This window comes from Clinocottus analis, unplaced genomic scaffold (genome assembly GCF_023055335.1).
Source record: "Clinocottus analis isolate CAN_PGR_092001 unplaced genomic scaffold, fCliAna1.0.p SCAF_5, whole genome shotgun sequence".
NCBI lineage: Eukaryota > Metazoa > Chordata > Actinopteri > Perciformes > Cottidae > Clinocottus > Clinocottus analis.
In genome coordinates, this window is record NW_027176207.1 from 1,707,116 (window position 1) to 1,779,204 (window position 72,089).

General features: G+C 45.7%; 3 protein-coding genes across 3 annotated transcripts; 1 reads left to right on the top strand and 2 right to left on the bottom strand.

Moving 5' to 3' along the window:
* Positions 1-13,970: 13,970 nt before the first annotated feature.
* ca4a (carbonic anhydrase IV a) lies at positions 13,971-23,033 on the bottom strand. The gene is made up of 8 exons (XM_068601283.1): positions 22,879-23,033; positions 19,382-19,426; positions 18,383-18,547; positions 18,167-18,312; positions 16,836-16,928; positions 16,684-16,750; positions 16,426-16,589; positions 13,971-15,778 (listed from the first exon to the last, which is right to left on the bottom strand). Exons 1-8 carry the CDS (start codon positions 22,937-22,939, stop codon positions 15,599-15,601), a joined length of 921 nt encoding a protein of 306 aa, XP_068457384.1. The 5' UTR covers positions 22,940-23,033; the 3' UTR covers positions 13,971-15,598.
* A 5,863-nt stretch (positions 23,034-28,896) lies between these two features.
* mtmr4 (myotubularin related protein 4) lies at positions 28,897-54,951 on the bottom strand. The gene is made up of 20 exons (XM_068600473.1): positions 54,776-54,951; positions 45,561-45,650; positions 41,365-41,481; positions 40,280-40,309; positions 39,632-39,714; positions 37,917-38,083; positions 36,709-36,805; positions 35,069-35,182; positions 34,779-34,978; positions 34,079-34,207; positions 33,545-33,656; positions 32,871-33,066; positions 32,560-32,745; positions 32,307-32,477; positions 31,883-32,037; positions 30,923-31,688; positions 30,146-30,868; positions 29,935-30,045; positions 29,677-29,765; positions 28,897-29,199 (listed from the first exon to the last, which is right to left on the bottom strand). Exons 1-20 carry the CDS (start codon positions 54,818-54,820, stop codon positions 29,022-29,024), a joined length of 3,759 nt encoding a protein of 1,252 aa, XP_068456574.1. The 5' UTR covers positions 54,821-54,951; the 3' UTR covers positions 28,897-29,021.
* Positions 54,952-67,513: 12,562 nt separating this feature from the next.
* On the top strand, positions 67,514-70,923 carry hpda (4-hydroxyphenylpyruvate dioxygenase a). The gene is made up of 11 exons (XM_068601143.1): positions 67,514-67,609; positions 67,688-67,730; positions 67,828-67,910; positions 68,451-68,540; positions 68,625-68,731; positions 68,842-68,919; positions 69,173-69,335; positions 69,452-69,523; positions 69,690-69,812; positions 69,908-70,024; positions 70,649-70,923. Exons 1-11 carry the CDS (start codon positions 67,529-67,531, stop codon positions 70,760-70,762), a joined length of 1,071 nt encoding a protein of 356 aa, XP_068457244.1. The 5' UTR covers positions 67,514-67,528; the 3' UTR covers positions 70,763-70,923.
* Positions 70,924-72,089: the final 1,166 nt, after the last annotated feature.

A 72,089-nucleotide genomic window follows, 5' to 3' on the forward strand; every position in this document is an offset into this window, starting at 1 on the left:
TGATATAATGACAACCTGATATAATGACCACCTGATATAATGACCACCTGATATAATGACCAGCTGATATTATTGTTCACATTGCAGCTCCTTTTTCCTGAACGGATACCTTCTCTGAAGATGGTAATCCGTCAGAAACCTTCTTCTATTTGACTTCCATCGGTCCGTCATCCATCGTCTTCACAGGTTGCAGGCTTAGCAGGTGTACGGTCCCTAAATTAAGAGCTTTGTCTTTCGGTACAATGCCTGCGTCGCTGCTGTCGCTGCACCCGTCCATCCACGGCTGCGTTTGACCCCCCGCTGCTGAACAAGACCCCGAGATACTTTTAACTCCCTCACTGAGAACCCAATTCGCTGTTTTCCGGCAAAGAACCGCGACATCGGACTTGGAGGTAGTGACTATCGTGTGGACCGCTTCACCCGCGGCTGCAAACCGCTGCAGGATTACAGAACCGCTTCAACCACGAAGAGCAGAGCTCTGCAGTCGTGTTGGACTTTGTGCCGAATACACGGACACGGCTCTCGTATCACCGACCCTCGTGCCCCACGTTCCCGTTTAGTAACTATACGTAAAACTATGCAAAACTAATGTGCTGAATCTGCTCAATTTCACCACGCATGTTAGCATGTTAGCATGCTCACAGCCTCTCAGAGCGCTAGCTTTGGCTGCACACTCTTCATCTTGCTGCATTTCTGTTTGTGTGCTCATGAAATAAATGAGATGCAAAGAGTCAGTACTCTTTAGAAGTACTAGTAGGTGGACTTTAAGACTTTGAAAAAAGACCCAAAGTAGCTGAATGCAGTCTTTATGGTACGCTAAGCTAATCGCCTCCTGCCTCTAGCTCCTAGCACGCAGTCATGAGAGAGGTATCCATCATCTTCTCATTTAACTCTCAGCAAAATAAAAAATAAAATAGCATTCGTATTTGCTCCTACCTCTACAGCTGACTTCCTCCATGGCAGGCCGTGCATGTATTGTTCCTGGCATCCAACAAGAGGGGGTTGCGCCTCAGAAGTCGGTGCCAGCAAACAGCAGGACGGCCGTGAGCTCCGGCATGCGACTGGCCTGAGCTCTTTGCGCAGAGGGAAACGTCGTGACCAACGTCACGTTCTGACTCACCGACTCACCGACTACCTGTCTGGCTTGACTCAGCGCCTCCGTCCCGCTGCATCCTGGGGTGCTAAGAATGGTTGAGTGCCGTGACGCCACAGCGCCCGGCTCCCCATTGTCCCCGGGTGGACGAGGTGTCTCTACCTTTTCCCCTCGGCCTGCGTCACACAAACCGTACCGCTGCCCTTTCCTGTGCTTGTCCGTTGCTCGGGTCTGTTGATGGCGACAGAGCTCGTAGCCCCGGATTCACCACATCTTACTCAGGGAAAGTCACCGGTATAATATGTCATTAAACTTGGATCTAGTGACTCCGGCACCAGAGGAATGTGCATTTCCTGTCCAACTTTCCAACTCATTGTCACACCCTGACCGTTATTAAAAGAGACGTTATGGTGACGTTTGAAAAAAAAAAAAATCTTCCTTAACAAGTCAGCAGCTCAAAAATGAGCTGCATGCCGTTAAAAAATAAAATAATTAGGGTCAAAGGGCATGAAACACTGAAGAAAATCTACAGCAAACACGTGAAACTTTTGAAGTAAATGATGACATCAGGCTGTTATCAAGTGAGCAAAACTAGTGAGTGAACTTTTACTTTTATACAGTTGAATGTTTAAGATTTACTTAGTTGAAGAGAAGACGTTCCAGCTGAAGAGGAACATAAACTCATCTTATTATTACTTTATTATTATCAGAGACAACGCTACATACAATCCAGCTAATCGTAGCTCATGACTAGAAGTCCTTGACACAGATTAGGTCAAAACATTTAAACGTACTTTCCAGGACGCTGTGTGTTCGGACCAACCTGACCTCCAGCCTGATGAACCTCACCCTACAGTGGTGTTATCTGACAAGACAACGTGTGTGTGTGTGTGTGTGTGTGTGTGTGTGTGTGTGTGTGTGTGTGTGTGTGTGTGTGTGTGTGTGTGTCGCCTCTTATCGTCACCTTAACCCGTTGAAAACTATCTAACTAAACTGTCTCTTTCTCTCTGTGTTTGAGTCGTCGCAGGAACCCCAAATTATTTCTAATACTTGTGTTTATTGTATGTATTTGTTCAGCAACGTCTTGGGAACAAAATGTATATCTGCAAAAAAATCACTTTTAAAAGATATTTTGATCATAACTATAAACAGCCAGTGTGAGTATGAGCCAGATTCTCTAAAAATGCCTCCTCAAGCCGTCCCCGACTGTCTGGTTCAGGGCCTTAACGACAACCTACATACTTAAAAAACACATTTTTGGAAAGATTAGGACCTGAAGAATCATAATCTTCAACAACCACCACAATAAATCAAAGCATTGGCCTGTTACGAAGGAGTTTCAGTCAAAAAACTGTGTCGTTCGGTTCAATTTTCGCGCACGGTTTCCAAAAGGTGGAGGACATGAACGCGTGATGTCAGCAACACACTCGGTCCCTCAGCGTAGAGACGGACTCATCCCTTCACCTGCTCTCTGTGACACACATTAGGATGCATCACGTGGTCGGGCCAGCACGGGGTGTGAGGCTGGAGGTCCAGGAAAGGTTATGATTAAATATGCAGCAGTGCGAAGAAGACAGTGATCGTGAGGAAGTCGTGGCCTCGTGCACAGACAACCAATAAACAAACCCCAGTGAAACATCTGGAGCAGCCTGAGACGTCAGCAAGCATTTAAGCTGCGAGTACACCCGTCGTTTGAAATATCTGATCACATTCGACCCCTGCGTTCACTCAAATATAAAGTACATACCGTCTTTAAATGATCCCACAGTGTCCCGCACATGCAATGACCAATTGAAGAATATGAAGAAGCAGATGATGTATTGTTTTCTTATCTCCAGCTGACTCATTTGCCCCCCCAACTGAAAACAAACATGATCTTGGGTGAGTTTCTCACATCCTCCCTGTGGGCCTGATGAGCTGTGATGTCACTGTCCCTCCCTCTTCGCCTCTCTAGAAACCCGTCACCTTTGTCATCCTGTGTCGTCTCCCCACACAACTGGGCTCAGACCTGTGTGTCGAGGTCCAGAGTTCAGGTCTGAAACACAAGAAACGCGATGAGAACAAGGCAAAGTTTGGTTGAAAGGAACTCTCACCTTGTGGCCGAGGAGCCGCTACGTTATCTGCAGTCACGCTCGTAGTAAAGGATGAAGATCTTCCTCGTCGTTGCAGGAGGTTCTTGTGACTTGCAGAGCATGACACGTGCCTGTGAATCCTACATGCATCACAAGATGTGTGACGAGTAACCTATGGCTGACTTAAAGGTTAATATGAGCATTAATGCTTTAGAAACCTTTTGGGTTTCCTGGTTGTAAAAATCTATTCTCCTCGGGCAGCTATATTTTTCTACTATCAGCTGCTTATTACAGAGCCCATAACTCCTTTCTGATCATTTACTGACATTCATAACTGCTGGATCGATGACTTATTAGAAAGTCATGAAGTCATTCACGAAGGTCTTTTCTCACATGAGACGCCGGCTGTTATGAATGTTGTTATGTTATGAAGCCTCAAGGTTCTTCCACTACAGTAACTCATCATATGTGAAGTTTAAATGTTTAAAGGTCTTTAACGGATAGATTTCTGTTACTCTGACACTTTATTGGATGGGTCTTTTTATTATAGTTAAGTAAAGAGCGACATGAAGAGGTGAGTGTTGCTGGATGAAGATATCCAGCAACCAAAGGACGTTTCTGGGTTTAAACTTAAATGAAACTCATGAAACTTGAGTCAGAGTTGAATTACCTCCACATGCACTTTGTGCACTTTCTGGACAACTTTAATGTCTTTTTTTGTCTTTTTTTTATGTATCTTGCTTATTGTATATTAGTACAAAGAGCAACGTGAAACCGGCATCAAATTCCATGTCTGTGAACATTTACATGACCATTAAAGCTTCTGATTCTGACTGTAGTCGTCTCTGAGTCAGACTCAGAGATGACTACAGTCATCAGGGTGCATCCTCTGGGGAACTGGAATATCAATGAATTGAGTATTTATTGACACGTATCAGTCTGGCCCAAATAAGTCCTCATTATTGCTCCGTAAATGAAATGAAAAGAACTTTATTAATCTCCAAGGAGAATTTCTTTTGCCGTAGTAGCAGCATCCCACACTTACAGACATCAATGAAATAAACTAAACACACAAAATAAAATAATTAAAAAATAAAATAAAATAAATAAGTACAGGGATAACAGATATATACAAGAATAAAAAAAATATATGTATGTAACAATGAATATATATATATATATATATATATATATATATATATATATATATATATATATATATATATATATATATATATATATATATATATATGTGTGTGTGTGTATAGAAACATATACATAACAAATAACTGCAGTGTATTCAGAGATTAAATTAAATGCAAACGGAAATTAAATTAAATTAAATGCAGTGTATTCAGGGGGTTAAATTAAGTGTGAACGGGAATTAAATTAAATGTAAACAGAGTGCAAGCAAATGTGCAAAATATGTAAAATATATGTAACATATATATATATATATATATATATATATATATATATATATATATATATATATATATATATATATATATATATATATATATATAAAACATATATACATCAGTGCAAGATGTAAAGCGTTGAAGTGGTGCAGCTTCTCTGTGCTCATGAGCTGACGTCTTTCATCGAGCGTCTCCCGTCCTGCTGACGCTCCACCTGTGCAGGTGTTTTCTCAGTGGAGCACAAATCCAAACAATAATAGTGTGATTGAATAATAAAAAGCAAGCGGCGGTTATAATCAGACTCACGCGGAGGAGATGGAGCTGCCCTCCTGCTGTGAGGATACACACCTTCTCCTTATCTCACGGGCAATTAAGCTCATATAATAAAGAATTCCATCGATACTGAAAACTCAATTTACTGAGCTGCTCGAGTCGCCTCGGGTCCACTGAAGAGTTCACATCCCAGCAAAGTTGTTCCTTCAGGGATTGTGTGTCACCGCCCGCCGCTCCACACGGACACACGGCCTCCTATACATCGACGATGTCATCATCTGGGTCAAAGGTCACGGCCGGGCCGGTTCAGACACAACTCACGTCCTCCGCGGTGGCGCCCCCGTTTTTATAAATAAACAACATCAGCGAGTGACACAATCTCATCCCATTCAGGAGAATAATTCCCTGCAGGATGTGCGATGATAAATATTAATAATCCGGGGGCCTGATGTTTTGAGAGCCGCTGATTCAGGATCAGAAAAACCCCAAACATGCTTCTGCAAATGCCGACATGACTGTGGGAAAATATTAGATATGAAAGATTCAGGAAAACATTCAGACTTCTCGTCGGGAGGTTTTGTGTTCCACAATGTGATCACTTCTAATGGCTGTTGATTGTTATGTATTGTATGTTATATTAATATGTAGAGGAAGTGTATGTATATAATGTGTTTTCATACAATAGAATGAGATAAAATCAATCAATTGTAAAAGCATTTGTTAAAGAATGCAATGCTTTATTAGAGGAATACCTACACATGCACACGTGCATTGTTCTGTATTTGTTATTGCAGTTTCAAGTTCAAAGTTGATTTTGACCTCAGAAACAACTGTTAAATATAAATAAATGATTGACAGCTCCAGAGCAGCTGCATCATTTATATTATTGTGTTTTCATTTATTTGTTTTTAACCTTTTGGAAACCGTGCGAAAATTCTCCCGCTCCCATGTTAAGTCCCAGCATGCCCCATTCAGACAATCTTTTAGCATAAAATTGAACCGAATGACAGTTTTTTGACTGAAACTCCTTCCTAACAGGACAAGACTTTGTTTTATTGTGATTTTTGTTGCAGGTTCTGATTCTTTAGGTCCTAATCTTTCCATAAAGGTGTCTTATTGACGCTCCAGGAGGCATTTTTTGGGAATCTGGCTCACATCATGCTGGATGTTCATAGTTACCATCAAAATGTCTTTTAAAAGGGATTTTTTTGCAGATATACATTTTTTCCCCAAGACTTTGCTGAACAAATACATACAGTAAACACAAGTATTGGAATTAATTAGGAGTTCCTACGACGACTCAAACAGGGAAAAGAGGTCTGGAGACAAAACTGGTTCCACAGTTTTCACTGGGTTAATTCATATGTATTCATATATACATCATATATCATGCATCTTCCTGCAGGAAGATGAGGATATCATGCATCCTCCTGCAGGAGCGTTGCACACATAGTATCATGGATCCAGTCTTTCGCACCGGTAAGATTCGCTGCAGGCTTCAACATCTTAAAGTTGTCATCTGCGCAGCATCACCCGGGGCAGAATGAGGACGCTCGCTTGCAGCTGCAGGCAAACAAACATCTGAGCGAGACGGAGAGCGAGAGAGCAGCTTCACCCTGACGGGGGGCCGCACACTCCTTTAAAAAGTTCCCTGCTTCTCATTCCTAAAACCGCACAAAGTCAGCAGAAGCAAGGGAACGAGAAGCTCCTTGCACCCTTCAGGCCGGCAGGAAAAAGGGCTGAACGAACCTAAAGCCGACATCCGAGAGGCTCGCAGTGTCCTAAAGTGCACAACAGAGGAGAGAAGCGCCAGGAGCCGGCAGGACAGAGAAGACAACAGAGAGAGATTGAAATGTGGCGATAAAGCAATTAGATATGTTAATCTCCTCTTTCAGCTTCATGCAATCCGCCACAACATCTGTAGATATTCGTGCTTCTGTGTTTGTGTACGCGGTAGTGCGACCGTGTTCCTTGTGTGCACACATGCCGTACACGTGCCCGTGTGTGTGTGTGTGGTTGACGAGGCCGCAGAGGGAAAACAAACCCTCCAAAGCCCTGCCGACGCGCTCCCTTTGAAACCGGAGCGCTCGCCTCATTCAGCATAAAATGGAGGGAGCTGAATATGATCTGCGGCTCGGCGCTGCAGCACTCAGACGATGCAGATTCAGCGGCGAAGCGAAGGCCCGATGAGGAAGCTGTCGCTCGTTTTAATGGGTCACCGCGGCACTAATGACGACCTGCTGAAAGCGCACAAACAGAGAGGGAAGGCTTTGATATTTCCTCTTTCCTTCCTCTGCTGCGGAGGCGTCAGAAGTGAGGGGGGCCTCGCTCGGCTCCCCTGGGAAAGGTGGTGTAACAATATATGGGCGATATTTCACCGCCGTCTGGAAAGGTCGCAGCACTTTGCCACAGAGAGGAGAGGTGACACAAGCGCCCCGCCGACCCACAGCAGGCCTTTCACAATATCTGAGTCACTGTGGAGAGCGTAGACGTATGCTACGCTGTTAGCGGCCGCTATCGCTTCAGTACTTCAGGATTCTCAGCACTCGGACCCGAAACATTTGGATATCACAAAGTGTCGTTCAATGTATTTGCGTACTGACGGATTACAACACGATGCGTGAAAGAAAACATACCTGAAGTCGCCTCTAACGGTGCTCAAACCTAAACTGTGTGCATTGATTAGTTTGATGTCAGAATTGATAACTATATTAAAATTGTAAAGACATCAGTGCCCACATTATGGTCTTCAGCTGAAGCTTTCTTGACTTCTTTTGGCTCATTGTTTTGGTTTTATTCTCACTAAAATGTCTGATAAAACTCCGATGAAGCTTCTGTACACACCTGGCAAAGTTAGCTGCTAATGTTAGCAGCTAATGTTAGCGGGTAAAGTTGTATGAATACTTGAAAAGTACTTCCTATGTGTGTGCATACTGGAAGTTATTGTTGAAAACCAGAAGTTGTGTACAGCGCTCTGCACGGCTAAAGTCAAGGACGTTTCCGTGTCTGTCGTCTCTCATCCTGCAGCTCGCCGGCTGTCGCCTTCCTTCAGAAATATAAATATTACTTCTAGAAAAGAGTAAACTGGGCTTGCTTCTGCATCAAACATGTGTTTGCTTTGTGCGAAAGCGCGGATCTTTGGTGGGTGCTGGGTGGGAGTAGCTGGTGGGTGCTAGGTGGGAGTAGCTGGTGGGTGCTATGTGGGAGGGAGCTGGTGGGTGCTGGGTGGGAGGGAGCTGGTGGGTGCTGGGTGGGAGTAGCTGGTGGGTGCTGGGTGGGAGTAGCTAGTGGGTGCTGCGTGGCAGGGAGCTGGTGGGTGCTGGGTGGGAGTAGCTGGTGGGTGCTGGGTGGGAGGGAGCTGGTGGGTGCTGGGTGGGAGTAGCTGGTGGGTGCTGCGTGGGAGGGAGCTGGTGGGTGCTGGGTGGGAGTAGCTGGTGGGTGCTAGGTGGGAGTAGCTAGTGGGTGCTGCGTGGGAGGGAGCTGGTGGGTGCTGGGTGGGAGTAGCTGGTGGGTGCTGGGTGGGAGTAGCTGGTGGGTGCTACGTGGGAGGGAGCTGGTGGGTGCTGGGTGGGAGTAGCTGGTGGGTGCTGGGTGGGAGTAGCTGGTGGGTGCTGGGTGGGAGTAGCTGGTGGGTGCTGGGTGGGAGGGAGCTGGTGGGTGCTGGGTGGGAGTAGCTGGTGGGTGCTGGGTGGGAGTAGCTGGTGGGTGCTATGTGGGAGGGAGCTGGTGGGTGCTGTGTGGGAGGGAGCTGGTGGGTGCTGGGTGGGAGTAGCTGGTGGGTGCTGGGTGGGAGGGAGCTGGTGGGTGCTGGGTGGGAGTAGCTGGTGGGTGCTATGTGGGAGGGAGCTGGTGGGTGCTGTGTGGGAGGGAGCTGGTGGGTGCTGGGTGGGAGTAGCTGGTGGGTGCTGGGTGGGAGTAGCTGGTGGGTGCTGCGTGGGAGGGAGCTGGTGGGTGCTGGGTGGGAGTAGCTGGTGGGTGCTGGGTGGGAGTAGCTGGTGGGTGCTGGGTGGGAGGGAGCTGGTGGGTGCTGGGTGGGAGTAGCTGGTGGGTGCTGGGTGCTGGGTGGGAGTAGCTGGTGGGTGCTGGGTGCTGGGTGGGAGTAGCTGGTGGGTGCTGGGTGGGAGTAGCTGGTGGGTGCTATGTGGGAGGGAGCTGGTGGGTGCTGTGTGGGAGGGAGCTGGTGGGTGCTGGGTGGGAGTAGCTGGTGGGTGCTGGGTGGGAGGGAGCTGGTGGGTGCTGGGTGGGAGTAGCTGGTGGGTGCTATGTGGGAGGGAGCTGGTGGGTGCTGTGTGGGAGGGAGCTGGTGGGTGCTGGGTGGGAGTAGCTGGTGGGTGCTGGGTGGGAGGGAGCTGGTGGGTGCTGCGTGGGAGGGAGCTGGTGGGTGCTGGGTGGGAGTAGCTGGTGGGTGCTGGGTGGGAGTAGCTGGTGGGTGCTGGGTGGGAGGGAGCTGGTGGGTGCTGGGTGGGAGTAGCTGGTGGGTGCTGGGTGGGAGTAGCTGGTGGGTGCTGGGTGGGAGTAGCTGGTGGGTGCTGGGTGGGAGTAGCTGGTGGGTGCTGGGTGGGAGTAGCTGGTGGGTGCTGCGTGGGAGTAGCTGGTGGGTGCTGGGTGGGAGTAGCTGGTGGGTGCTGGGTGGGAGTAGCTGGCAGGCGGTGGGGGTTTTGCCATCTGACTGCAGCCTCTCGCTGTCACCAGGAATGACTCATGGAATTCAATTAAATGAAAGTAAAATGAAAGCGCCCGCTGCTTCCTCACGGCGTGCGGGCGGACGCAGCGTGCAGAACAAATATATCGACGCCGGGAGAAACAGAGGAGGAATTGTGTGTCTGTAGATGTTGTCATGAGGTAGACGACAGGACGTGCATCATCACACGGTTGTGAACTAACCATTGTGTGTTGTGCAGCTCGAGCTGAAGGATTTCTGAGGCCTTTGACACATTTTTTTGAGAACCCATCGCTTTGTTTTCTATCCGAATGACAATATGAGAATAAACTAGACTGTGGTGATCCGCATGTGATCAGACTTCCTCAGCGTCTCTCCAGGAAAACCTGCCGTGCGTCTGGTTCAGCTGAGCATGCGGACTCAACCAAAGGCTTCACATCAGTGTCCTCTTTCGTCCAGAGACCCCTGGCCCACCGCTCTGGCCCGTACCCCCAGAACAATGCAGCCAAATCACATTGTTGTCAAAAATAGACCGACCACGTCTGCCAACGGCTCTTTGTGAGCGCTGGTACTTACGCTCCCTTTGTTTGGGTCAGAAAGCGACCGTCTTTCAGCCTGCGCCTTCTTCCTGTTGATTGACGCCGCCTCGGTCCAAGTCCAAGTCCGCACTCGGGTCACAACCAAGTGTCACTTTCACAACAACAGTGCAACGATATCTACTTCCTCACGGGCGACTTTGTGCCTATATTGTGATTTCTTTCCGTTCAACATCCTCGAGGAAAGACAGTCAAGTTGCTCCTGTTTATTTAACTGCATTTGACCGAAGAAGCAACTTTTGCTGGAGGTCAATTTATTATATTTCTTTCTTTGGCCGTCATGCGATGCCAGGACTTATGTCACAGGGTTCAACTCAGGAGTCTAATCTCATGTTGTGTGGTAACGTCTTATCAATATTTACACTTAAACTGCTATTCTTAAAGCGGAGACCACAACCGAGCGGTCACGCTGCCATGTCGCTATCATCACGTTGAGATATGAAAGTCGTGAATGCAATAAGGAGCTTTTTTCATAGTGTCTCTATGCAGACTAAACCCACGGCTGCTCACGGTTTCTGAAGCTGAGAAATCTACTTCCACCAAGTTCACATCCACTAAAAGAATAGACTCACATTTTATTATACTGAAAGTATGGATGTTGCCATAAATAAGGCAACATCCATACTGATATGTTTCCGTTTAAAACTCTGTTTTCTCAGTTACAGAAAATACTAAAAAAGTTGGTCTTGACACTTCCTCTACGGACTCCAACAGACACATTTCTGGCAGTTTTGCTGAACGTGGACGCCGGGCGTGAACGTATGAAAGAGGACAAAGTCCCTCAGGTGGTCACACGCTGAGCCACGCCCAACACGAGCCATCAGCGGTCTGCAGGCCGGCGTCCACACGCCATCTTTTTATTTTTTTGTCTGGTTAAAACAGAGCGCTCGTGACGTCAGATTAAAAAAAAAGCGTTGTGTCTTTCTACCCTGAACTTGATGTGACATTGGACAGTGAGCGCTGCTGGTGAGCGCAGCTTTGATACGCATGAAACACGAGGTACATGTGTGTGTTACTCGTCCACAAAACATCTGCAGCCGGCGTGCAGACTTGATGCGTGCAACAAAACATTCTGCATCCACGGCTTTCTTCTTCTCCCACGTCCTCACATGCACTTCTCGTGGATTTGCTCTCAGAGGTCTCGCCGCTGTCGGAGAGCATAACTCCCACGTCGGCGTGCGTGCGGCCATTGTTCTTCCCGCTGCACAGGGTTACGGCGTGCACGCCTCCGCTTGGAGCACGCAGACAGTTCAAGTCATATCAACGGAGAGATCTTCTCCTCTCAGAATATAAAATGTGGTGTTACGCATAATTATAATAATACACGACTGCATTAGAATCACTTTGTTGTTAGCTTTGAGCTAATCAGCTTTATGTTAGCTCCGGTTGCATTTGGCACAGAATGAATCCTGTGGATGTTCCCGTCACGTCGACATGCATCTGATCAGGAGGGACGTCTCAGGCCGCATGAGAGCGAACATGAACTCTTTCATACAGGCGTGCGCACAGTAAGACCCAGAAAGAATGTCCACCTGTCTTTTGAACTTTCTTTAAAGGAGAGGCGAGCTGATTGTGTTGCCAGTTACTGACAGAAATCCCCCGACTGTAAAGAGGATTTTCTAAATCTATTTAGTTATTTTCTTCTATTAGTGTGACGGGGCTCTTCTTCTGTATCTGTGCATTCACCTCGTGAACCGCCGTCTCCAGGAGGCCAGACTAATCAGGATCGCTTTACCAAACCCGCGACTCCTAAAAGGGATTACAGCGGTTAATCTGTCGGTTCAGCTGACTCTCACCCAGCGGCTTCAGAGTCGAGTCCGTCCGCTGCGCTGACCCGACGGGGAGCAGAGAGCTGATCTCAGTCGTCTTGACCGGATGCCATCGAGCTCCTCGAGCTCCTCCGAGGACCAGCCAGCTCCTCAGGGCGCAAACGCTCACAGGTGAAGACACCGCGGCTCGCCGTGGGACTGTTGGTTTGGGTTTTGACCCCATGACCTGCCCTGCGACTGAAACTCAAGTGTTGTTGAACTGAAAAAGGCTATTTGAACCCAGTGGTTTGCTCGTTGCTCTGGGAGTTGAAGAGGCTTTAAGTTGCTTCAACATGCTCCCAACATCACAAATACACGCTTTGCCTTTACAGTCTGTACACATGACATCAGATCAGGAAAAGTCCCCAAATAAAGATAGAAAAAACCCTTTAACAGGGAATAAATAAAGTGAAGAACCTTTATAGAGCAACAGAGGAGGATCTCTCTTCACAGCGCTGAACGTAAACTGAAGCATTTCCTCCCCTCTGATGGGATGTGCAACGGCTGTGACAACGTTTAGGCTCCTAAAAAAGATGTTAGCAGCTAATGTCCTCCTGCTGTTTTGGTGCAATTTCACGTGAATGAAAGCCGCCGTGTGCTAAAGGACGAAGCGACGCTCGGTCTCTTTGACTTTAAGAGGAAATGAATGTTTGGCTCTTTTTGATGGCTTCCTCCAGCTGCCGCTCCATCACCTGGCAGGAGTCATGACCGTCATGACACCTCTGTGAGCGGCATCATTTCAATGAATGAATCATTTCATATTCATGTAATGTGCTGTAACTCTGTTACGTCGCTCATTCTGGTCACATGACATCTGTTGCTTCTGTCCATCCTGATAGAGCATCCTCCTCTGTTGCTCTATGAAGCTTCTTCCCTTTTTCCCCTGAAAGGGTTTTTACTATCTTTATTTCCTTTAGGTCCTGGGACAGGAAGTCATGAGTACAGACTGTAAAGCCCTTCCAGGATGATCTTGCACTTGTGATTTTGGCGGATACAAAATAAGCTGAATTGAATTGAACATCACGGGCAGCACAGTAACTCGGTTAGCAGGTGCATCAATTGGATTAGAGTTAAGTTGATATTTCCTGATCGACGGCGCCGAGGCCGTCGATCGGGAGGAGGCAGGAAGTCGGGACCTCACAAAGAGAGGCAGTAAAGGTGACACTGATTGTTTTTCTCCCGGCCGCATGGACAAAGATCGGCCCAGTGACCTTCAGCTGCAGCTGGATATCTGATGGGCCCTGTGTGCGCTCCAGAGAGGGTCACTTTCAATATGAGGATGCCTCTGGTTTCTCCCGGGGAGAATGGCGCCCTTTGTCCCGGAGACCCCGGGGACGCCGGGCATTGGAGCGGAGGTTTGGGAGTTAGTGAGGCGGTGTGGTGGCTGTCCCAGAAGCCCGACTAGAGGACCAGATCTTAAGGATCCACCCTTTGATCGCCGGTCCCTCCCGATGCTGAACCGAAGAAGCAACAGAGGCCGAGCAGCCGGATGACAGGAGGCTTTCATTCCAGCTTTTATCTGCCGTCTCCGTGCATGTCTCTGTGAGGGGCTGCTGTCCTCCTCGGCCTGTCCGTCACAATAAGCCTTTTGATTCCTTAATGGGGGCGGGGCCAACGGGCGGGGGACTTGAAGTAACTTGAAAGGGGATGAAGTTTGAAAAAGCACCTGTAAGAAACTGAAAGGTGTGTGTGTGTCGTCTCAGAGACTCAAACGTGTTCGTGTCGCTGTAGTCTGGGAGCTTTCATAGTGTACATGACACGACTGTGTGTGTGTGTGTGTGTGTGTGTAAGTGAACGCTGGCCTAACAGCCTCTATAACATCAAGGACAAGTCAATTAGGATAGGATTAAGGATTTGGGGCCGTGACTCTCCTGACAGAGCGAAGGGGACTCGGACAGGAAAGTGAGAAGCTGTGTTGTGTGTCTGAGCCAGCAGACGCACAACAGAGCCAACGACAGTGTGTTCCTGTGTCAGCGATGCCACTGAGGCTAAATAAAGTGTTGAACACAGAAGAGGCCGTCATTACAAAGGCATGTACGTAGTTTATTCACATCCGCCATGACACTTTCAAGCATTACAACATGAGTCAACTCCATTGCTCACCAACAACTTGATGCCTCATATATGATTTTGCATTCAATACTATATATATATAAACTTTGCAACAGATAAATAACAATAACTGTCCGTCTCATATCAATATACACATTCAGTACATAAATACATGTGTACGATGACGCAGCATAGAAATACAACTCGATGCCGTATGAAAACACGGGGAATATACAGATTCCTGGTTCGATCATCACAACAAACCCTTCTGGGAAGTTTCTCTCTTGAACACACAACGCGTCCTGAAGACGTGAGCGAGACCTCAGTGGGGTGAAAGTCACAGTCGATGACATTCAGTGCATCCGAGACCCTGAAACACAAACCATGAACACACTCACGTGTTCTCAAGACGACTGAACGCTGCACGGGTCAAACATGAGGAAGGAAGGTGTGTGTGTGTGTGTGAGTGTGTGAATTTGGCAAGTGTGTGCAGCTTCATGAGGAACATCTGGAACATCAGGACATGCAGATTCATGCGCGAGTGTTTGAGTTGCACGAACACGATGACGTCGGTGGGAAACGATGAGTGGCACGATGTCAGGTGGATTCTCAAAAGTCTGTTTCTGCAGACGCTCCCTCCTCCTCCTCCTCCTCCTCCTCAAACCAGACTGTCCCCTCGCTGCATACGGTTAGCATACGGTTAGCATAAGGTTAGCATCTGGTTAGCATCCCTGCAGCTCCATCTCTGTCTCAGGTGTCAGGAAACCCTTTGACTCTGGGAGGAAATAGACTGCAGCTCTGCTCCTGACACTGGATTCCCTCGGGGAAAGGCAAGACCTCTCCTTCTCCCCCCCTTCCTCTTCCCTCCTCCTCCTCCCCCCTCCCCTCCAACCAACTGCTGACTGTGTGGATGTGTGGTGTTCACCTGGTGGGCGTGCTGTGTGTGTGTGTGTGTGTGTGTGTGTGTGTGCTGCTGCTGCTGCTGCTGGACTTTGAAAGAAAAGTCAAACTGCTGACTCCTTTGACCACCGGCTTTGAAATGGAGCGTGCTCATTTGACTCAGTTCTGCTATTAATAGCTCCGGGGCCGTCCACATGCCGCACCGAGAGCGGAGCGTCACGTGGCCGGTCACGGGGCCGACATTGGCACCGCGAGCGCAAAAAAAACCATCGCACTATTACGGAGCAGAGACTAAATTTACCTGACATTGGACAAGGAGGACGAGGTCTGAAGGGTGCGAGGGTGCGCTAGTGTTTCACGGGATGAATTTAGGGCAAATCTACACGAGGATCTGACGTCGGTTTTGAATTCAGATGTCACTTTGAGTGCTGGATAACCGGCTTTATGGCACATTCATAACGCTGAGATGCGACCTACTGCTTCACTACGCATGCACGAACGCCGATCCAACCCTCCCGGCGCCGGTCGTGAGGCGTCCCGCCGACGCCTCGGTCATTTGTGCCGCGAGGGGAGGGAACGCGCCTGCACCGCGACGCGCTCGGCCCTCTGGGAGATGAAGATGAAGATGAAGACGTGGCAAAACCAGTTAGTTTGAGCTTTGAGGAGAGGCCGAGGACTTCTGCGTGTGGACGGGCGTCGCGGTGCAGCGCGGGACGCCTCGCTCTAGTCGCTGCGGGACAGCCCCACGGCCGCCGCGATGGCGGCCACGAGGAGGCCGGAGCTGGCCAGGATCACCGCGCCTCCGGACCGGTACACCTTCCGGCCGTTCAGCGGCTGGACCGGCCGGAAGTTTCCCTCCATCGGCTTCCCGTTGTGGAACTTGAGCTCGGAGAACGCCCGGAGCTGGAGGAGCAGAAGAGGACGAGTTAGCTCCAGAGAGGAGATCATCAAGGAGGTTCCTCCTGGACGTGGAACTAAGTACCAGACAATATTGAAGGAGTATTTCCATTGGTGTTGCTCCTCCACAGAGGGAAATGTACATTTTACTGCACTACATTTATCCCACAGCTTCAACTACAAGTTATTCACACAAGAACCAAACATGCTTATGAAATACCAAACGTTGGTACCCAGAGGTTACCTCGTGTCATGCGACCGCTCACAAAAGAGCAGTGTCTCGTTGGGGCCCCTTGTCAAATTTCGGATGTCTATGAGTTCCACCAAATTCCAAGACCCCCCCCCCCCCTTTAAGTACTCTAATGGAGGCACATAGGTGAAATAATTCAGTTCTCCAAAAAAAAAGAAGAGGAAATCTAAGATGAGACAACAGTAGAAAAATACAGAATTGTGTGACAGAGCTTTGTGTTTCTTCTTCAATGCCTTCATAACCAGTTGTATTTTGTGTAATTTGTTCTTCTAGTAAAGGATTTTAAGACTTTATCAGCCTTCAGGGAAACTTTCAATGTCTGCAGTTTCAACAGAAAAGTTTCCTTTACAACCAAAAGACAACAAAGAGCCTTTAAAGGAAACAATGGAGTTCTGGTCCCGACCTGCTCGGCGCTCAGCGGGATGGCGTTCTCAAACAGAGTCCAGACCACGGCCTCGCTGCACCCCGGGGTGGTCAGGGAGCCCCAGTAGCGGTAGTAGGCGGTCAGGTTGTGCTCGGGGGGGATCAGCTGTGCCAGCGAGATGGAATGCAAAGTGGTATTTCCATCTGGAAGCAGAAACAGCAGAAGAAGCGTGAGCGGCGGCGCCGTGCGGCAGGTCTGTCGTCTCTCCGTCTGTACTTTGAAACCTCGGGTCCGTACTCGCAGATTTGATGCTTTGCAGAGCGTTGACGATGGGCTCGTACTTCCGGTTTGCGCTGCCGGACCTCTGAGGATGAAAACACACACGGTTCAACACGCTGTCAGGCCGACGTGAGGTCGCGTCTGGGTTTGAATCCTCAACATGACTTCACCTCGTAGAAGAAGCCGAGCACTGCGACCCCCTGCGGGTCCGACAGCGCGGTGCTCAGGTCCGTGTAGTGATGCTTCATGTGAACAATGTGCAGCTGGAGACACAAGAGGACCACAAGTCAGGATTTCATGAGTTTACATGTTACGACATCTGTTGAGTGGATTTCCTGCTGGAACAATACAAACAATATCACATCAAGTTCATCAAAAATGTGTCTTAAGGTCTTCATTGACACAAAAACAACAACAAAGTCATAATTATGGCAACAACAAAAAAGACTTCTTCTGTTTGTGTCATAATTATGACTTTTTTGTTTTTTATGTGGCGTTAATGGGCTTCAATAAATAACAGAGGACATTGTTGTGCCCTTTAAAAAAAATCATTTACAATCAGTATTTTTGGATATAAGTCTGGTGATTGTTTACAAATTCCACAATAAGACAACAATACATGAGTCCTACTAAGTCTGTGTGTGTATAGAGCTGCATTGTTTTAAAAAGACGTATTATTCACAATAAGTTATGAATATGCGCCTCATCAGGTGTTGTGTTCCTTCACAGCGGCAGTGTGTTTGTGTTGAGGGGCGCAGAAAATAGATCCTAACAAATGCAGTATTTACACTTCTTTAAGTAACGTTTGCTCCGCCTCCAGGGAGCTATTGAACAAAACAACTGTGTATTTGTGGCCTGTTTTTTTTAAAGATTCATGTGTTGAGTAAAGCATGAATGGGGCTGTGGAGAAGTCTGGAGGACTAATGCATGTTAGTCTTTTAACGGGACAAACACAGAACATCAGCCCAACCCTCTGGATCGACTGTACACACACACACACACACACACACACATACATATTTCAATCGTTCAGTTCACAGGGGAAGCTTTCTGTGACGCTCGGTCAACTTGTTGGTTTGAGTTTACAGCTTTCATGTGCTAGCGAACGTCACAGCTTCAGATCCAAGATGTGTTACTGTCAGATAACAGACAGTTATTCTGTACAATGACTGCAAGTATTGCTATGAAATGATACAATATGATAATAGTATCGCTATGATATGATAGAATATGATAATAGTATTGCTATGAAATGATACAATATGATAATAGCATTGCTATGATATGATACAATATGATAATAGTATTGTTTATTGTATCTTTATACGCTCTGCATTGCGACAACGTTGCCGTTTGTCGTAAAGTTCCCGTGTTGATGGCACTTCTGCAGAACTCTGTTGAGGTTGCGATGGTTGAAATCTTGTTTTGAAATCTGCAGCGAGCACCGCGTCCGTCATCAGGTGATGACGTCGCCGCATCAGGACGCGTCTGCGTGGTTCACCTCCATGGGATGCTGCTCCCCGTCCACGGTGTGCTCGGCGCCGGGTCCTCCATTGCTGCCCCAGTGCAGGTGGAACTGCACGGCCTTGTAGACGGTGGGCAGGCCGCCGCCCGACACGGTGCTCAGGATAGGAACCCCCACCTGCACTGGAGTGGGAACGCACGGACGTCACGCAAAGGACGTCACACACGGACGTCACATGGAGGAAGAACTCACCCGAGTGGCCGTTGTTCTTGATGCTGCCCCTGAAGCTCTGCTGGTAGTTGTCGAAGTGGAACGGCGTCAGCAGCTCGTCTCTCAGAGTCTTCCTGGTGACGATGTTGATGGGCGACTGGCTCCTTCCTCCGCAGGCGGAGTTGGTCTGGTGCCAATCGTCTGGAGCTAAAACCAGAAGAAGAAGAAGTTGAACGAGAGTCAGAGCACAGAGGCAGAACTCACCAGGGCCTGATCGTGATCGTAACTTATTATGTTGAGTTCAGATCCCAAATCGTGTGTTTGGCTCCTGATTATATTTCTGGTTGATAAATCGCCTCCGAGCAGCGCTGCATGTCTGGAGGAGCCTCTTCAATCAAGGCAATCAGGCCGCTGAGCTCTTCATCCTCTTTTAACCTTTTGGAAAACATGCAAAAACCCTCCCACTTCCATTTTACTACCCAGCATGCCCCATTCAGACAATCTTTTGGAATAAAATACGTAATTTTTCCATTTTTGAGCCAAACGACACAGTTTTTGGACTGAAACTCTTCCTAACAGGACACGTCTTTGTTTTATTGTGATTTTTGTTGCAGGTTCTGATTCTTTAGGTCCTAATCTTTCCATAAAGGTGTCTTATTGACGCTGCAGGAGGCTTTTTTAGGAAATCTGGCTCATATCATGCTGGATGTTACCATCAAAATATCTTTTTAAAGTGATTTTTTTTGCAGATATACATACAATAAAAACAAGTATTGGAATTATTTTTGGGTTTCTGCGACGACTCAAACAGGGAAAAAGAGGTCTGGAGACAAAATGGTTCCACAGTTTTCAACGAGTAAGTTATTTTATTTTTACCTGCGTTTGTTCTTTTTTTATTTAATTTGTTTGCGTTGTATTGCTCTTTACATCTGTTGGATTAATGTCCGATGTGAAGCACTTTGTAACTTCGAAGTACCAGATGAATAAATTTATTTTTATAATCAAATATTGTTACACTTCTTGTATTTAATGAGCTCGTACCGTTGCAGTGATGATCACAGGAGAACTGGGACTGATAGCACCAATCTGAAACACAGAGAACCGAAACACATCACCAGCCATGAGGGAAAGATCACAACACACACACACACACACACACACACACACACAAACACACACACGGTATGTTATTTCCTATACATAGAATATACACATCTGTCCAGATGGGTTATTTGTTTTTACAAATGTCTCTTTTGTTATTAAGTATTATTTGTCCCTTATAGAAACTGGATTGTTCTCCGGCGTGTGGGATTGGCTCTTGTTATTCCAGCCCATAGAAAACACACAGGAACTGTCTTCCTATTCACCAAAAAGTTTGTGTTGCAGCGTTATCTTTCCGTGCCATCGGGACCGACACAGAGCAGTCGGCCCGTTCTCACATGTTTGTCTCGGGGTTTATTAATATTTCACAATTGGTTTGCATGTTTCAGCCTCACTCAGATACAAATATCTGCAGCTCGCTCACGAATCAAATATTTATGAAAAACACACATGCCATTGAAGAGACAGGAGCTGTGTTGTTGGTGACTTCTCCTCGCGGTGTGTGTGAAGGAAGTCAGTGTTTGTTTCTTGGCCGTGTTGGTGAGCCGCTTCCTGCTGCGCGGGCACGATAATGGGCACTGAAAATAAACATCGCTGTCTTTGTTTTTGGCAGGTGTTTCATGTCGTGTCGGTGCCATCGTGCACTGCGGCGCTGCAGTAAATAACGAGACGCTCACTTGGTGGATACGCCGCGATGCTCGTGTTCTGGTTGCAGGGTTTGTGTGCGAGAGCAACATGAATGATGCAGAGGAAGAACAGAAAAGTCTTGTTACTCGCTGACTGCTGCCGGCTGCGGAGGTATTAAAAGATCACTTGAATGACAGCGAGAGCTGTGAAAAGCATCATTCTCTGAAGTCAGAACTCTGCATTGAGGCCTCACGTGAGCTCATGTTGCAGCTGAACGCGTGCAGGAAAGTACGTTTACTCAAGAACGGCACGAAAGTACAAATTGGAGGTACTTGAAGATAAAGTACACGTTTCCTATGAATGTGATGCCGTACAAAATGAGCCTTTGTTAAGTCTTTAATTCAGTAACTGCTGGTTTACATTCCTCACAAAGTGGCTTCAGTTCTATTTCAGGTATAATTTAGTTGTTAATGTTTCTGCATACGTTTCAGGGAAGAACACAATATAACAAATGGCGGCAGCAGCTCATCAATAATGTTTTGTTGCTAAATGTCATACAAAACATGAGTTCATATCTATTTACTGAAGTCATTTTTCTGAATTATTAACATAAACTTTCTTAATTCTTAATGGAGGACTTGTAGAACATGATGACTGTAAAACAGACATATGAATCCTATTGGAATGAATAGTTTAATTAATCGTACAGACCACTTTTATGATTTATTCCAATTCTGAACTAATTAATAATTAATTTCTGAAGCATCAGTTGGACCTGTGTTGACTTGTATCTGAGTTAAGCTACAAGTCAAGTCATATCAGAGATACAGCTTTTCTTTATGGCTCCTCGTCAGCCAATCAGATGACTGTCCGCACAATTCTTGACCAATCAGCGCTCGGCTTTGGTGTCTCGTGCGGCGCAGAGCGCGTGAACGACATGAATGAGTTTCAGAGGAGCTGAGAACTTTGCAAACTGAGGAAACTGTCGAGAAGGAAAAAAAAACAACAAAAGACGGCGAAAAGAAAACAAAAAGACCACGTCAGCCCGCGCACGTACACACACACACACACACACACACACACACACACACACACACACACACACACACACACACACACACACACACACAGGAGATGTCACGTGATGCGCGCCGCGGAGACGGCTCGTTTCATGCCATTGTGTCCTGAGCCAGACATAAACTCTGCGTTTCTCACGACAAGCTGCTCTGAGAGGTTCAGGGTCCCCAAGAAAATCAGTTCTTTTTGTTTCCCCTACAGATCTGAAAGATAGCGTTTGACCTCACCGGGTTTTTCCTTCTTCACACCAGCGCAGCATGTGGTCCTGATGCGCGCGCGCTGCCCATCGCGACAATACAGACAACGCGCTGCACGCGCTCCTCTGCGCGCGCACTGAGGAGGCGAGGAGCGGCAGGAGCTGAGCGGCGCATCACGTCCTCTCATAGCGCATCATTCACATATCACATCATCACATCATCACATCATCACAGCGCGTCATGGGCCACGTTACTGCGTTGAATAGTTACAGTTACACACGGATGTGCTCAAAAAAATGACACAAACACGACACCTTTAACATTTGCAGTTACATCGTGAGGAACAATGAAAGCTAAATAAAACCCAAAGATCCGGTTCGTTATTATATTTGATCTTTGGACATAAAGGCGCAGTGAACCGTCCCGCTCTGTATCCATTCTGCGTGGTTGGTCTCTTAATGTGGCGGAATTTGACTTCACAGCAACATATTAACATTTGGACTTTTGAAGAAAAACACATCAGGATTGTGACGTTTTTTTCTCCAAATCTGCGGGTTTGTTCACGATGATGATTGATGGAGTGATTGATTGATTGATTGATTGGTCGTCACTGCAGCCCTCACAAGCCGTCAGGGCTAATCTACTCCATTAGAGTTCTGCTGCCAAATCCCGGGATTTATTCTCTGAAACTATAACGCGGAATTCACCTGCTGAGACTTTGAGGCTGCGCGTGACGCGCGCCTCTCTGCGGCAGCGAGGACCGAGCAGGTGCACGAGAGAGAGAGAGAGAGAGAGAGAGAGAGAGAGAGAGAGAGAGAGAGAGAGAGAGAGAGAGAGAGAGAGAGATCTGCAGCTTCTCTTCTTTTGAACTAATCACGTGGAGAAAATGCAAGTTGCTGATGATGCCGGACATAAGGAGGACCGCGGGGGGCCACAGCATGCAGCGCTTTGGACCGGGCAGAGGTGTGTGTGTGTGTGTGTGTGTGTGTGTGTGTGTGTGTGTGTGTGTGTGTGTGTGTGTGTGTGTGTGTGTGTGTGTGTGTGTGTGTGTGTGTGTGTGTGCGCGCGCTTTTGGCGCCGAGCAGCCTCTCTTTCATCTGGGGTGTCTCTTTCTCGGCTCGTTTTTTTGTGCTTTTTTTCCCTGCAGAACATCTTTCTGAATCTATTTTTGGAGTTCTGCCTTTTTTATTCTATATATTTTTGCAATAGATCAACTTTCTAATGAACAGTGACTGTCATGTTGTAAAAAAAAGCAACTTGATCCTTCCCCCATCGAGAAGCGATCTGATTATTCATCTCAGTGTTGATTTACATACATTCAGATATTGATAATCAATCACTTGCATTCTTATATGACACATCGCAGCTTTTGATCAGAAATATAAAAAACACATATCAAAAGACGGGATAAAATTCTGCAATAAATAAATATCTATTCATTCAGTTAATAAACCAGTTTCCATCATTTTCTGGAGCAAACGACGCGTAAAGAACACGCAGTGGTTTGACATGTTGTCATAAAGAGAGCAGACTCACCTTCCGCGGCGCAGGTTGCCCAACATGATGCCAGGAGGACCAACAGGATGAGTTGCTGCATTTTGTTGCTGAGTCGGCCGCGCGGAGGCAACACAATGACTTGTTTCCAGTGTGATCATCGCATTCCTGCAGGGGGTCTTATACTTATCCATCAGCAGGACCCGACAGGAAGGGAAGAGAGTGGCCCCTCCCCCTTCGGGCACCGTCTCTAATAAAGCTCCTCGCTGATGGGAGCTCCGGTGAGGGGGGGCCGGGGGGAGGGGGGCCATCAGCGGGCTCCTGCTGCGCGGGAGCCCCGGCTCACACAGCCATGAGTCACGGTGTTGATGGGAGGAGGAATCTGGTGTTAACCATGAACGCTCCACAGGTACCTGGACGATTATTAAATTATTAAAACAATGTTACTTGGTGAAGGTGGGGCTAACACACTAATCTATTATAATGAATCATATTAAATGAACCCATCGTGTTTTATGATTAAAAAGAGTTGAATGTGGAGCAGTAAACAATAGAATAATTGTAGGGAGTGGAAGTGTAAAAAAGGTATTAAATAAATACTCAAGCACTGAAGCAGATACTGAGATACCTTTGATACATATTATCTCATATAAAGATGTTGGATTCTTGATATAAGACAAATAACACACACACACACACACACACACACACACACACACACACACACACACACACACACACACACACACACACACACGTGTTAACAAAACATATCAAATAAGTGTTGTGAGAAAATGTCGTATAGCATGAAATAAGAAATATAAAAAGTAAAGTGTGTAATCTTGAAATAATTCATCAAAATAAATCTATAATTGTGAAATCATGCAAAGATCTCTTGATTCGTCTCCTGCAGCCCAGACACCAGTACACCTCGCGCCCCTTGATGGAATAACTATATCATTTACACATTTAGGATAAGCATTGTTGGATCTTTCCTTCAGTGTTACACAGCAGAAGTTTTCAGATCCCAGCTGATGTACTTTTTGATCATTTATTTACTGAAGAGCAAAGCGTCACATTGTTTATGCTCATTAACATCAATATGACAAATTACCAGTATGAACTGTAAACTGTAAAAATAAATCCTGAACATGTGGATGAGTTTTCTTTGAAGAGCCCTCACTGCGGGATTAAAGGATTCTCTTATCTTCAGGTTGACGGCAGTGTAGATGCAGCCAGCGACAAAGTTACACACACTTTGTCTCGAGAGGATGAGATTAACTCAGAATATTACGCACAATCTCAACATCGGTATGAAAGAGAGAAAGTTGAGTCTGAAAAAAAAACTTCCTCTGGACAACAGCGCCCTCTGGTGGGTTAGTGCAGTTTCTCAGTGGATTATGTCAAATATATATGTGTGTATATGAAAGTTATATATATGATATTATGTATATATATATATATATACACACACATATATACATACATATACAGTACATACAGATGTGTGTGTGTGTATATATATACACACACACACACACATCTGTATGTACTGTATATATATATATATATATATATATATATATATATATAGATAAATATATATATATAGATAAATATATATGCCCTGTGATGAACTGGCGACCTGTCCAGGGTGTACCCTGCCTTCGCCCCTTGACAGCTGGGATCGGCTCCAGCGCCCCGCGACCCTAGTGAGGATAAGCGGTTAAGATAATGGATGGATGGATAAATATATATATAGATAAATATATCTATATCTATAAATATATATATATATCTATATCTATATATTTAGATATATATAGATATATCTAGATATATCTATATATATATAGATATCTAGATATATATATAGATATAAATATATATATATATCTATATAGATATATAGATAGATATATATAGATATATAGATAAATATATATATAGATATATAGATAAATATATAGATAGATATATAGATATATAGATAAATATATAGATAGATATATATCTATATGTACATATATATATCTATATATGTCTATATGTACTGTATAGATATACAGTACATATCTATATAGATATATAGATAAATATATAGATAGATAGATAAATATATAGATATAGATATATAGATATAGATATATAGATATATAGATATATATAGATATAGATATATATAGATAGATAGATAGATAGATATAGATATATAGATATATATAGATATATATATAGATATATATATAGATATATAGATATAGATAGATATCTCTATATAGATAGATATCTCTACATAGATATATCTATCTATCTATATAGATATATCTATCTATCTATATAGATATATCTATCTATATCTATATCTATCTATATATCTATATATCTATATATATATATATATATATATATATATATATATATCTATATCTATATATATATATATCTATATATATCTATATATATATCTATATATATATATTTATATATATATATATATCTATATATATATCTATATATATATCTATATATATATAAATCATAACAAAAGTAATATATATGTTGAAAAAAATCTTTCAAAATTCATAGTATATAGTAAGTATGGGACTCATAAAAAGGATTTATAGTATGTTGAACAAAGTGATTAAGTCAAAAGTGTTTCAGGTTAAAAAGAGTCCTAATAAAGTCAAAAACAAACAAACAGCTTCGTCATCTCACTCAATTCAGTCTGGGAAATAATCTCCATCGTAAAACCTGGGAAGGAAAAAATAAATGAAGATCCAGCTTGAGCTGCATCAGAAGATCTGAAACCCTGAAATCACTTTTAGACTTAAAGAGCAAGTAGAAAACAAAGTGAGTCTCCCAGAGCTGAACAGACGAGCAGAGGTGATGCAGATAATGTAGTTTAGGAAAAGAAAAATAAAGAGACAGGAACTCTACAGAAACTTTGTAATAACACAATCCTGCTGAAGCGTCCTGGGAAGTAAAAACTCTGATTAAACCAGTATTTCTAGATTAAAATCAGGCTACAAAATTTTCCTTTTTGTAGAATAACATTCAGGGAATTAAATTGTGTGATGAAACATTTGAAATAACTCGAGCACATTGAAGTTTCCAAAAGTCAACATTTATTGAAGAAAAAACTACATTTATACTTCAGTAAAAACATGTCTTTATTCTCAATTGACGAGTTATATTCGAGAGAAACTATGTATTTCAAATAAGGGCTAATTTATTTGATCAGATGAATCCCTGGACTTTTCTTTTAGGGTGAACATCTGATCAAATGTAACAAAGGAGACTGAAAGCTGCATTGAACCCGTGATGGAGGCTTCAATGAGGTGGATGTTGGTGCTGCTGTTTCAGCACCACGGTCAGCGCTGCAGGCGCAGCAGCGCTGACCGTGGTGCTGAAACCAAGAGAAGAGCTGCTGAACATGAAGGTAGAACAGAGTTTAGTTAACATTAAAGATATGAACTCTATGGGAATGTTGCAATATTACAGTTCATCATTCCTCAGAACTGAAGAATAGCAAGCGGAAAAAAAACGTCTTATTATACCTCTAAAAAGTTATGTATCGCATATTGAAAAAAAGTGAAACGGTAACAGTATGAATGTCAAAAATTATTAAAAAGCTTCAGTATATGTTGATAAAAGACATACCATGCAGAGAAAACGTCGTAGTATAGAAAAAAAGTATAAAAAAGTAAAGTGTACTATCTTGAAAAAAGGCATAAAAAGTAAAAAAGAAATCAATCACACAGTATGTCAAAAACGTCATGAGTCAGTTTAGCATGTAGAAGTGATTTAAATATCACATAGTTTGTAAATACTTACTCTCAGTTACTGTTTCATTGTTATACTGAGAATCATACCGTATGTTTATTAATCATATACATATGATTATAAATAAGGCCTGTGACTTCTCTTTGAACGCTTCCTCGTTAAATCTCACATGAACTTTGCAAACTACTTGCCGTCATGAGACGTTGCAGCTTGTGATCTTATGAGCGTGTGGATGCAGACGTCATGAGGACCGTGTTGTTGATTATTGATCCTGATGTATTTAACGTCTCTCTGCTCCTGAACTCACACCATGTTGTGTTCTTCTTCTCTGCAATAAATGTCCTGATGAATTATTTTACCACCATCGGAGAAAAGTTTTCAAACAGTCTAAAATGTCATAAGAGTAATATAGTGTGCAAAAATATCAAAGTACAGTATGTTAGTTATAACTTGTGTGTATTAATAAATCATTTAACGTTCTAGTTTAAATTGGAGGTTTGCAGTCACATCACCTTCCTCACTGACCTTCATCTCATGTTTATTCATCTTTATTGTCGTTTAGTATTTTTCGGTCACGCTCTTCACCGTTCATCATCCTCCAGGGCGTTTCCAGCGGGTTTGGGGTTTTCATTCTTTGTCCGAGACGAGTTTATTGTGATTAATCAGCTTTATTATCGCTTTGCTGGCGATGACATTTTGCACTCATCACGTTAGACAAAATAAAGTGCACGCTGGATTCCTCGACCCTGTGAAGACTTCTTTCTCCCAGAGGAACAAGAACAAGCAAGAAACAGATCCACGATATAATCTTTTATTTTAACCCATGGGATTTAACTTTTACAGTGCATTTCTTTACAACAATTATTCATTAAGTGACATGTTTTAGCCACCACTACGGATCAGAAAACTCTGTATGTTACATTTCTGAGTTCCTCTTAAAGATTTTGACTTCATGAACACCGTGTGAAAAAAAGAATAATGAGACAATGGATAACCACACAGGTTAACTAACTCAGTGACATCCCATCATCCATTAAACGCTTATCAAACCGACCCTCGTGTTAATCTTTAGTCGTCTCAATGAAGCTCCTAACTCTGTACCATTAAAACATAGAGATAGGGGGCCAATTAGAAACCTGCTGCCATCCAGAAAAAGAAAGAAAACAAAAGGCTGTAAAGTCAGACAGAACGTAATATGGCACTATCGTCTCCAGGAACAACCAGGAGACACAAACAAATCTTTTTTTAAAAGCGGACTGCGGCCAAACTCCCCAAAAGCAGGACAAGAAACTCAGAGCAGGTTGTTCAGTTTGTTCCCGCTGTCTTTGCGCCAGCTAGCGATCGAGTCTTCACCCATTCACTCGTCTGCACCTCCGTCACGTCGCATCATACTCTGACATCAGAAGTAGATGAATCTGCTTTGCACGACGTCGCCGCGTTCTCTTCCTCTCGACACGTCAAGCACACTTCCCCCAAAAACACGCAACACGCCGCCCGCCGGCCCTCAGAGCGCCGCACGCCGCCGAACCGGAGAAAAAGCATCGATAAAAGACGGAAACCACATCGACTGTGCATATACATCATTTTTGAAAAAACACATTGCAGCAATGAACACACACATATACGACCCACCGAATGCACACGAACATGAACTCCATCCAGTTATCCGTTACGTTTTACATTCAGGCTCCAAGAAAAACGATGCAATGACTAAGTAAACAGCAGATTTCTCCCTTTTTGCTCAAGTTTGGTCTCAGATCCCCTCGAACACACAACAGCTAGTAGTGCACAAAATAAGAATACAAAATTAGACTTTTAAATACTGTAGCAGCAATTTTTTTTTCTTTTAAAGTCGAAAGCCTCCAGTAGTACAGGTAAAGGCTTTTGAGTCCCCCGACGCGTGGAAGGGTGATAGATTGTCCTCTGGAGTACGAGACGGTGTCTATAAGGAGGGTGCAGGTGTTCGGTGCTAAAGGTGCGTGACTCTAACGGGGCGGGGCGGAGATGCGTCTCGGGGGCGGGGCGCCGCGAGAGAGGGCCGAGCTGTGTGGAGGCCGCTCGCCGCCTCAGTGCTTCAGGCTGAAAATGTCTTTGAACAGAAGGTTTTTTTGTTCTCCTCCGCCGACACACCTCCATCTCACACCTCTCCTCATCCTCCCAGACCGTCTTCACAGAGCATCTCCGCTCCCAAACCGAGCCGCTCAAAAGAGCAAGAATTCCTGCAGCTTCCCCTCCCTCCCTCCCTTCCCCAAACCCCTCTCTCCCCCTCCCGCCCACCAACCAACCCTGCAGCCGAAACCACAGCGGGTCGGGGGTCACAACGGGGGGCGCTCAGCTAAATCGGTCCAAAAAAGGAGCAGGACAGAGCCGTAGGCGGGCCGCGCTACACAAGGCTTCTCTCAGCTGGAGGCGCTGGCGATGGCCTTCTTGAGCTGCTGGCTGCGGATCTCGCGGGTGCGAGCCTCCAGCAGCAGGTCGTGGCAGGTGTTGCAGACCAACACGGCGTCGTACAGCTGCTGGTCCGGGATGGGCAGCTTCAGGTGGCAACAGTCTTTACAGAACACATTGCCGCAGTTCCTGAAGACCGGCGCCACAAAAGGGAAGTTAGTTCACTTTTTGTATCTTCTGTGCTCCTGCATTGAAAATCAGCTACAATAACTACATTAGCTCAGACGTGTGTGTGTGCACCAGGAGCTACTCTGTTAGCATTATTAGCTACTGATCCAGTCGGCTGGTTTAGGAGACGACCGTTGCAGACTAAACTCTTGCTGAGGTGCTGTAACAAAAGATGAAAGCTTAAACTACAGTTTATTTACATAAAAACACTTTCTAACCTTAATCTGCGTGAAAAATAACCTTTAAAGTGGATTATTCATAACTTCCATTTTGATTCAGATTGTGCTTTTTCATTATTTTGCGCATCTTGTGAAGACAATTATCTATGTATTGATCAATAGACTTAACTTATTTTAACACTTATTGTCAACTGAAAATAATTATCAAATGTTTTGCACACACACACACACACACACACACACCACAGTGAAGCCCCACCTGCAGTGATGACGTCTCTTGGCTATCCAGAACTCACAGTCACAGTTGAAACAGTGGGAGGCCATGTGGTCAGGCACCCACCTCGTGACCTACACACACACACACGCACACGCACACACACACACACACGCGCATATCTCTATAAGATCAGAGGTGTAAAAGGAGGTGCTCCCAGCATGCAGGTGAGGGGGAAGGAGGAAGGTGTGAAGCTGAGACAGAAACTATTCTTTCAGGCATTGAGCGCTAACGGACGCTGACCTCTGTGTCCTTGCGGTCCACTCGATCCCAGCTGCCCTCAGACAGACGGTCCTCACTGTGTGTGGACAGAGAATCCTCCTCGTTGCTGTTGTCCGACTCCCGCAGACAGGTCTGAGAACAGAGAAGGTGACAGACGGGACTGTGAAGAGAGAGGACACTTCCTGTGGATCAAAAGCAAACTTTAGCCTTTCCAGACAGTAATGACACTCACGATGTCGTCCTCGTAGTCGACGTCGGGCTCCGATGGAGGCGTGCTGTACTGTTTGCTCTCCAGCCTCATCTGCAGCTGTCGCACCTGCTGCCTCAGCACCTCCACCTCCTGCTTGTAGCCGGCCTCGATCTGCCGCAGCCTCTGCTGCACGGCGTCCATGGGCACCGGAAGCCCGTCGTCGTCGAGGTACGCCGGGGCCTGCGGCGGGGGAGGGGAGCTGGAGGCGGAGGGCGAGGAGTACGACACGGGCAGCAGCTGCTGACCCGCCAGGGAGTAGCTGTTGAGGGCGGCGGCGGCGGCGGTGTAGCCCGCGCTCCTGGCGGCGGACAGCCACCCGGCCTGCAGAGGGCTGCTGGGATAGCTGAGGGCCTCTTTGCGGCAGCACTGGGAGCCGTTGGCGATGGCGAAGCCCTGGGAGCGGAGCAGCTTGTTGGCGAGCCGGCGGCCCTGGTTGGTGTTGTGCTGCAACGCCCGGCTGACGCCGTAGTGGCTGGCGCTGCTGCAGGCGGACTGCACCAGACCCTGGACGCTCTCCCAGTGGGAGCCCAGCAGGGACAGGTCCGTGAGCTGGCTCTGGGAGATCAGGTGGCGAGGTGCTACCTGGTTGCCGTCTGCAGACGCTACTGCAACTGTTAACACGCGCTCTTTTCCTTTCACTGCATCCGGCACCGCGTCCTCTTTCTCCTTGTGGGGTTGAACCCGGGGCTGCGGCTCTTCCTCTTCCTCTTCCTCCACCACCACCACCTCCTCCTCCTCTTCCTCATCCACCACCACCACCACCTCCTCCTCCTCCTCCTCTTCCTCTTCCTTCACACTAGTCTCGGTGAGGTCCTGGCTCGCTGTGGGAGGCGGCGCGGGGGGAAGCTCTCCCTCACCTGTGAGAGTCTCAGTGGAGTCCTCCATGGGAAGCAGTGGCGTCTGCTGCTTCAGAGCCAGCAGCTGCGCGGATTCCTGGAAGCCGTTTGTTTGGCCGACGGCGCGCTCGTCGAGCGGCGGGGCGGGCGCCGCGGCCGCGGGCTCGCCGCCCTTGCAGGGGAGAGCCAAGCACGGCTCTGACCTGCGAGAGGGCGCCGCGGCGATTTCGGCAGTCCTGCGGGGGCTCTCGGCATCGAGCGGAGGCGGCGGGAGCGGAGGGTTGGTGATCGGAGGCGGAGCCTGTTGAAGGACGGGAGCCGGGAAGGGAGTGTGAGCGACGTCCTGGCTGAGAAGGACCGGGGAGAGCGGCAGAGAGGGGAGGGGCTGAGTGGTGAGGCAGGGCTCCTCCACCGCGTCGTCACAGCCCTCTGCACCCGTGGGACACTCTGGGGTCTCGGCAGGAGGACTCAGGTCCAAAGGTTCCCCCTCGCCCACGTCCAGTCCGATGTCCACCGCGACCTCGTCCGAGATGTCCACAGAGGTTTCTTCCGTGGCTGGCGAGGACTCGGGGGCGGAGCGATCCTCCTGGCAGTGCTTATTGAGATTTGGGTCGCTGGAAGTACGGGTCAGGGGCATCCCGTTCTCAAAAGCTGAGAGCAGGTTGTCCATGGAGCGGGTCTTGGGAAGTCTAGAAATCGAAAAAAACATAAAAAAAGAGTGTATTTTTTCCCTACAGGTAAAGGAATATCAATGATGCAATTCTCATTTGGGACTGTAGAGGGCAGTCTGGCTCTCTGTGACATATATTTCTTCAGGGCCCGCTAAGGCCAACATGTACAGATCCTGTGTAACCGATCGGATTTGCATCCAACCAACACACACCTGTCCAGAGACCGGGAGGTGAGCTCATCCCCCGTGACACTCGGGGGGAGGTAGAGCTCCATGGAATCGTCCACAGCGGTGCAGGGGGACGAGGTGGGCAGGTACACAGCCGTCCACAGCTGCAACGCTCGTGTGTGGCACACTGGCTGCAGCACCTGGCGGGCAAACAAGTGATGGGAAGGTCAACATACAGACATGACAATGCCCGCTACTTTAACAGTACTGTCGTACCATCACTGTCGTGGGCGGAGAATTAGGGAAATCATTCACAGAGGATTAGCGTTTGAGGATGAAAGTCGTACTGAACACAGTTCCTTCACCTCCATTTGTTTCGATGTTCAACAGGTGGGTTGCACATGAATACTAGCATAAAAGTAATAGCATAAAAACAGTGTTAGCACACTGTAAGAAAAGTGGGAGGTACCATATCATGACTGGGGATGTAGAGGAAGTTTTGGAAGTTCTTGTTTCCGTTGCGGAGCAGGGACCACACGGAGCAGGTGCGCTTGTAGACGTTCCTCATCTCCCGCTCGCGAGCGTTGTTACACAGGAAGGTCCCGTAGAGACACGAGTACGTGTGCTGCACCAACTTGACCTGGACGCACGAGGAGCACCAAGTCAGACCTTTCAAGTTCATTTAGTCCAAGTTAGAAGAAGTGGAACGTACGACTACCCACCAGGAAGGCCTCGTTGAACTCAAAGAGGCATGGGAACTGCTTGAGCAGCTGGTGGACACAGTCCAGCCACTGCAGGAAGACGGGGCACTGCTCGCTGACGTCGTCGGCGTTCTCCTGGTGGCCGCAGCGGTCCCCAAACTTATGACCGTAGTCCAGCCACTCCGTCTCAACAAGCACCTGGAAGCCCTGTGGACGACGCGGCGGTCAGTACTGAAGGGCGACGCCATCACTCAAGAGACATCTCCTGGTTTATATGACACGTGCTTTGTCTAAAAGCCAACATGTTGGGGCCGAAGCGTGCAGACTCTCACCTCTAGCGTCCTGTAGTAAGGGTCCAGCAGGACCTTGGAGAGGGCCACAATCTGGGGGGTGCGGTCCCACCCGTCCGAACAATGCACCAGGACAGGACGGCCCTCCCGCTCCACCGCAGAACACACCAGGGTGGCGGCCTTCAGCATGACGGACAGGTGCTGCAGCCAACGGGTGCTCTCGAGTGCCGAAAGCCAGCTGGAGAAAAAAAAAAACACAGACGTGATTGATTAGATAAGTACAAATCGATATACATGTATGTATCTGGAGCCTGGATGCCGTCTACATTCATGAGCTGTGGTAACCCCGGCTTAAGTTACACAGAGGATACCGCTGACCTACATATCTATGAGGCCTCCCTACGCCGTGACACACCTCCATCAGAATGACACCAAGTCTTAAAATAAGCTGGTGTGACGTCAGAGCAGCTGGGGTAATTTATGTGCATACCACCAACACATACAATCGCAAATGTAAGAAAAACACAAGAACAAAAGGAAATGCATCACACACACACACACAGTCGGTGTGTACAGACGGACAGCTGGCCGCCCCAGCAGGAAGGGAGCGGTGGCGGCGTTCCCGTTGCTGCGCGGTGTCGCCTTACTGTGAGGCGAAGCCATTAAAACGAAGCCAGAGCCGCTCGGAGAGAGGAAGGTCAAACGGATCCACTTACTTCCCTGGATCCGGGATCTGACTGCAGACCGTCCTCAGGGCCTGGAAGCTGTTCCTGATGGCGTGGATGTTGGCCATTCCCATGAACATCACCTCGCAGTTGGGATAGTACTCTAAATACAAACACAGAAGACAAACAAACAAACAAAAGGTTCGCTTGGTGCTTTTCTCAAATGTAACCTTCATGTTTTTTAACGAGCGAGTCACTGGTGGAAGAAATCACTTGCTTTCTGAATATCACGTGTCAAACATTCACAATAAACAAAAACTACTTCTGCTACTACTACGAGTCAACATTTGGATGCAGGACTTTGTCTGTGCAGTAATATTTTAATATTCATAATCAACAGTTTTAAACAGGATTTAGATTTCTTCTTCTACCGCTGCCGATACCCTCGTTCCAGTTGGAGGAAGAGTGAAAAGTAAAGCAAGACAAGCTTTGCCTAAGGAACCAAAAATCCCTTTATGTGTCCCTGAAAACAAACATTCAGGCAGAATAATTAACAGAATTGTTGATGACATGTTTCTGACTGACCTTCGCATTCGCAGCCTCCGCCCTTGGCTCGGTTGGCCACTGCAGCGGTGTACGAGCGAGCGTCCAGGATCAGCAGCTTCTGTGGCACGGTGTTGTCATCGCAGCCGGAGCCGCCGGTCAGAGAGGAGTCTGGAGACGCAGAGAGGATTTTACTGATGAGAGGAAAGTGTTTACGAGAAGCCAACGGCCGGGGAGAGAGAGAGAGAGGGGATGGAAGGATGAAAGAGAGGAGGAAATGGGAGAAGTGCCACGGACTATCTGTAACCTACTGAAAACCAATATCTCCACCTGATGACACGACCACTGTGCTGCTATATGAACGAGCCAAGAGACCCCTTTCAATAGTGAATACGGGGAAAGACGAGTATCGACTCCGAGGACGCAACTAAACTACTTCTCTCTCCAAAAAAAAATCAAAACTGGAGGCGTGTAACAAGTAAGGAAAGGGAGCATAAATGTGATCTAATGATATTTAATTCACATTTATGCAGATGTACACGGCGAGCGATGCTGTATTGCGTTGGCTCTTATGTTCAGCATCTTTACCTGTTAGTTCACTTTGTAAGTACGAAAATTAATGAGCCGTGTGTGAATAATGGAAATTATTTTCTCCCTTCCGAATTTGAATGCCGTCCTGAAAGCGTAAAGTGCTCGTTCGCGGCCTGCAAATGTCACGCGAGCATGAATCCAGCCGCTTTACCAAAATCACTATCGGAGGAGTCGGGCGCTTCCCCGCGCTGTCGGCAGCCCTGCGCTCCACAGGTGCCCTTGGCTCCGGTGTCCATCTGACACGCCTTGGCGATGGACGTCACCAGGTACTCGTCGTCCGTGTTCCTCCAGCCCCACCAGCTGATCTCAGGCTGGCTGCAGCGGGAGATCACCGCGCCGTTCTTCTGGTGCCTGGAGACCGAGGTTAAAGTCAGTAAAACAGGTAAATCAATTTGAGAACATGCAGACAGCGTGCGTCAGACTGTAGGTCAGTGAAGCCACCTGTACACCACCACAGGGATCCTCTTCCAGGATCTGAAGGAAGCCACACTCTCCAGCTCCTTGTCTGTGATCCATATTGGAACCAGCAGCTTCTGTGGGTAGCTGGAGCACAGCCTGCGGACAAGAAGGACAGGAACGTTAAAGACGACATGCAGTTTATACTGCTGCATGCATGCATGCATGCATGCATGCATGCAACAGCCAGGCTCCAGGAAGAGAAGCAACGAGAGGCTTTTAGTTAGAAAATACCAGGACAAAATATTGACATTGAGCTGCAGAAAACATCCTGTTTTTCAGGGTCACAAGGACGAATCACAAAGTGTGACTCCCCTACGTCTCTGGTCTCCTCATCGTCTGTCATTCACCTGCTGACGGTCTAGGGAGGGAAGAGACGGTGTGTGTGTGTGTGTGTGTGTGTGTCCCTCTGTGTGTGTGAGAGCAAGAGAGAGAGGGATAAATCCTGTGCTGAGTCACAGGCCTCAGCAGGCTGCGGCCTGTTTAATTAGCCAGTTGTCCTGTGTGTCTTTCTCCCCTCAGCAGGATGCCCTCTCCTGGGCCCTCTGAGCAGACTGGCCTCTTTTTTTAGTGTTTATTTGCCCAGACAGCAAAAGGAGACAAAACAGTTTGACACACACACATTAAAACACACACACTTTCTGCTTGCTACAAAGCCAGTTACGTGTGTGTGCTTGTGTTCTCGTTGAAGACTTGGCGTGAGGGCTGCTGGCCTTAGAGGTCACACAAAGGTCAGCCAGTACACACAAAGACCAGAGTTGTTGAAGGAATAGTTCACTGCAGATCTATTGAGTATAGAATAATCATCAAAAAGTCAAAATGTCCATAAAAACGTCTCCAACCGTCTCAGCAGTGCATTTCATGTCTCTGCTGTTGAGCCGCCTCCACAATGCTCGTTATGCTAATACATCGCTAAATATGCTAATTCCAGTGTTTTTAGCATTTTATTGGTAAAGTGAAGGTTGTTCATCTGAATGTTTTGATATATCTTGACGCCAAAAGAAAATCCTGAATATTGAAAATGCAGAATTGAAAGGAAGTTCATAGTGATGTTGCTCTGTGTAAGGTTATGCGGGTACATTACCCATAATGCTTTGGAACAAGAAGTCTAATCTGTCAGTCAGCTGCATTTTATGTTTACATTTTTGGAAAATGGCCACTGTTTGCAGTGTGGAAATGGATTTAAAGTCACTTGATTACAGATTCTCAGACAAGGAGTTCGAAGAAGAGTTTTTTCTCTATTTTACAGATTCAAGAACATTCCACGAGTGATAAATAATGATAACCTGAGTGAATGCAAGGCACACCAATTCAAAACAATGAGGTAAATATGTTTATAATAACATAATAATAATAATAACTCTTGTAATTTGGGTGCTGTTACACACTGCGACACAGTGCTGACACATAAACCCACAAGCTGTTAGTCATCTCTTCAGGTTGGACATATTGTCTCAGCTTCTCTGCCTCCTCTCTCTCGCAGCTCTCAAGAAGCTCCTTGCGGCCCCGCCCTCACCATCCCCCCTGTAAGCCACCACCTCAACTCTTCATAGAAACAGTATTGTGTGTCTGTCTGCAGAGACAGAGGTGCCGTTTCTATTTATGGTAAAGAATCTGTGACATACTTGAAATTGCAGTTTATGTCCGACACTCTCCAGACGTTGTGCGTGTCGAAGCCCATCCTCTTCACCTCCATTTCCATTCTCTGACGCACGTGGTCACCTGCACACGCACAGAGAGCATGAGGCATTACTTTAGGCACGACAAAACGTGAACAAAATAACACGCACAGAGAGAGGATGAAGCACGACAATACTTCAGGAACGACAACATGTTAACACAATAACACACAGAGAGAGCATGAGGCACGACATTACTTCAGGAACGACAACATGTTAACACAATAACACACAGAGAGAGCATGAGGCACGACATTACTTCAGGAACGACAACATGTTAACACAATAACACACAGAGAGAGCACGAGGCACGACATTACTTCAGGAACGACAACATGTTAACACAATAACACACAGAGAGAGCACGAGGCACGACATTACTTCAGGAACGACAACATGTTAACACAATCACAGTTCAGAAATTTGAGTTCAGTAGTGATTGTTGTGTGTCAGTGTTAGTTTGTGTGTGTAGGTGTGCGTGCGTGTATAGGTGTGCAGGTATGTGTAGAGGTGTGCGTGTGCATGTGTGTGTAGAGGTGTGCGTGTGCAGGTGTGTAGGTGTGCGTGCAGGTGTGCATGTGTGTGTAGGTGTGTGTAGGCGTGCGTGTAGGTATGTGTATAGGTGTGTGTGTGTGTGCATGCATGTGTGTAGGTGTGTGTGTGTGTGTAGGCGTGCGTGTGCAGGTGTGCGTGTAGGTATGTGTGTAGGTGTGCGTGCATGTGTGTGTAGGTGTGCGTGTAGTTGTGCGTGTAGGTATGTGTGTAGTTGTGCGTGTGTATGTATGTGTTGATGTGCATGCGTGTGTGTGTGTGTAGGTGTGTGTGTAGTTGTGCGTGTGTATGTGTTTGTGTGCGCGCATGTGTGTGAAGACGTGCACGCATGTGTGTGTGTGTAGGCGTGCGTGTGTATGTAGGTGTGTGTGTGGGTTTGTGTAGGTGCATGTGTAGGTGTGTTGGTGCGTGCGGACGTGCATGCACGCAAGTGCGTGTACAGGTATGTGTGTAGGTGCATGTGTAAGTGTGTGTGTACGTGCGTGCATGTGTGTGTATGTATGTGTTGATGTGCGTGCGTGCATGTGTGTATGTAGGTGTGTGCGTGGGTTTGTGTAGGTGCATGTGTAGGTGTGTGTGTATGTGCGTGCGTGTGTGTGTACCTGGGCGACAGAGGTGGATGTGCTGGTCCTCGTCCTCAGAGTTCCCTCCCAGACACCAGGCGTGGTAAGCCAGAGCGAACAGGTTCTCCAGCCGGGCCGGCTGAGCCACGGCGCGGTTCAGACGCTTCACCCACTCCTGGCATTGCTTGAAGGTCGCAAAGTGGCACCTGAGGACGAGCCGACGCGGTAAGACAGACGAGGTAAACCCAACTGCACAATATCTTGTTACAACTTTGTGTATTGGGGAAGAAAAACAAGGAAAACTAATTTATTCCAGCCATGAAACACGAGTTGCTGTACGGCTGCTTAACAACGAGCAGCCATTGATGGCACATCTGCCGCTGAGCAGATGAAAGCTCTCCTCATTTTAAACGTCACAGATGTCCATGAACACAAGAGATCGTGGAAAGACATGTGGTCCGGGAGACAGCGACGGGTTGTGAGGACGTCGCCAGGTGACGTTTGCACGTCTGTCACATTTCGTCACACTATTGCGGTGACAAAATGTGACAAACGGGTCGAAATATAAACATCTGGCAAAGTAGTCAAAACCAAATTGTGAGACGTTCCACGTTCAACCAGGATGACTCACAAGGTGACAACAAAACGCTGCCGTGTGTAAATGTGAGGTTTATCAACGGGAAGAGAAGGAAAGAACGTTTCCTTGTTTATCTTTTAATTTATCTGAAAAGCAGCGTTACTCCGCTTTGTTTCTTTTATATAAACACTACTTTTACTCGGCAGTGTCTTCTGGAGCCAGCTATGACAAGTTTTCACTACACATTGTGCCGTTTATGGAGATAAATTAATATGGATTTCATTTTGACATAATACATTATGCATAATGAAATAGACTAGATTACTATCTTCTGCTGTCAAACCCATGTTTGTGAAATATTGATGTTCTAATCTCTTACAAAGCACCTATGATCACTGGCATTACTGTCAGGAATTGTTACCATCATGTATTATGTTGGTGGATAAACTTTGAGAAAACGGTGACATATTGCATCACAACTTCCCAGAGCGCAAGATGACGTGATGCCCGTGAATCTGATCCATAACAGTAGCAAGATCTCACATTTAGAGAAATGCAACCAGCAGCTGTGTGACGTATTTCCACACGTATGTATGCGTCTTCCTGAAACTTCAAACCATTATCATTATTAATAACTTTGTAAATCTGGCAACAGCGCAGCATCAGAAGAATGCATTTCCTCTCTGTGACTATATTTAGACCAGCAGGGATAGCCCTTTTAAACTATGAAGACACAAGACATGATCTCCATTATCACTAATGTCATTAGGGTGGAGGAGGTAGAATAGTACTATAATTATATTAACATCATATTAATACTACTGTATGCCTGTAAACTTTAATTCTACTGCTGGGAATATTGATTAGCAGTGAAGCAGTTCAGCGTGGTCGTGTATAAACTGTCTCACGGCGAGAGAGAAACTATTCTAGTACTCATTCACACACAGACTGTTATATTTACTCATGTTGAGAACTACATCAATCTACCTGCACACACACGTACGTATATATGTATGTATGTGTGTATATGTATATGCATGCATGCATATACACACATACCTATATATACACACAGACAAAATACATATACACACACATGTATGTATATACACACCCACACTATATACATATACAGACACATGTATACACACACTATATACACAAACACCCCCCTTACCTGACAACTTTGGAGTCTTTGCAGACGATGTGCAGCTGGAACATGTCTCTGCTCTCCACGCCCTCTATGAGCCTGAGAGGCACCTGTAGGGGGCGAAATAGAGCACCTGTGATCTTCCTGCCGGTCACAGCTCATCCGCTAGGAGGTTGCGACCCTCTGGTCTAATGCATACAAAGGCTGGAGTATACATAGCACGGCTTTATGAGCTGGCTGTGGAGGAAAGGACGGGTTTTACTTCGCCTCCAGACTTCTGTGTTAATACCAAACCGCTAGAAGGCAGCAGGATTGTCTATTCTGCTTTGTACATTTATGAATGATCCTGTGCACTGAGGTGTTAACAAAGATTTACAGAATCACCCACGCAACTTCACTTTGTCAAAACTTCATGCAACAGCTTTGTGCACCGCGTATGAATGGGAAAATCATATTTCATGTCTTATAGTGTAAAACAAAAGTGGTTCTCAAGGTCAGCTAACACTCTGTGCTGCAATAATTGTTTCTCCTTCCACAGACAACAATAAATCCAGTGTTACCACTAAGTTGAGTGTAGATTACAATTTGTCCTCAGCGCACTGTAATTATTGCTTCCAATGAATGATTCAACCGGTCTAGACGGTGGCAGAGGGTGTTTCAACATATGGTACTCACAGATATCTCACTGTCCACACCTGGGTAGGTCTAAAACACAGTGACACCATGGAGTACACACCGGGAGGAGAGGGAGGGAGGGAGGACACAAGACAGGAGGAAATGAAAAAACTATTAAACCAAAAACATTTAGGAGACAAAAAGGAAATGAAGAGTTAAAAAAAAAGGAAAGAAAACATCAAAGAGGTTGAGAAATGGAAGAAAACTGAGTCATGCGCTACTTGCAGCACATGACCGAGCCACATGGAAATCATGGAGAGAAAGACAAACACGGACGGGAGCAAAGGGCATGAAAACAGCTTAGAAGTAGGGGGATAAGGCGTGTGTGTGCGCGTGTGTGTGGCTTGTTGGCGTTGATACAGAGTTCATCTGTGCTGCCGGGGTCAAGGCAGGACTCTGAAAGCAGTTCGATGGGACGGTTGGCTCTAAACGTTTGACCTCTTTAATCCGACTCTCCTCTGCTTAAGAAGTTCAGGGTTCCTCTTTAAGTCACCGAGGAGAGGAACCCTGAACGTCCTCTCCTCGTTCTTTTCCATAAGCTGAATCCTGCTGGAAAAGATGACTGGGGTTTTGGGAACGAGGAGGAATTCTGACGCCAGTGAATGCAAACAATTGGCCCGTTTGTGTTTAAGCGAAGGTCTGACGTCAGCAGGAGCGAGCCAGTGAACGTCAGCGCCAGTGTGTGTGAGTGTGTGTGTGTAGGAGGAGGAGGAGGAGGGGGGATCTTTTGGAGCCTGCATGTCGCATTAAACCTCCCCTGACTGGAGATCAGGGGGTCTGCCACCCGTGTGGTAGCTTTCTGCTGCGAGCCAACTACGCTGGGATATGACGAAAAACAACGCTTTATGGGTACTTCATGTCAAATACTTGGAGGTTTATTTGCCTGGTCAGCACAATTATGCGTTTATAAATTTTATATGGGATGGGAAAAGGAGCCTACGTGCGTCCCAGCTACACATTATAGCCTCCTCTCTCTCCTGCTATTGGCGGCTGCAGTGGCGTAGAAGTTGTTGAGATCACCCTGAAGGGGAAACTCTACTTTTGTGGTTCTCCTGTGTGTTCATTGTCTGAGACTTGGCACTCACGTTGATGACCGAGTCCTTGAACTTGATGTGGAGCCTGTAGTTGGAAATGGCAATGACGGCTTCGTCGGCAAAGCCAAGATATTCCACCCCTTCCCCCTGAAGAACTGTGAATGGCACCTGTGGAGACACAAAACAAGCAGACTGTTGAGGTTTGAGGACCGAAGCCTCGACACAAACACACGATTGTTGGCTTTATCAGGTCCACTGGGAGCAGAAGCATAACATCCACATTTATGTGTTTTTATTCTCTCCATATTCTCCAAGCTGATTCTAGTTATTGTAGCGTCTATGCTAGCTGCTCTGCCATGCTAACGTGACGTTTAGCATCATGTTCACCACATTAAGTAAGAAATGAAGCGTTTGTAACAGTAACTGATTTGCGTTAACACAATGTTCTGGGATCATCAAGGTTATCACTATCTCACAAAGAGACAGTCACTCCTCGCACGGCTGATGAAACTATTTCAACAAATCAGCCTTGAAACGCTTCGTTAGCTTCTTAGTCCCGTTTGCTTCTTTTGATATATTCAGATTTTTCATGCTGAGACCTTCAAAATCTGCTTTGCATTCAGAAAATTTAACAATGATGCATTTTGCCATTTAGTTTTTTCTTCATTCATTCTGGTTTACTGAAACTCAGGTATCATATCTTAACATTTACTCAAACAAACCTCTATCCTACAACATAACCAACAGGTAACGTTTGTGCTCACAATGTCCCGTCCTGCCGACTCGAGACTAAGCCGGTAATGATTGTGGACAGAGTGACATTGCAGATATGACAGAAAGGGGGAGGGAGGCATGGGAGGAACAGTGTGCATGTGTGGCTGTCCAATGAGCACATGGTAGTTTTACAGAAAGACCTTTGTGAGCACAGAGCGCTGAATGAGCAGGCGGGGCTGGGAGTCCAGAGAGCGATCTAAAAGCTCCCATTAACATACTTTATCACGGCCAAACATCAGGAGAATTGGTTCCCAACAGAGTCAATAAAAGGGCTTCAGATTTGAAAGCATGTGGAAGTAATGCTTCCTCGCTAACTTCTAAAAGATGTCATATAATAATTCATATAAAGATGGAGGCGTTTACAGTTTATTGGGGCGACTTCCTCTGGTGATTTAAACATTTAGATTCCAGTGAACTATACGACCTTTTATGACTGCCGGTACATTATGTGGCCTACAGAGAATAAATCACCTTGCATAAAACATTCCTTCTGACGGATGTGAAACAGTAAAGAGAGTCACCGCTCGGACGCCGCTCGCTCCCATCTGACAAATTGAGGCCCGTTCGTTCCCTCGTCACCTCTTCTGTGTGATCACCTGCCTGCACACACCTGCCCGCTCTGGCATAAGTCATCGGGGACCAGGAATAGCGACGCCGGGCCTCGTCGCTCGGCCGTTGGTGGCGAGGGCAACAGAGTTGCTCGGAGACAGCATTACCTCACCCAGCATTAGCATGCACTGCTGAGTCACGAAGACCCACTGGTGCATGTGAAAAGAGGACATGCAGCGGGGCAGATGGGGATTATGGTAAGATGTCAGAAAATCAGGCTTACTTCAACTAACATTAGCCAAGGCGGTTAAAAGCACAGACGGCCTTAGTTAGTGCACAAGCTGGATTTTTCTCTTTTAAAAAAAATATATATTGGCAATTGACAAAAGGGGTCAAAAGCTTCTGATCGTTGGTCCGGAGAGCTTACGTTAAAAAAAAAAGAGCAACAATCAAACCCCTGACATGCATCACTGCACCTGCTGTTGCCCGTCTTTAACTGAAAATGTGTTTGTGAGCCGGGACGGGAAGCATAAAGGGAAAGCGTACGGCTTAACCTGGGAAATGGAGCACGTAGTACTCTGCACTCAGACACCAACAGAGCCAAATATAGGCAGCCGGCCCCCTGGCACTCTGCATTGGGACTTAGGAAAAAAAAAAAGAGGAAAGTTTGAAATCAGACAGTGACAGGCGCACAAACACATCTGGCACCCAAACAAAGCTGAAACCCACGAAGATACAGTTTTACTGTATGAAAAAGGAGGAAAAGGAGAATGCCTCATCTTAAGGTTTGCTTTCTTCATGCCGGAGGGGATGTAGCCAACATGCATGAGGTGTTTCATCAACAGCAGCAGAAATGGCTGAAATGACAACGAGCTGCTCTACCGAGTCTGTGGAAGAGACCCAACGTGTCCTACTGAGAGCGCCATAGTTAACATGCAGTACAGACTGGGAGCTGCATTAATCAAGCTGTGCTCCAAAAGTAGGTGCATGAGTCACTGGCAGCCAGCGAGAGCAGATACTGTGTCACGTTTCCTCTAGCAAGCTCTCAGCAGCAGAAATATTTAAAAAAGAGAAAAAGAGAGAGAGAGAGACCCGTGAATAACAGTCTCCGACTTGTGAGTCGTGACTTCCAGTTCGAGCAGCCTGCCTGTGAGCACATGCACGTGTGTGCACACACACACACACACACACACACACACCACTGCGAGCATGCATCGCACACAGGATGAAAGGCAGCAGAGTATTAAACATGTTGGGGTAGGGAACGCCTGGAAGAGACATCAGCTGTCAGAGAATCTATCATGGGATAGCGAGCATGCAAAGAATAAAGTAAAAAAAACACACGGTGACAAACTGCTGGTGTGAATGCAGGTGGAGGGGAAGCGATGTGCGAGAGTCCAGAAACATGGAAAATGTCGCAGAATTAGAGCAGTTTTTCGTACAGAAGCAGCTACTCTGGTTGAGATACACTGTGTTCTCACTTTGCTTAGCAGGAAATAAAGAAATGTACCAGGACCTTTGACACACAAAGCCTGTGACAGCCCCTGAGGACATAATAATAAAAATATAAAACAGCAGCACTATTAACAGGTTGATGCAACCCTAAGTGGAAAGACGCTCCAGCTGAAAAGCAGAAACATGTCGTGACCCCGGGCCGGACAACCTGCCCTCTGGTCCAGTTCTGCAAGCACATCATGCCCAGCTCCATTAACCACCCGAGCGCCAGAGAGCACAAACTCAACGCCACGGAGGGCACGGCGCAAGTTATCCATCACAATTTCGCTGCTGGCCTCTTCGCCGTGGAGTAGACTTACAAAATCTCTCTCACTTCAGTGACCTAAATGCTTCTTGGCTGCCCGGCTCTTTATCCTCTGCAGTGACTTCTGCTTTTTCTGTGGAGGAAACAGCCGTGCAGCAGAAACAGACGCCGAGAAGTTTAGGGTAAAAAAGAAAGCTAGACAAAAGAAAATAAAAGGGATCCTACTTTAAAGTGGCGAAGATGTACATAATTATGTAAATTTTCATAAAACAAGAACTGCATAATAATAGTTTTGACTTTTAGACAGAGTCAATACCAGCGCTGTATGGACGGGGATGCTAATGGTCAGCAAATGCACTTTAAATGAAGGTCATGTAGGACATTTATAATACTGTAGGATGAATTAACGAGAGTGCAGAGGGAAAGCACGTCCAAGCGATATACTAATCCGGTAAACGCCATATCCTGGACCACTAAAGGAGGCTGTGACGTAGGAAAACCCCTGAAGCATGCTGCCATGCTGCTGCTGCTCCGTCAGTGCGAGAGCCCCACACGGGACAACCACTGCTCCTGCAGGGAGGAGAGGATCACTCCTTTTCTTTCACAGTGTGCACAAAATATTACATGTCAGCATTTTTAAACGCCTGCTTTCAAGATATTCCTTCTGTTCTCGTTTGGTCGTTGCATAAATATAAAACTCATTTTAATGCAGTCGAGTAATTCAGAATCTCTTTCCTGTTTTTGTCGTATGATAAGTTCGCTGTAGAGAACAAGGCAGCAGTCCTATTCACATGGAAATATTTTGTTATCCACCGAGTTGGCTGTTTAACGTTTTCCCCTGTGTTGAACTCTGCCATCCTTCACCAGAGCCTGGACAAAAACAAATACATAAATTGCTCCTCTAAGCCTCTGTCATCGTCTCTATTTCGGTGACTGGCCTCGCGCCTGCCGAGTTGTGACTCTTGCAGGAATATCTTGGCGATCGCGCTCCACACGGGCGACCCGAGCTCCATCGGGGTATTTCAGAGGAACGCTCCGGTGACGCGCCAGGAGACGCGATTGAGGAAGAGGTCATATAATCTGGGAGGCTCCCCGTCGTCCACTCGGGACGTCGGCGCAGACGGGACGGTGCTCTGGAGCGGCTGGCGAACGCGGTTCAGCTCACCTGAAGGCTTTCATCCTCCTTCACCAGCTCCTTCTGGGGGAACAGGTCCTTGGCCTTGATATACTCCAGGCTGGGAGGCCCTTCTTCACCCTGTCAGACAGACACAAAGCAAAGGCTGTTCAGACAAATACGTCGTCATTAAGTCAACACAGCAGGGTGAAATTAAAAAAACGGGGACACAGACAACAGTGTAATTAACAGGAATATCAAACCACAACAACACTGATTGCTCCATAAAATAAAAAATAAAAATTCTGTCCAATCAAACCCAAAGCCAATGACACAAGCCTTTATCAAGGTGGTTAGCCTTTGATGCCAGGTGGAATTTCACAACTCAACTCTCAGACTTCACATCGCAGATTAAATATTGACCACGAGAGTTTCAAAACTCCCTTTAAAAATGGATGCACGTGACCTTGTGTCAGGTCAATGAGGCAAGCCACTTTAAATCGCTTACCACTTCATTCTAAAAGAATGTTGATTGATTAACATACATTTTGCATAGCTTTTAAATATCCAGTTTGCTCTGGCGTGGTGCAGCTAGCTTTTTGCATGAGCAAATAACAGCAATAGGCAAAAGAGACCAGAAAGCTGTACACTTTGTGACTGAGTTGCAGCCTTGTGCAAACAAAGATACTGGGACTAAGTAAAGTATTTCGAACACCTGACTAGTTTTTCATGAGTCATGCACTTAGTTCAACTTCTTCCAAGGTTCAAACGCTTCCCCGCTCAGGTCACGTCACCAATTGTTAACATGAGCATTCAAGAGGACCAGGACCAAGTATTTTAAAGAAGGTTGCTGGGAAAAAATACACTCATCAAATGCACAAGTGTTATAACGGATGGTTGGATAAAATTAGACTGCAACACATCAAGAAGCAGCAAAGGTGACAGCGAGAGTGGAACAAAGAGGCCGCCAACCTCATCGTAGCAGGTTGTGCCCCTCAGATTGAGGAGCGAGGGTTTGACCTGCCAATATCTCACGAAATAAACAAAGTACACACATACAGAGCATTTACCAGTATCCTGGTTTGGATCATATTTGTGACAGGATGTTTGCATATAACCCTGTATACAGATCATGACATCATCCAGGATCAACATGGTCTGCCATGACATGCAGCCATGTCTTTCACTCCTTCCTTCCAGACTCTTTCCGCCATTTTCTGCAGATACCGAGTTACCTCAGCGGTGGAGGATGAAGCCAGTATGGTTTCTGGCCGCCTGAACACTGCTACTTCTACTACTCTGCTGGATTTGGCTTCTCCGTCGGAGTACGACCGTATGTCGATGTTGTTCCTTAATGAAAACAGCAATGAGTTCCTGGAGAGTTGGGCAGCGTGAATGTAGCAGGCCATACACATGGACCTAGCAGGGGTCCGTCTGAACAAGACTGCGTTGCACGTTTACTTTACAAATGTTTTTATAGCAGTGTGTATATTTAAAATTGTGAAGTTATGGATATCATAATTACATGTAAGCTGACTTTGAAGTCGTTTTTCTGGAAAACTGTACAGTAAAATCTCATGGCCATGTACATGGCAGAGGTCAGCATGAACAATGCTGCATTGCACGTTTACTTTACAAATGTACGGATCTGTGTTTATATCCCTTTGAATATTGGAAATTGTGAGATTATAAATATTATGTCATGTAAGCTGACTGAAGTCACTTTTCTAAAGAACTGTACAGTAAAATCTCATGTACATGTGCATGGCAGAGGTCAGCATGAACAATGCTGCATTGCACGTTTACTTTACAAATGTACGGATCTGTTTTTCAGCAGTTTGAATATTGTAAATTGTGACATTATGAATATCATTATGTCATTGAAGCTGACTTTGAAGTCACTTTTCTGCAAAACTGTACAGTAAAATCTCATGTACGTGTACATGTACATAGCAAGTGTCCGTCTGAACAAGACTGCAATGTAAGTTTATTTTCCAAATGTAAGGATCTGTTTTTATAGAAGTTTGAATATTGTAAATTGTGACATTATGAATATCATTATGTCATTGAATCTGAAGTCACTTCTGCAAAACTATACAGTAAAATCTCAAAGCCAGGTGGACCTCTAGCCAATTGAAGACTTGTGTCCCTCGACAAAAAAAACCACACAGCAACATATTAAAGCAGGAAAGCCCTTGATGTCTCACCATGCAGACCTCCCGCCATGTTACCAATCATTTCACCCGTCATTCAAAGCTCCAAGCCGGTGACGAATCCACACGATAAGCATACCACCCACTGGGCTTTCTGGTAACAGATGGAGTTACTGGTCCTCTGCAAGACAGCAACTCTTCACCATTCGATTTCAAAAAGGCAGAGTATTAATGAAATACAATAGCCAGGGCATAATGTATCAGCTTCTGTGATATAACAGCTGTGTTGACAGAGGGCAGAGGAGCTTTATGGTCTGCTGATTGCTAACATAACATGTGCACGTTTGAATGTTTAAAAAAAAAAAAAAAAAGAGAACTAAATGGGGCACCAACACCACCATGTTGACAAATGAACCTCTTAGTGTTCAGTAACATTTGCAGGAAGAAAACGTCTAAATAAAACCCAAAGTAAATTGCAAGCTGTACTTTTTTGTACCATAAGGAGTAAATTCATGGTCTTGGTATCTTTTAAAAGAAAAAAACTCTTTAGCTTTTTCCCCTCAATAGTCACAATCACTTTAGGTGCTGCTGACACTGAATTATACAAGTTTAAAAATAAATATAATATTTTTATTCCCGCCTGAACATTTATTTGCAAATATATGCCTGCAGATGACTATAAATGTGATTTATGAACTAAACAACACAATGGGATCCTAGCCTGAAGTATTATCTAGTCTAATCTAAAGTAGATCCAGAAAATGATTTGACATGTTTTTCTAATGAAATCTCAGCATTTTTCCATTTTACGACTGAAAATATTCATGATATGAATACTATATATAATATCTATTAAATGAACAAACAGCTCCTTCTGCAATCAAGTCAAACAATCAGTTTTCCATTTTAAAGAAGTCAAGACGACGAGTTGAAACGTTTGCTGTACAAGTTCTTCAACTAATTGAATAACTAGTTTGATAATTTCAATAATCTAAAAAGATGCAAAACATTATAAATTACTTGAGGATCATTTTCTTTGTTTGTTATAAAGCATCTATAACATCTTTGGGTTTTTGAGTGTACGGCTATTTTTCACCATTTCCTACAATTTTATATAGAAAGCCATTGATCGAGTAACGACCCATCAGAGTAAACTAAATGGTTCCAGCCCTGAACGTCCTCAGGTGGAGCATCCGTTGAGTTTGTGAAGGCTTGCTGTGGGTGTGGGGCGTCTCTGCGTGGGAGAGATTAATGGAATAAAATCCACAAAGCTCGTCTTCCTTCTGCTTCAAACACCATAAATTGTAGTAAATGGAAAAAGGTGCTGACGGCAGTCGTGGAAGTGTGTGTGTCAAGGTTGTTTGAGATGTCTCCACTGCTTAAAAGATGGTCCAATGTTAAGTGCTTTCTGGTATTACTGTGGGCTCCATTTCCTTCAAGCCTTTCTGCTCGTGCTAATGCGGCGTTTCCATCTCCACGTGACACACACCATGTGAAGACGAGGTGGAATCTGCTTCCTAGCACAGAGCTGCATTCATGCAACGGCACAACATCGTCACAGAATAATCAATTCTGTAATAATCAACAATCAAATCATCAAAGACTCCCATAGCCCAAGTTAGCTACTTTTGTTGTGTGTATTTCTATAAGTTTCAAAACATAAAAAAGCAGATACACATAAATGTATTAACCACTCTTGGCGACATAAATAGCTTCATCTTCAGACTTGTACACTTGGACTTGAGTCCCTTTGAAATGCAACCTCGCTAATCTCTTGACCTTTGACCCCCACCGAGTCCGCCTTCAGCGTCAGACGGACGAGGCAGCTGGAGTCATCAATTTTACTTATTTCCACCTGAGGACGGGGCGGACCGTGACAGCGGCCATCAGTCAAGAGGCATCCACCGAGGGAGTCGGGAGCCATTAAATGTTGATCTGGCACACTGTTGCTGGGCAGTCTGCGCCACCCGCCTGCCACACGGGCCCAGATTACTTTTATTAATAGAAATTAAAAAAAGTTTACTGTGGCGTGCCAGACAGCCATCATACATTACCAAAATTCAATACAAATCAATCTTCACACAATGCGTCCTCTGGCCACGTCTCTCTCTCTCTCTCTCTCTCACACACACGATCTGGTGGATACTTGGCACCGTTCACTCAATCCTCTCATGAAGCAGCCCTGACACTGCGCTCCTCTGAGGCCTGCTAGAACACCGTGTACTTTATAAGGTTGTGATGTGTTTTTGGTGCTCTATCAATGCCTGACACAGACTCAACACAGAATGGCTCTCTCTCACACACACACACACACACACACACACACACACACACACACACACACACACACACACACACACACACACACACACACACACACACACACACACACACACACACACACACACACACACACGTTGGTGATGAACACACTTCATAAACATTGGAATGAAACCTCATTACGGCAGGAGCGAGAGCTGCATTAAAGCAGACGGCAGTGCTTAGAGGAAGACTTGATAACCTCGATGCTTCAGCTTCCTAAGTCTCTTCGCTTGGCGGACGACAGCGATGGAGACCGGGCTCATGACTGTGTCCTTACGTTTCCATGCAAACACAAACAGCGAGGCGCCGTCTTCTGATTGGCGGTCCGTTGCATTGTGTGACCACGACCAGACAAACAAACAGCTTACAGGAAGATTAGAAAGGAAAAGAGAATATTCTCTCACCGACTCACAAAGATGGAGCACAGCGTGTCCTGTGCCCGACAGGTTTTTTTTTTTTTGGTTTAGTTTTTTTGCTTCGTCACTGCTGTGAGCCTGCGCACCTCCCCCTCCCTCTTCCTCTTCCTCCCTCTTCCTCCCTCCACCCAGCAATCAAAAAGCTGGAGCTGAGGCGCATGCACATTTACGCCTCTATGCATTTCCCCCAATGATAGTCATGTCAGAGTGTACAACACATGCAACGTCTTGATTACATGTATTACCGGTACAGTGACATTAGCGGCTAGCAGCTAGCAGCTAGCAGGCAGCTCCAGCGTGGCAGCAGTGTGCACGTGGAGGGTGCACGTGGAGGGAACAACCCGCCGGCCTAATTTAGGGTTGTATTCGTCTGAAGAGAGCATATTTGAAAAACTTCTTTTCTGCATGCGAGTGAATGAAAAAATAAAAAAAAAAAACACAAAAAGTAGAAGAGGAAGAGGAAGACACACAGACCCAGTTTTCATGAATAAGTGTCTGGTTGCCATGGATACAACAACCTCTTTTTACAATCCCTGTTCTCTCTAAAGCTTTTGGAAACAATTTGCTGTCTCACCAGATTAGTTACTTAATCTGACTGAGCTTTGTCCTGGAGTTGTGCAGATTAGAGAGCCACGACATGATGCAGAGGTGACCTCCTGAATGTGTGGGCGACATGCACTGAAATGCTTTTAAGTGTACAGTTAAGATGCCGTTTTTGGACATATAATATATAATATAAGCGAACACGGACCGGCCCACCGTCTGAAATGTGAGAAATGACTTCAGATGACGCGTTGGGAAGAAAAGGACGAGGGAAGATGGAGACACGAGGACACGATGACACGATGACGAGGCAGAATGAAAAGCAGCAGCTGAGAAGAAAGCTGGAAGATGTTTTTTCTTGGCTCGTGTTGGGAAGTCTAAGTAATGGGTCAAGACCAACGACTACAGAGTGTGACAAGTCTTCCCAAATGCACTCTTCTTTCTCCACCCAGCTACCTCCCTCTCTCTCTCTGAACATGTTAATATTTTATAGACCACCATGTTCAAAATGATCACTCCCATTTTAGTCTGGGGCCGTTCTCAAGGAGCCGAGGACACGAGGCAGCGTCAGATAAGGAAGCAGAAGAGATCTAAAACCAGCGGACAACACGTTGTGGCACGCAGAGAAGTGACCAGACCTTTCCATGTAGGCAAAATCAAGTAACATTTAGCAAATGTAACAACAATAAAGGCCTTCGATACCTTAGCATGAGCAGCAAAACATTCAATGTTTAATTGAGAAAGCAATTTACACTGGATGGTATTAAAAGTAAACACTAAAAAGATAAAGATTTGATCGATGTGCAGGTGTGTGTATCGACAAAGATTTAAAGGGCAATATGTTCTGAGAAAGAGTAAAAAAGTGCCAAGTTATATTCATATTAAATACCATTCTTCTCAGTAAGAACAACAAATGCTTCGTCCCTTATTGTTGCATTTTGTCCTCTTTCAGCGCGCTTAGCTCATGAGAACTTCCTCTGTGTCCGAACACATTGATGTACTTAAGCAATAAGGTACGAGAGGCAGTACTGTTCAAGGGTGTCTTACTGTATCGTCAATAATGTACTGTTCAAGGGTGTCTTACTGTATCGTCAATAATGTACTGTTCAAGGGTGTCGTACTGTATCGTCAATGTACTGTATTGTCAATAATGTACTGTGTAAGGGTGTTGTACTGTATCGTCAATAATGTACTGTTCAAAGGTGTCGTACTGTATCATCGATATTGTACTGTTTAAGGGTATCGTCAATAATGTAATGTATCGTCAATAATGTACTGTTCAAGGGTGTCGTACTGTATCGTCAATAATGTAATGTATCGTCAATAATGTACTGTTTAAGGGTGTTGTACTGTATCGTCAATAATGTACCGTATCATCAATAATGTACTGTTCAAAGGTGTCGTACTGTATCGTCAATATTGTACTGTTCAAGGGTGTCAGACCCGACGTGCAGCTAAATGTGTACTATACGTGTAGTACTTCATGCAGTTCTTTTGTTCCCATGGTTTTGTTTGTATATTTGATATTTTTGTTTGCTTTCTACTGTTTTTCTTTGGCTATTTGTTTGGTTAAACGCTTTCATGGTATGGTCTTTGTTTGCCGCCATTTGGTTTGTGAATCTGTGGAAGCACTTTGTAAACCCCGTTTTAAAAAGTGCTATATAAATAAAATTATTATTACTTAAGGGTGGTGGGTTCTTGGTGTCAGGCCAAGTGGTGAGACCCAATACCAGAACCACCCGAGTGCACATCCCCAAAAAGCTTTCGTCTCTGCCTCCACTCTTAATTCATTTAGCTGGTGGATTGATAGAACCTGAGTCATGGAAAAATCGTCACCAATTCAATTAAGCTTTTTATAGTTCCACTTCCATTCATATCGCAGAGAGAGATAAACATGATATGTCGGGGAAGGGTGAGGGGGGGAAGAACTGTTATCAAAGATGCTTTTTTATTTTTCCATAGTTGGACCACAACAATGGTCGTGACAAAGCTGCAGCTCTTCCTCCTCAGAGGAAGACTGACAGAGCCGTGATCCACATCAGTAACAGAAGACGTGGATACTAAATTATACAGACGCTGACGCAGAAGAGGAACCGTCGACTCAGCTGCACCCCAGACGTATGAAAGAGAGATCATAAATTGTGCAACGCGGGACCAAGTCGGGTCGCAAAAAAAAAAGCACCGAGAAAGGGAACCGGATCTTCCAGATCCAACAGCTTTACGACCAACACGACGGGAACTAAAGACGACGATTGTTGTTGGAAAAGCTGCGCGGTTAGCCTCACATCGGGCAATGCTAAAATGCTAGATGCTAATGTCCAGATAGCACTGAACTGTACAACACTCTTGTATCATTTGAACTGATGTATATTTAAAGATGTCCCTTCTTATTGTTATTGCATAATTGTTCGGCATGTTAGCGGTGTGGCTTTATGAATGATAATGTCAGTCTGTCTGTCCTTAAATGATGAAACTACTGGGAGGATTACCATGAACATTCAAGGATTTAGGGACATTCATAGTCCCCACATCATGAATCCTAGGGATCCCCTGATTATCCAGTGAAACATCTCAACATGTACTGAATGAATTGGGCTATGATTCATCATCTGGCAACCATGAAGGTGAGAGTTATGGTTCTAACAACTACTCAGTGGATTGTTGTAATACTTGAAATTTCCAATTTGTCAAATTCTTTAGTTTGAGATCAAACAACTGTGATACTAATCTGATCCCATAAACATCAGCTGCACTTTGTGCTGAGTCATCACTAACAAATGTTTGCATGCCAACACATGAAACTAAGACGGTGAACACGGTAAATGTTATATCTTCTAAACATCAGCGTGTTTAACACTCAGCACAAATGTGCACAGAGCCGTCAGCATGGAGACTCATAATAATATGCAGAGCTTATATTTCTGGGATGTTTATACCGAGAAGAACATTTTAGTTCTATACAAATAAGACCTAATGAGCTTATTTTAATGACATTTGACTTTGATGGGTATTTCTTACTATTAAAAAAAAATGTACACACACAGTTATAAGATGCCAGCCTTAGAAAATTATGAATGAGAAACATCTTTGTGATGTTTTTACCAAGTTTGGAAAGTCTTAAAGTATTTTTCGTGCACTAATAATATACAAAGTGTTACGTTGACACTTCCTCAAAGTTAATAATAGGCCAAACATTTAAGCAATGAACACAGAAGACACGGGCAGTGGACATGAGAGAAAAGATGGGTGAATAACCTCTGAATCACCAGCTCATCTACGCCCACGACGCGAGGCTGAGACGAGCTGTTCACCGCCTCAAGATGCAAACCAAGAGAAACACCTGTTCCACATCAGTCACCGTCGTCTGAACATCCTCGTACCACATGGCGCTCCATGCAGGCCTCCACTGCAGTGGACATACTTCACCACTCTGAGGCTGCGAGCGTGACTGCACAATGTGCTCGCTCTCAGCAGCACACACACACACATTTTACACCTTTACTCATGAGAGGCCCTCCCTGCCAATCAACACACCGGCAGCTGAAAATCCATCCATACAACAGAGGTGAGCGATGAGAGTGATTGATTAGCTTTGCATCATCACACGCAGGAGAAGACACCAACATAATTCAATAATGTCCATGTGGAGTGAAGTGTGGGTCTCCCACTGATAACTGCAGCGCTCACGTGTGTCGTCGATCCTCCTCCTCCCCACCGACCCGCATGCACAAGCAGGCGAAATGGGCCACGGAGGGCTTTTTTGAGACACAACCATCCCGAACCGGACAAACAAAAAACGAGCGGCACGAGGAGGAAAGGCCTGGGGACTTACGAAGCAGTTGAGCATGGAGCAGGACACCCTTCCTGCGAAGCTCATGTCGAGGAGAGGCAGGGCTGCGCCTGGATGACACACAGCCTACAGAGCAGCAGCACGACCAGAGCACGAGGAGCCGGCATCACCATCCTCCTCCCTGCCGGAGCCCGTCCACCCCTCGTCCGCTCCGAACCCCTCTGCCGGCCGGCCCTCTTCTCTCTCTCCTCCTCCGCCTCCCCTCCTCCTCCTCCTCTTCCTCCTCCAACGTCCGCACCTTTTGTGCGTTCTCCCCTCCTCAGGAGTCGCGGTGAGCCGACACGCCGGCCCCGGCTCTCATTCGGGAACCCACCCCGCCGCTCGCCCCCCGCCGCCGCTCCCAGAGCGGGGAGAGAGAGAGAGAGCACGCTGGCTTCTAGAGACGGCCCCTGTTGCACTGCTGAAAGAGGGAGGATGGTCCATAGGAAGATGCAAAAACCAGAGCGGCAGTCCACGCGATCAGCTGAGCGACGAGGAGAAACGCTAAAGTGATGAAATCACTGCAGATGTGCCATCTCCCATGGAGCGAATGGATGGAGGAGGTGAAAAGGGGCGTGGGGGGGAAAGTGCGAGAAGAGAGAGCAGGAGGGAAAGCAAAGACAGAGGGAACTGCCGGATGCTAAGCTCCACCCTCTGCATGCGCATCTACCTCCCTCCCTTTCTCTCTCTCTCACATCCACATGCTCACATTTCTCCCCTCGCCTCCCTCTCATCCTTTGCTCCTCCCCCGCCCCCACCTCGTTCACCCTTCACCGACATCTACTCGTAAATATGCTTCTCCCCTCAGCAACACGGCTCAGAGTGTACCGCCGGCAACCAGGAGACGCTCCGACCGCCATGCATGCGCCATGCATGCGCCATGCATGCGCCATGTGACCAACCGCAGTATTCTGTGTCTCCACACACACATACACACACCGTATGCTAATAGCCGGGAGCACAGGCTGTGCTGAACACAACACCCAGCCAGGAGCAAACTCATGCGCTACAGATGGGGAGCAGAGACAACGCCTGCGAGGGGTTTGGACAGCATCCCGTCACAAAACAACATTTCGCACGGGGCAGCAACTGATCTAGTGCAGGAGGAGACTGCGTGGCAGAGGACAGAGGAGGGCGGCTGTTGAGGAGGAACGAGCGTATGCGGAGATCTCCAGTGACACAGCATTCCCTCGCCTGCCTCTTGAGTGTCTTTGCAGCACCGTCCTGCACAAGTGCAGTGCAGCTTTGCAGTGAAATGTGCCAAGCAGCTGCAGCAGCCTCATCCTGGGCTGGAAACCAGGGAAGGTCAAGGTGTGTAGGGCGTATACAGTAAACCTTATGCTACAGGGACACACACACACACACACACACACACACACACACACACAGCCCCCCCCTTCTTTCCCCAATCTCCTCCCTGGCAGAGTCGTGACAGCCACTCGCCTTCAGCTGTATGACCCCCGCATTATGTAACACGTATAATAGTACATGCAGCATGGATGCGCATAGCTGATAAATCAGATTTACTAATGAGGGGGTGAATTAAATTTTTTTTTTTATATTTGACATGGTACAGTTTCATTTAAACAGGAGGGATTTTCACAGGGGGTGCTGTAATTGTAATGATTTATTGTAATTAAGTATAATCCATGTACAGAAACCCTCCCAACCTAGTATATGTTATTTACTTGGCACTAACAGAAGTATCAGAGGTCAGACCATTCACGTGGAGCTCAAAGAGGAACTTGCTGCCATTCATGCATGTTTATGATGTCATTCCTTTTTGTAGAGCGCACCTGATATTGAAGCATTGTGGGATCAGGTGGTGCACTCGTTTACCTCTGCCTGGATTAGAGACACTCCTTAATAGTCATTGTAAGTAAAGACAGGAATAAAAGTCTATTGAAGAGCTGTTATACTGGTTGTACTGGTAGGTACATCGTCCATCTCAACACTGACAAAGGCTGAATGCATAACATCTCCCAGAAAATTGTACCATTAAAACCACAAATCTACAATAAACATATCCTATGGCTTCATATGTAATGAGCCATTAGCTCCTGAATAATCTATTAAAAATGTTGTATTTCTGTATTATTCTAACCACCTAGACAGTGTTTCTGATTTCTACAGGAGAGGATATCTATGATGTTCAGAGAGTTACAACCAACCTGCATCTTCATGCACACCCACAGAAAGTTAATTAATACTGAATATACACAAGGCAGTTTTCTGCTGTGTCTAAAATACAGACACCATCGTAACAAGCACAGGATGTCCCCCGCAGAAAATACATAATAATGAAATCAATATGGATAAATGCTACAAATCACAAGGGAATCGTCATATAACAGAAAGCGTTTCATTCAAAGTCAGTTCAACATATTTCACCTGCAGCTGCTGCTCCGAGAGCAGAACCGAGTTACTGTAAATGAAAACAAACTAGATATAACTGCATTTGTTTTTGATTAGAACTGTATTTTTTACACATTTCTTACAAATACATGCATGTATTTAAGTTTGTTTGAGTTGTTTTTTAACCTTTATGCTGCTTCAGTTTTAGAAATCATGGTTTCCTCTGCAAGAGGAACATATTTACAGTCCAGTGGGAACATGTGCTAAATTTATAGGATCCATCAACACATTGCACTCAATATAATTACTCATTTCTAGATTATTCTACTCCGTAAAGCACGTTAAATTAGTCTATTGAAAAAATAATCATAAAATTTAAGGCCATTTCGTAGATCTAAATTCACAAACTTTCTTTATGCACAGTCTGAATTATCTTGAAGCTTCTACTAAGTTGGCATAATATGGCCACATATTTATATATAAATAAAATTTTTAAAAAAAAGGTAGAGCCCTGTGCTGCAGGAGGCATGATGAAGTGCACTCGTGTGCAGAAACACGTCCATCTCATCAGGTAAATGGACTCTGCTATAAAATACACTTCCACAAATCAAGCACAACATACAGAGATTGACTTTCACGTCACATGCTGAACCCGTGACCCCGGACGTTACGCCAGAGCCAAATGAAGAAGTGAAATAAAGCCCGACATAAAATACCAGATCATTCAAACCTGAAATACGTTGTGTGTAAATCAACTTTACTGTGCATTTCATTTTTAACACTGGACCTTGGGTAAGTGAATTGTAGGTATTTCTGAAGCCTGCAGCCTAACGTTGAGCGGCTCCACAATACAAACACAACTTCAACCCCTCGCCCCTCCTCCCTCGTGCCCGGCCTGAAATGGCCGCAAAAGTGAGCACCAGATTTGGCCTCTCGTGTCTCCCGTTTTTATTTTTAGGAAAGGAGGTCAGCGAGTCACCAACGCAGAGCGAGCCCTCATGTTGACCCACAGCTACAGAAGAGGACGTGCACAATGCACGAGGAGGCATCGGGTGACTGCGTGGAGCCAGTCAAACGGCAAAGATATTTGCACGTACACGTTCAAGTGTACGTGTCAATGCATATAGTTATTTTTGGGTGCCTTTTACCATGTAGAACCATACAAGACAAACCCTGTAACTGTGCTACAATCTGCAGTTCAGAAACAAGTTTGAATTATAAAAACGTATTATATAAAATGATGCAGTAATGTGATCGATACGACAAATCAGATATTTTAGTCTGCAGCACGATTTATTTCTGATGTACTAAAGCATCAACTTTTCTAGTTCTGCGACCACTCAAGGCGCTTTGTAGTCTTTCACCCATGACATCAGGGGCCGGAGCAGGACCACACAGTGCTTGAAGCCAAAGTGTCTTGAAGGAGAGGGACATGCAAATCATTAACCACAGCCTGGAATGAACCCTCTGGCTTTAACTCCAACTTAACCGAGACCTTCTGGTGTCTGGTTTGTGCGTTTTCAGGAAAACAAACAACACCAAGTGATGCAATCCTTACGCGAGGCAGGTTTCATCAGCGGCACAGAAACACGCTTCATTGCATGTTGCCGACACAGAAACTTCCCTCGCGAGTTCCTCACAACCGCACCAAGGGGTAGCATTACAACGCACTGAGGGCCGTGTAGAAACCCCCCTTTGTCCTGGTTTCAAACTCGCATTATCCCGCTAACAATACGGGAGCATGAGTGGATGACGGCATGAATTCAATACTTCCAGTTTTGTTTCAGCGGAAAAAAAGCTCAGAGGCTGGGAAGCAATTAAAGGCTGCTTCGCAAGACGGGTTTAAGGGGTCGTATTACCTGTGGAACAAAGGTCTCACAATCCCACCTGAGAAACTAACCTTCAGATCAACAACAACTGAGAACAGAGAGAAACGGCTTTCGCTGTGGCCACACTTCAAAATGAGTTTTATTCCACATTTGGAAACACACAACTGCATATTCACGTTGCACAAACCATACGGACGTCTGTGCATGTGTTCAGGGTTTTTTTTAGACGATCTCTATGGATTTAACTTCACACCTGTTGCACTGAGTCAGTACAGAAGGCATCACTGTTGAGAGCAGCAGCAGTCTGCGTGCACAGTATTGGTTCATCAGCCTCCACCATCAATTAAGCCCACAGCTCCACTGTGTGTGTGTGTCTCTGTCATTAGAAAAAGCCGCGAGCTGGGCAGGAGCCACGGTCACATTCTGTGGACCCGGTTGACCAGAACCTCAGGACACGCATCCTCCCGTTACACTTCCTATTTCTGTCCCACAAAAGCGGCACCCATTAGTTTCAAGAGGAACTTGTCATTCATCTGGTCAAAGCTCTTCCTCTCTTAAAGCCCCGTGAGTCTTGGCTGAAGCACATTTACTGTGCTTTCACTGAGAAAGTAAGAAAAAGGGCCGGGCCATCATGTGACCTGGCTCTCTTTAAAAGTTATCACATATAATGGTGCCATCGGTTTCAAAACATACAGCACTTTAATATTTAATGCTTAACTTGCAGAATAATATGCATTTAACATCTAATTAAGGCACCGTGTACATTGCTTGAGCTAAGAAACTGAGCCGAGAGTCAAATATATCGTCAAGCCATTGTCATATACACTTAATAATTACCTTCAAATACAACGCACAGCTTGCATTGCTCTTTCAAAATGTTGAGACCTATGAATAGTTTTGCATCTTGCATGTTAAATTCTTCAGTGTAACTACAACCCTCAGGCCCACATATGCAGCATGATTAGAGGAACCGCCGCTCGTCTCGCATGGAGAAAACTCTGAGACTCAGTATTTTTTTTTTTTTTAGAAAGAACGCAAACAACCATGCATGCGGCAACTTGGTGCAGCAATGTTACTGCTCCATCTGTTTTTGGCACCAACTACTTCCATGGTAATGTTCCATAATACAAAACCTTTTTAGTCTCAGATTTGCTAAAGAGCTGAATAGACAGTGATATCCACTAGAGGGCGGTCGATAGAAGTCCAGATTCAGTACTTAGCAGCAGAGTGACGCCCCGGTCATCTTGGCTGGACACTGGCACACAGCACAGTCTTTGTGTTTCACATTTTGGTCGTTCAGCTGAAGTCCATGTTCAAATACGACAGTCACAGAATATGCATGTTGGGCGTTCAGTGTCTTTTACTCGATGCCATGACGTTTCACATATCACCGCGAGCGTCTCCGTGTAAACACGAGAGTTTTGTACAGGAGACGCGAGTCAGGGAGCTCCATCAAAGACTGCATCAAACATCACCTGCTAGGCAACACTTTGACTGATGCAGGAGCTCCTTCCCAACAGAAATAAACAAGACAATGAAGTCTGTTGAGGAAACTACTACCGGGCTGAGGAGCGACGCTGCCTGAGGACGATCAACTTTCACTCGCTCAAATTGATTTCCTACAAATCCCTGTTTAGTGCCGACTGTGACTAAAAGTGTTAACAATTACTTGCGTATTTGTTAAACCCAAAAGATCCCATCTTTCGCCTCCGTGCAGGGAGCGGGACCGTGAACAACTAGTATGAGCCGCTTACGCAGCCACAACTGCATGATCCCTCTCTGGCTTCCCACTCCAAAAGATGACCGATCGTGATGAAATGGTTGGAGGCGTCGACTTGAAGAAGGGAACAACGTCTTTAATGCAATGTCCATCACTAATCACTTAGAATTAGAAATTGGATACATTGTTTAAAATCATCATGCGTGACCGGTCCCACATGTGCATCAGCGCTACACAGGTACATGATGATTTAAACTATGTATCCATTTATTAATTATAAGTATTTTGTTCTGGTTTTTCAAATGCACATGTTTTTAAAAAGTGTCAAAAATTTCTCAAAACAAAGCGCTTTGTTTAGGCTTGTAAGAATATTGTGCAATATCCTGCGTGAAAAAGTACCATTTCACTTTAAAAGCTGGAAGGTGTCGCGAGCGGCAAATAGTTTAATAGCAATCAACAGCAGGGTACAATATAAACAATACACACATATACACACACACACACACACAATATATAGTGTGACTGGCTCACCATGCTGCCAGCCAGGGCTGTAGACAGTTGGTCTGGGCGCTCCTCTTCAGGTCCCTCCCTCTCCTCCTGTCTACTGGGCTCTGCCGTGCCAGCGATGGCTCCTGCCAACATAAAAAAACACACACACACACTAACTTCAGACATTGGGTGCGTGTGCGCGTATGTGGGCGATTGTGGAGTGTGTGATTGCATAAACTGGATTACAAAACCAACCTTCCTTGGTCTGTATACTGTACTAAGAACATATCTTATTGTAGAAAGAAGTCGAGTATGGGTGCACTTTACATTTTAGCGTTCAACACACTGCTCCCACAATGGGAAGAACAAAAAAAAAGACAGGAAAACAACTGAAATTCAAGCTCTCAAGAACAGTGTGCGGTGCACACGAGGTGAGAACTGGCTGGTCTGTACGAGGAGTACTCTCTTCAAATCAGGTCAAGTCAATGTAAACACACTGCACACATGCAGTGCTGCAGACAGACGTGCAGGCGCATGTGTGGAGTCCGACGCCGCGGTGGAAACCTTGGAGGGGATCAGCTGACCCGACGGGAAAGACTCCGATACACAGGAAACGTAAACTCAACATTCCTCAAATGATTATGAGCCGACAAAACTGATAACAACGGCAGGAGACGTGGACAAACTCCACAACTCTGCTACACATCAACAAAAAAGACAGAAACACTGAGCTCACACTACATTCACTGGCACCGACGTTGAAAGGAACACTGACATTCCACTGCCTTCTCGACCTGTGCACGCGCTCGGGAGGCTCAGCGTATGTTTAATATGAGTAACCCGCAGACAGCTGGACAAAACATGGACGTACTGTTCACTTTCTCCTGTTTAGGACTCGACTTAACTGTAAAAATGCAGATTACACGGACAACTTGAGACTGGATCAAAGTTCGCACTGTTTAAGTGCTCTCGTCTTACTTCCCGATATATTTTTTTTTCCAGACACACCCCCCTTTTGCACACAGCTCCACAAAAAAGAAAAAAAAAGGAAAATACTACTCTGAACTGTTCCTAAAGTTGTCTTCTCTTACCTGATTAAAGTGCAGAGTCTGTGCTTTTGTCTACCCTTTTGAAAAGGTTGAATAAAAAGCTCAATGCTTTGCAAAGTGGCAGTAGTCTCCGTCTCTCAAACACATACTGGTTGTAATCCAGTGCATGACATACCTCCCTCCCTCTCTCCCTCCCTCATGGCTTACTCTTCTCCCTCCCACTCATGAGGTGCCAGGCTTCTCAAAGAAGCCATGCTACAGGGGACAAACTCTACATTTCACTCACCTCCACTCATGACTCATGTTATCAAAAGGGATCAGCCTTAAACAGAAACCACCATGTAGGCAACCAGTCATCAAATTAACAACAAGAATAATATAAATCACACTCAAAGCAATAAGTCACCTGCAGAGTCAAACTATTTTAAAAAGTTGTGCGTCAGGTAACAAAAACACACAAATTTAGCAGGGAAGCAACCAAGTAAAAATAGCAGAAGACCTTTAAAGCTGCATTAACTGCTTATTTGGCCACTCGGGGAGCTGGAGAACCTCACAGCAAGCCGACGTATTGTTGGGTACAGCGGGCTCACGAGAGCTCGTCGGGTAAAAACAGGCGCCTGCTGCGGTTTGAACCACACACTGCGTTTATGGACTGCGAGACCAAAACAATGAGCCAAAAGAGACTAAAAAGCTGGACAGTAGAGGGACTGCATGACGTACTTAGTGCAGTCCCTCTGCTCAGTCCCTCTGGCTATCACATTTTCGGAGTAGAACAGCTATTTCTTTATCAAGGCACAATTTGGTGGATTAACTTCCTTCCCCTCATGTACTATCTCTGCATACAAACACACACATAATGACGCCCAAGACGGAAACTGCCCCTTTTGTGATCACTGGGCTTTTACACAAACTTTGGGGGAAATTGTATCAGCCGATAAAAAAAACAACTTGAAATCCAAAACGTTTGTTTTGCTTCGTCCTTAACAATCAGACACCAGTTTATAGGTAACGCGTGTGCCTGGAGGCAACTTGGGTGTTGTCTCTGTGACACCTTTAAAACCAAAAGAGAATACACACACAAGGTGTGTTACTATTAATTCCAGGCACTAAACCTTCCAGCACTGTGCATACCTCTGCATGTCAAGTCCTGTCTCCAGATACACTGCCATTGATGCTGCGTACTGGACATGATTTTCATTAATTTATTAAACTAATGATACATTTTACAACCAACTTTTACGGCCTCATGGCTTCATCCAAAACTATTTCAAGATAACATCTGCTCACAATGATTTCCATCAACATTTGTTGAGACAGAGAGTAGCTATTGTTTAAAACACTTCTATGCTAGCAGTGATATACATAAATCACTATATAAATATGAAAGGCCAACTTCTTTTGAGAACCTACTTTGAGAAGTTTGAAAGTGTACAAAACAGTGTCCCGCTTGCATTAAATACAACAATCATCCTAAATGATATGCAACATGCTTAAAAGAACGCAAGCTGTCCAAATATTTTGTCTCAATAAAATACAAATCTGGCAAAAAGTTCATTCTCATCAAATATTAACTGAAAAGTAATGTGATTCTGAAAATACATTCAGTGACTTGAATACTGTGGACGCAGCTACGGGCTGAACATGCACATAAAGTTTGGGCTTTATCGATCAGGCTTATGGCAGCAGGCCGATTTTAGTCAAAAACATTGCACCCAACTAAAAGACTTAAGATGTTGTTGATTCTTAAATCGGCACTCTCGAAAATTTTGGTCAAAGATTCAGGAGAAAATGTCCATCATGTGGTTCGTGAGAGCTGATCTGGTGCGTTCAGGGTCACTGCATACGTGTCTCTATCCTTTAAAAAGGTCATCATCGGAGGCCATCTCTTGAATAGATATGGAGAGATAAGTCTGGAGCACACAACTGTAGTCAAAGCGTTTAATAATCAGTTGTTTCCAACTACCCTTAGAAATGGTGTAGACAAAACACTTCTTTGATTATTAGAAATATTTCTTAACATACAACAGCAGCAGTCTCACAAACTACAATACCCTGAACATTATAATCTCCATGAAGGTAGGATTTAAGAAAGGGGAAGAGTATAAAATAAATGTCCAGTCCAGTGGGGAGTCCAACAGAAACCAGCTGCATCTTACCAGAAGTGTCCAGCTGCCCCAGAGCCGAATAACAGGTGCAGTTTGACTCGTGACAACACAACAGGTGTGACTAACGACGCTAAAGTTTAAAGACGTGAAAGGTGAAAGTGAAAGTGGACGACAGCCTCGCTCGTGGCTGCCAGTGCGCGAGGAGGCGACTAGTTGACAAACCGAAAGTGTGCGTGCGGGCGAGCGTGTGCGCGGTGTTTGCAAACGTTAGCATCATGCTAGCTGCCGGGATACCGGATGTAAAATTCGCTCCTTAACCAACAGAAAACGGCAAAGCGGCTCGAGGACACACACGTCCCACACGCACACACGACAGCATTAGAGCACGTCGAACACAATACATTACATGGAAGTTACTTCGTTTTAAAAAATAAATCGAGTTACTTACTCTGAAATAATCAGCTGACAGAACGGTGACTCAGTAGACGACACGACTTCCGCATTCTTGTACGATGACAGAGGCGCGAGCCAATAGCCGACAACGACACTGCGCATTATAGACCAATGGCAACACAGGATGTGTAACGGCCAATTAGGATGGACAACAATCAAGAAAGGGACTCGCACACACCCACAGCAGAGCCAATCAGCTGCCAGTAAGCTCCCAGGGCGCACCAATAGAAAATCACAGCGCGGCACAAACTGGATACACACAAACACAAGGTACGTGCGCACAACCAGCTATAGCAGGCTCAGCCCGGCAGGGCTTTCACACGTTTTCAACAATAAAAGATTTTGGTTTAATTTTTCAACAACTAAAAAGAAGAGCTTTGAAAATCAGTTGAGCCATGGATGTCATAACCTATGAAACGTTCCTAAAATATACTTAAAATAAGCGGTAATGGAAACATATGTAAACGAGAGAAGCATGAAAGGGGGTTTGAAACAAAATGTTCTAGTTCATTTTATAAATGACATCTCATTTGCCAAACAAAACTACCAACTATTATCTGGTTCCAGCTTCTCAAATGTGTTGATTTGCTGTTTCCTGTGTTTTCTGTTCTCCATTAAATATCTTGATCTGAAAGATTATGGAAACTAGTGGTGGGAATGTTAAGACTATGTGGTGACAACAAAATGAAGTGATCAATACAATAAAAATGCATAGACTATTCATCATTTGTTTTTGTTTTTCCTTCGGACCTCTAAACTTAAAAGGGACCCTGTATCTATGCAAATGTATAGGACCATTAAGTTAACTGGGTGATCCGCATCTTTCCCGTGGAGCTCCCTGTCAGTCAGTGTGACATACATCTGGCATGCCGAGGCTTTACAGCACTGTAACTGGGGCCAGGCACTATTTCTGTTCCTCAGCCTAACAGCCTGGGCCTGACCTCGCATGCTCTCTCATTACCATCAACAGCCACAAAGCGCCTCACTCCAAACTCAAAGGCTGACAAAAACGTCATACGAAATGCTGCGTGTGCACATTTTGCTGTTATTCTCAGGCTCCGTGTACGTGCCAGATACTGTGATACACAGAGTACACTGAAAACAAGAATGCATACGTTTTGTTTTAATCCTTATGTCAATGTGTGAATCCTCATAAAAAGGAAATGAATGGGATAGAATAAGTTATCACTCAGATTAATAATAATGCAATGATGAATTATTCAAATCCAGTAAATTTACAAGTGGATATTTCTGAATTTACTTCGTGTTTTTGTAGTACATGATTGCTTATCTGTTTCTGTTTAAATCAGCCGTATGGCGCCCTCTGGTGGTGCAACACAAGAGAGGATCTCACAGGTGAAGAACAGGATTTTACAGGATTCTCTCACTGCATTTTTATTTACTGCTGCAATTCCCGTTCAGCTCCATAACTTCTGCATGCATCCTTTTGTCTCAGATTGTAATGAGTCACACACGAGAGTGAGAGCAGCATCTGAACCTCTTTATAACCCCGAGGCCGAGGTTACTGTTTGTATGTTTCTATTACGACTGAGGCTCTGAGTACTGGTTAGACACTGGCCGATGAGAGATGACAAAACAAAACTTCTACTGTTGAACTTGTTCGCTGAAGTGCAGCGGGAGGCGGACAGGTGGGTGTAGATCCCAAAGGACCAATCACAGTTGGTCATCCAGTCACTACTTATCGGCACCCCCGCCGGCCAGACACTGATTTTGATCTTTCTTGCTCTGAACTGTGGCCCGTCTACAACCACAGCATGGTGAGAGACTCCATTATGAAGAGCCGGTGCTCCAAGTTGGGCCGGGGGGGCATTAGATATTCTCACAGCTGAGTAATTGAGGAGATAATTCTACCTTCAGTGGATCCGAGCGAGAGATCTATTGGCTGTTTAGTCTGAGCACTTACTTGAGAATGTAATGATGCCTCTCTTTATTCTTTCTCTTTAGACGAGCTACACAGATAAAGGAGAGAAGGTAAGATGAAAGCTGCCTGTGATGATGGACAGGAGTCTGTGATGTAGTTTGATGTCAGTTCTGCAGAAGAAGAATGTAGGAACAAATGAATCATCCTCAGCCTCCAGCTAACGGGAGCTTTCAACACGAGTCTTCAGTTGAACTCATCTTTTATACCCGTAGGAGTCTTTCCACTGTTGGATACTTTGTTAAATGTTTTATTTGCAGACGGTGTGATTCTTGCCTTTCAGCACACGAGGGGTCGGTTCATCAAGTTCCATCATGTCACCTTCTGGGTCGGCAACGCCAAACAGGTCAGTGTCCACGCGGCCGTTCACTTTCCTGACACCTGTGACGCGTTCATGAGTTCATCCAACTCTTGCCCGTGTGTCTCCATCGTGCTTGTTTATGCTTTTTACTGGTTAAATAGAAGTTACTCTGTTCTAAAATGTACAGAAACAACTGCCAGTTACGTAATATGGTCTTGTTTCATCTGAAACCTCCGGCCTCTGTGGAAAAGAAATACAAGTACAAAACAAGACATGATGAGTCAGCAGACAATGAATCCACAAGCATTTATTTTATTTTGTATTACAAAATGATCAACTTTTAGCTTTTAAAATGTGAGATTTGGTCCTTTTCTCTGTCAGATATAATAATAAACTTCACATCTTTGGCTTTTGGAGGAGTGAATGTTTCCATATAACGAGCATTTCTTCTACAATCTTCTGACACTTTTAAACAAAGCCATGACTTTGCAGGCAGCTTCGTTCTACAGCGATAAGATGGGCTTCGAGGCGTTGGCCTATAAGGGGCTGGAGACCGGCAGCAGGGAGGTGGTGTCGCATGTCGTCAGGCAGGACAAGGTACGCAGCCAGACGCCTGGTGCAGACTGAACACTGAACACTCAGTACCATGAATCACCCTCTCCTCTCTCACCACAGATCATATTTGTGTTTGAATCTCCGCTAAATCCTGGAAATGAAGGCAAGTTGTCTCAGAACGCGAGCCTGTGTGAAGATAACGTGCAGAGACCGTGACGTGCTGGACGTCCGCGTGTCAACATGCTTTTGTTTTCCCTCAGAGATGGGACAACACTTGGTGAAGCACGGAGACGGAGTCAAAGACATCGCCTTTCAGGTGGAGGACTGCGACTTCTTAATCAAGGTGACGATGACGAGGAGGAAGAATATGACCTGATGAGTTGGGCTCATTATGGCTTAAAACCATCAAAACACACTTATGACATGTATTATGTTTAAATACCACGATGCAAAAGCTGCAATTCTCATTCAAATTGAAAAAATGAAGTGAATGTGATATGTATTATCATGATCTGTGCTCACACTCAGTGTGTGTGTGTGTGTGTGTGTGTGTGTGTGTTGAAATACAAACATGACAGTGTTGATAGTGCAGCTTTAAAGTCTGGTGCCTCATTTGACCTCTTTTCCTGGAGGTCAGAGTGGAGGTTTGAGTAAACTTTCTGTTGACCTCCAGGTGGCTTCAAAGAGACAGAACGACCTCTGACCTTACACAGAAATAAAGAAACGTTAGCCTCATCTAAGCTTCAAGTGTATCACAGCCCGTAATGGGCAGCTGGTCTGTCTTCAGCCACCGGAGGGCTCTAAGAGCCGCTTCCGACAGAACGAATACAAACTGTTGTTAAGCCGAACTTCCCAACTGATCCCAAATCAACTCCACTGACAGACGGCGAGGGAGCGAGGAGCCGTGATCGTGAAGGAGCCGTGGGAGGAGCAGGACGGCCAGGGGAGGGTGAAGTACGCCGTGGTGCAGACGGTACGGAAAGAGTGAAAGCCTCACGTGAACACACACACGCAGGCGGACAGGAAGGATAATGTTGCGTTGATGTTGTCTCCTCAGTATGGAGACACAACACACACACTCATCGAGTACCTCAGTCCCTACAAAGGCCTTTTCCTGCCCGGCTACAAAGAGCCTCTGTTCAGGGATCCTCTGTTACCCACGCTGTGAGTCGCACCTTCACACGCGCTGCAATACAAAAATACACTATTTATTTAAATGTTTTTGAATGACAAAATACCCCTGAAATGTTTCTTTGTTTTTTCTTTATTTGTAGTCCACCGGGAGGTTTAAACTTTATCGATCACATGGTTGGAAACCAGCCAGATGATCACATGGTGCCAATTTCAGACTGGTGAGCCTGTATGAGCACACGTACACACCGCCGGGGCAAAAGGACGAGTAAACACACCAAACACACACCACCTCTCACACACTGGCTCATGTCAGTGCACTCATTCAAAAACAGGCTCCAGTGCATCATTACTCATTAACGTCAGTCTATACAACACAAAAAAGTACAACGCAATCATTTAAATAATAGAAAAAAAGGGATATTTATTGAGCTTATCGTCACAGTTTTTTGGTTTGTGTTCTTCAAATTCCAGGTACCAGAAATGTTTGCTGTTCCATCGGTTCTGGTCAATAGACGACAAGCAGATCCACACGCAGTACAGCTCACTGAGGTCCATCGTGGTCACCAACTACGAAGAGACCATCAAGATGCCCATCAACGAGCCTGCGAGGGGGAAAAAAACATCACAAATCCAGGTGAATTTACAGTGCTGGAGTTAATCACAGTGGAGTATCACAGTAATTAATCACAGGGGTGTATCACAGTGGGTGAACGGCCTCGTGCATTTTAAAACCGCTCTCTCTCTTCACAGGAATACGTGGACTACAATGGGGGAGCAGGTGTTCAGCACATCGCCCTCAACTCTTCAAACATCATCCAATCAGTGAGCCTCCTGCGTTTGCAGCAGATTTCATGTTAATCCACAAACTTTGTCTTCACACACCCCCCATCTCCTCCCCTCATGTACTCCCCCACCCCCTCACACACACACCCCACATCTGCAAGTCAGGGCAAGTTTTGCGATCCTGCTTTTTTGTGGTCGTCTTCAGGTAGTGAACCTTCGCGCCCGGGGGATGGAGTTCCTTGCAGCGCCCGACATGTACTACAGCACACTGCGGGAGAAGCTGAAAACCGCCAAGATCAAGGTGAAGGAGGACCTGGACCGCCTGCAGGTGAGGAGGAGAACCGCTTCAGTGAACCTGGAACTACTGACAGACTTTTCTTTGGTTGCTTCCGTCGAAACAAAACGTTCTGTTTCCTTTTGAAGGAATTGAAAATCCTCGTGGATTTTGATGACAAGGGCTACCTTCTTCAGATCTTCACCAAACCCGTGCAGGACAGACCAACTCTTTTCCTGGAGGTCATTCAGCGGAACAACCACTTTGTGAGTAGCACAAACCGCGGGTGTGTCTGGTGACCTGCTTGTGTCTTGGTGGTGGGGTCCACAGGCCGGCAGTGCTGGCTCTTAACTCTCAGAGGCCGAGTTGGAGCCTCCTGAACACCTGTAAGCAGTGAGAACAGTAGCCCGCTTGTAAAAGATCAGTAAATCCATCACGCGTGGAGATTAAAAGGCTCCCCGCTTCACAGCGACGGGGATCTCTGGGTTGGGTTGCACCCCGTGGCGCCGCATCTATACACCGGCTACCAGGCCTGCGTGTCAGAACAGGCGCATCCTGTCACCCCGCAACATCTCACTCATCCACAGATGTGCACGCAGCGCATGAAAGTGAGGAACTGAACCCGAAACCGCAGCAAAGAATCTCTCAGAGCCACCACCGACGCCTTTGATTATCAACGAAAATATTGAGAGGATTAACTCGCGAACCCCCCCAGAGAATATTCACCCGTCGTGATCCCACATCAGAAGTTGTATTTTTTTTAACGCCCCGACCGGCGTCTGAGAGAGGACCCCCAGAGCCATGACACATGACACAGGAGACGGTAGATCTCGAGGTAATTAGCCATCTGTGTGTGTGTGTGTGTGTGTGTGTGTGTGTTCTCTCTCCAGGGCTTTGGTGCAGGAAACTTCAAGTCTCTCTTTGAGGCCATTGAGAAGGACCAGGAGGCCAGAGGCAACCTCACCGTGCTGACGCCCAGCGGGCAGGCCGAGGCCTTCGACTGATCCTCAGCTGCACGCCAGGAGCTGCACGCCACGAGCTGCACGCCAGGAGCTGCACGCCACGAGCTGCACGCCAGGAGCTGCACGCCACGAGCTGCGAGCGCTGACAATGTGCTCATAGTTGTCTACAGATTGCATGCAGTGTGACTGAATAAAAACACATTTGAAAAAAAGAGAATTTGCTTTTGTCATGATTTCTGTTTCCTGTTTTATTTTGTAGTCTTGTGTCCTCTGGGTGTCTGCACTTCCTGCCCTGGTGATTGTCTGTCTTCCTGGTTCCTGATGGTGTGTGATCTGCTCTGCGTCCTCCGTCAGAACACTAGTGGAAAGATTAAAAAAAGACGCTGACAGTCACATCGAATATAAACGTCTCATCTCCTCCACAGTGACGCGCTTGTTGCTGACGGTGCAAAGCCTCCAACTGCATTGTGGGTCGGGACGACACTGTATCTTCACTTCTATCACTTGCTTCATCTGTAAGATGTCATTGGTTGATGTCTAGATAGTAGATACACATGTTCACGCTTCAAAGTATCTCATTCCTTAACGATCTCATCTCTAAACATTTATTCGTTTTATGTCTTCCAGCTGTTTTTAAATGAGTTTAAAAAGGAAAACAAAAAGCTCAGCTGAGACTTTTTGTATTTTAGGAGATACGAGGGAGTCATGAAGCTGCAGCACACACACACACACACACACACACACACACACACACACACACACACACACGCACACACACACACACACACACACAAACCTTCAAACTGATGTCTAACACACTCAGTTTGTGTTGCAGTCGAGGCCCAAACACTAAAAAGAGACAACGTCATGAAGAGCAGAGCGAGTGTGATGAGACTGAAGCGAGAGCAAGACGTCCAGGGTTTGAGGCCGAGTCAAGACCACCAGGACCAAGACCAGCACCAAGACCAGGAACAAGAACAAGACCAGAACTAAGACCAAGAGCAGAGCAGAGCGAGTGTGATGAGACTGAAACTAGAGCAAGATGTTCAGGGTTTGAGGCCGAGTCAAGACGAAGACCAGGAACATGACCAGGAACAAGACCAGGAACAAGACCAGGACCAGGAACAAGACCAGAACCAAGAGCAGGAACAAGACCAGGACCAGGAACAAGACCAGAACCAAGACTAGGACCAGGATCAAGAGCAGAGCAGACTGAGTGTGATGAGACTGAAACAAGATTAAGACGTTCAGGGTTTGAGGCCGAGTCAAGACGAAGACCTGGAACAAGACCAGGAACTAAGACCAGGAACAAGACCAAGACCAGGACAGAGCTGGTCACTGCACTGACTATAAAATGTGGAATATGCAA

Coding starts and splice junctions, on each gene's coding strand:
- mtmr4 (XM_068600473.1), bottom strand. CDS start 54,820: ATGAGCTTCGCAGGAAGGGTGTCCTGCTCCATGCTCAACTGCTTC. Junction 35,183..36,708: donor GACATAAACTGCAATTTCAA/GTATGTCACAGA, acceptor TCTTGTCCGCAG/GCTGTGCTCCAGCTACCCAC. Junction 32,038..32,306: donor ACATCCCCAGTCATGATATG/GTACCTCCCACT, acceptor TTTGCCCGCCAG/GTGCTGCAGCCAGTGTGCCA.
- ca4a (XM_068601283.1), bottom strand. CDS start 22,939: ATGCAGCAACTCATCCTGTTGGTCCTCCTGGCATCATGTTGGGCAACC. Junction 18,313..18,382: donor CAAGAACAACGGCCACTCGG/GTGAGTTCTTCC, acceptor TTCCCACTCCAG/TGCAGGTGGGGGTTCCTATC. Junction 16,751..16,835: donor TGCTCGGCTTCTTCTACGAG/GTGAAGTCATGT, acceptor TTTCATCCTCAG/AGGTCCGGCAGCGCAAACCG.
- hpda (XM_068601143.1), top strand. CDS start 67,529: ATGGGCTTCGAGGCGTTGGCCTATAAGGGGCTGGAGACCGGCAGCAGG. Junction 68,732..68,841: donor GATCCTCTGTTACCCACGCT/GTGAGTCGCACC, acceptor CTTTATTTGTAG/TCCACCGGGAGGTTTAAACT. Junction 70,025..70,648: donor TTCAGCGGAACAACCACTTT/GTGAGTAGCACA, acceptor TTCTCTCTCCAG/GGCTTTGGTGCAGGAAACTT.